Source organism: Pistacia vera, unplaced genomic scaffold (genome assembly GCF_008641045.1).
Source record: "Pistacia vera cultivar Batoury unplaced genomic scaffold, PisVer_v2 Contig738, whole genome shotgun sequence".
Classification (NCBI taxonomy): domain Eukaryota; kingdom Viridiplantae; phylum Streptophyta; class Magnoliopsida; order Sapindales; family Anacardiaceae; genus Pistacia; species Pistacia vera.
The window spans coordinates 421,758-493,846 of record NW_022196599.1 but is presented as its reverse complement, the minus strand read 5'-3'; the positions used below and the strand labels follow the sequence as shown (position 1 = coordinate 493,846).

At 34.7% G+C, this 72,089-nt stretch overlaps 3 pseudogenes; 1 reads left to right on the top strand and 2 right to left on the bottom strand.

Moving 5' to 3' along the window:
* Positions 1 to 27,670: 27,670 nt before the first annotated feature.
* Positions 27,671 to 32,563, top strand: LOC116115390 (annotated as a pseudogene).
* Positions 32,564 to 35,347: 2,784 nt separating this feature from the next.
* LOC116115397 lies at positions 35,348 to 40,009 on the bottom strand (annotated as a pseudogene).
* Positions 40,010 to 43,885: 3,876 nt separating this feature from the next.
* On the bottom strand, positions 43,886 to 51,143 carry LOC116115388 (annotated as a pseudogene).
* Between the last annotated feature and the right edge of the window lie 20,946 nt (positions 51,144 to 72,089).

The window sequence follows — 72,089 nt, the reverse complement described above, 5'->3', positions numbered from 1 at the left end:
AATTTTTCTTTTATTAAACATATACATTCTTTGTACAAAACTCATATCATATACAAAACTATGAACAATAAGGTGGACAGTGTAGACATTTCCCCTCGCTTGCCGACATCTATCCGACCGTGTCCTCACCTAGATCCTACAAAAACGTAGGAAACAACGGGGTGAGCACAAAACAATGCTCAGTAAGTCAATCCTCTACTCATTTATCCCTGTAACTCTTTCTCCTCAATTCTTTCTTTACGATTCTCGTTTACCCTCTCTGCTTTCTCTATCTCTATTTCTCTTTCTTAAAACTCTTTCTACAAACTCCCTTTAGGAAGTCACGGCCCCATCTTACCGGAGGCACGGTTGGGACTCGCTCCCACTCTCCGTGACTTTTACTCATTCTAGCCGATCGGACTCGGTTATGCATGGATTCGAAACCCTTGGCCAAGTGAGTACATAATCTCTCTCTTGGGTAAACTCGGGTATAGCCCTCATCCGCATGCACTCTTACGGGCTACACCACTTCTTTCTCATACTCATGCCACTCTCTCAATGCGGCGTACATGCGGGAATACTCTACCCATTACTCACGGGTTCCCCATCGCACAACCTACTCTATTCTCTTGTCTAGCACTACTTTCTCTTTGATTTCTAGTGCTCATTCTCTCATTTTCTCTACTCTTTCTCTACTATCTTCTCTCTTCTCTAGTGCATAATTAATGCATAATTAATGCATATAGATGACTCATGCTCATTAGTGCACTTATGAGATGCAATTATGCCATGTAGCAAAATTAAGGCTTTCTAGTCTTACTCATGCTTCTCTTGAGCATTTCATCATACAATTCATGTGCATATAAAGCTCTAATTTAACTATAACTTTTCTCTTTTCTTTAATCATCCAAAATGGGAAAGAGGCTCCCTTATACTCTCTAATTTCCCTGTCAAAGGAAAACACTTCTATAAGTTTGCTCAAAACTTCATTCCACTTCAATCAAACTCAACCCAACATCAAGCAATCTCAACACTTCTCATAATTAAGTATATGCAACAACAACATCAATAGCATCCACCTCATCTCAATTGATATAATGAATACACATTCATACATAAATCTCCACTTAAAGGAGTTCTTAAATCTCGGGTTGGATTTACTTACTTTGTGAGGAAAATGGCTTCTTTAGCACTTTTCCTTCCCTTTTGAATCTTGTCTCCTCTCTACAACTTTAAACAACACAACAACATAAGACTCTAGCCAAAACATAAGAAAATTCTAATCTAAAGCAAGAATCCTTACCTTAGGATGCTTTAGATTAAACTTCTACAAAAAAAAAAAACTACTCAAAAAGTCCTTAGAAATCCTTGGAAGATTGAAGGAAATTTGAGAGGAAAATAAAGAATGGAAGAGGCGGTGGAAATGGATGAAATGAAGGGTTCTCTATACTTAACCCTTTTTAGCTCAACTTATACACAAACATCCCCATTTTGCCCTTGCTATTTCTTGGAAATTCCATCCATATCCTTTGATTCCTTACAATCACACCCCTATACTAACATATTCTCCATAAAATTTCCTTACATTTTACTCCCCACTTTTCCTGCTAATTAGGGATAGAATGGTCAAATTGCCCTTAAGGAAAAAAATATCTAAAACTTAAGAAAACTTTTTAGCCAACCCGTTGCCGCGGCGAAGACAAATCCATCGCCGCGGCGAAACACTTCAGCAGCTACTCCATGGGCTGCAGCACCTCTTCGCCGCAGCGAAGCTTATTCTTTGCCCCGGCGAAGCCTGTAACCCCAAAATTTCGCCAAGTCTTCATAATTTTCAGGGCAACCACTCAACCAAACCAATGCATCCATTCAACCAAGGACCAACCAAACAAAAATAACCACATATAAACTTACTTGAAGCTGAACCAATACACGTTTAAGCAATACAGTGAATCTTAACTACGTACCTCAAGTGGGGCGTTACAAAAAAGCCTTATGACCATCAAAACCCTGGTGCCTATACAAAGAAATTTTCAAAAGATAAAGAAAAGAAAAAAGGTATCAAGTGTTTTGAATGCAAGGATTTCAGGCACATACAATCTGAGTGTGCTAACACCCTGAAAAAGAAGAAATATAAAGTCGTGGCTGCCACTTTGAGTGAGAGTGAGCATGATGAGAGTGATGATGATGATTTGGGTGATGATGAGAATGTTTTAGCCTTCACTGTGAATCAAGAAGATGGTAAGAGTGAAGTTTCAGATGACATTGGAGATATCTATGCTGAGCAACAAGAAGCATATGATAAGATGTATGACCAATAGCTAAAGGCTGTGAAAAAGTTGCAATCTCTTGGTATTGAGAATGCTTCCTTGTTGTAACAAAAGAAAACCTTGTCAGAAAAAATTGTTGTCTTCACTACTGAACTAACTAAGGCTAAAGCCATCATTGATAAGTTGAATGTAGGTTCTCTTAAGCTTGATGAAGTGCTTGGTCAAGGAAAATCCTTTAGAGATCAATGTCGTTTGGGCTTCAGTCATGGTGCTAGCACATCAAAGCTGGTGCTAACATGTTTGTGAAAGCCACCAAAACTCCTGCTGAAAGAACTATTGTGAGATAGGTTACAAAGGTATCAAAATTCATTCATATTTGTCATTTTTGTAAAAGGAAAGGTCACATCAGACCCAAATGCTTTAGATTCATTGCTTATTTGAAGAAAGTTTTTAAAAACCATAGTTTTATTGCTAATGTAAATCATAATACTGACAATGGTTTTTCTTCCAAGAGAGTTTGGAAACCTAAGGTTGATGTGAACTGTTTTGTGTCTCATACTTCTTTGCTTGCATTTAAAAATGATCATTGGTATCTAGACATTGGTTGTTCAAGGCATATGACAGATAATAAATCTCTCTTGACTGAACTTGAATTGGTTGATAATGGACATGTCAGTTATGGAGATGGGAAGAAAGGTTCTTGGCAAAGGATCAATTGTGCTTCCTGATTTTCCAATTTTGAAAGATGTCTTACTTGTTAATGGTTTGAAAACTAATTTGATAAGTATTAGTCAAATTTGTGTCAAAGATTTTGTGGTTTAATTCTCAAAGAACAAGTGCCAAATCTTGAATGGTAACGGTGTTTCTTTACTTGAGAGAAAAAGGTCAAATGACAATTGTTACTTGCTTTCTAATCGTGTGTCATGTTTTAGTTCAAAAACATATTCCACTAACTTGTGGCATGAGAAGCTTGGTCACATGAACTTCAAGGACTAGGTAAGACTCTCAAGGAAGGAAATAGTTAAAGGACTACCAAAGGACTACCAAAACTTGAACTTCCAAAAGGTAATGTATGTGGTCCATGTCAACATGGTAAGCAAACCAGGATATCCCATAAAACTTTGTCTAATCTCAATACCTTATGCATTTTGGAATTGCTCTGTATAGATCTAATGGGTCCTATGCAAACCGAGAGTTTGGGAGGTAAGAGGTAAGTGTTTGCTTGTCTTGATGATTTTTCAAGGTATGCTTTGTAATAACCACATTCAGAAATATGGTAGGGATTATTATATAGTCATAGTGAATATATTTAACTAGTTTTAAAGTGGAATTCCATAAAAGTATCGATAGGGGCAAAATGGTCATTTCACATAGAATCACGTGCTCAAGTGGAAAGTGAGTATGATAAGTATAATGTATTAAGTGTGCTAGCCATGAGAATAGAGTGGTAGAAAGATTATAGAAAATACGCGTGGTGGGATGCCGAGATAAATATGTGTTTGTAAAATAATAGGAAGAAACTAAAGAATAAGGGTAAAATGGTCTTTTCACTCATAATTAGAGTTTATGATAGGAAGTGAAAATGACCAAGAACATGTGTTAAATCCATTGAAAGTGAGGGTACATCGGTAAATGCATGTATGACATAATTGGAATTATTATAAAAGTACAAGAGTAAAATGGGTTAGCATATATATATATATATATATATATTATTAATATATATCTCTGTGTGTGTGTGTGCGCGTGTGTGTGTGTGTATTTAGTTATAAGGTTTCAATAAACTAAACCCTAGCCCATTCCCACCCCTGGTGCACGCCACCCCTCATCCAAGTTCTCTCAAATTTCTTCACCAAATGTCAAAGAGAATTCATAGGATTTGACTTAAATGTTTGTAGATTTTCAATCCTAAAGCATCCAAAGGTCCAAGAGGAAGAGAATCTTAGCAAAAGGAGGTTATATTATTAGTGTTGGACAAATTCAAGGTAAGTAAATCCAATTTTAGTTTTGATTTGAGCAATAATTGTGTAGATAAATTCTTGTATGTTTGTATGTGATTGTATGGTGAAAATTATAGGCTGTTTTGATGTTGAATGATGTGTAAAATTCCAGCCATGAGGAGTAGTTCATGTGTATGTGGTGATTTGGTGGAATTATAGAGAAAATATGGAAGAATTGTTGATGAAATTTTGAAGTGTTGAATCCAGCCATATTAAAAAGTTAAATTTAGTGAGTTTTTGTTCAAATTTCGGTTGATTTGGAGTGATGTAGAAGTGTGACCAACTAAATATTTGCATGTGCATGTGAATTGTTTGATGAAAATTCAAAGAGAAATGCATGCATGAGTTTGTTAAATCTTATTGAAGAAAAAGTTAGAGAAAGGAAAGAATTGGAGTTGAAAAGTTATGTTAGGCTTAACCAAGCGTAGATTTTAGTATTCAAGAGTGCATTTTGTTATGCCAAAATTTAGAATATCACTTGGTCATGTTAGTTCAATGAGATAAATGACTTTTAGTGCATGGTTCAAGTTACTTGAACCCTTAGTATTTCTTTAATAGCACATTTTATTTAGTTATTGAATTAGAAATTGTGAAACTTATGACTTTGGGAAAGTGTTAAAAGGGATTTACGTGTTAAATTGTTATTTTGACATGGCATTGTTGATAGTAAGAATGGTAGATTATATCATGACATATCAATATGCCATAATAAATTCTCAAGTTTGGGTGCTTGAATTTAGAAAGATCATCCAAATAATGATTTGGCCAAATGAGTAGAATGTTGTTTCTTGTTATGAGATTAATTACAAACAATATGTAATAAGTGATTTTATTGTATAAAGAATAGAAAAACATTCCCAAGTATAAATATCAAAGAAACATCAAAGAAATAGAAGTTTAGTTTATGTATTAAATACATGACCATTTTAGAAATTGATTGGTATGAGTATAGTTTTCATGCCTTATTATATATTACAAGCTATATATTTGTGCTAGAAGATCTTGAGAATATGTTGTATTGCTCCAAAAGTTTAGTTGAGAGTGTTAGAAAGAAATTAAAATTTAGCCAAAGTACGTATTTTGTGCCATATGTTAGATTGAATTTACAATGATTAATATGGCAATACAGATTAATGTATAGATTGTAGCCAAAAGAAAAGAAGAAAGAAGGGCATGTATAACAATGTTGATGGTCATGTTAAGAGAATGAAAATTTATTGCATTAGGATTTGTATTTAGAAAGTTGTACAAGGCATGCTTGTTATATTAGAAAATGTTAGAGAGTAGAATTTGTAAGAGCTAATGTAATTGTGTAAGTGTACATTTTACATAGCATGATAGAATTGAAGAATTACATGATTAAGTAGAAATTATAGAATCGTGTACGTGCACACAATGCATGGAATTCAGAAATGAAAAATAAAATAGAAAATGTTTAATTTAAGCATGTTAAGAATAGAACTTTGGGCTTTCCAGAAAAGTAAAGAAATAAAAGCCTTAGAATTAATAGAATACATGCCAGAGTCAGATACATAGTTTGGAATTATGCATAGACAGCATATAAATGCATGACATAGAATAGCATATGTTTCAGAAATTTTAAAATTATGGGAAAATGTCTAGCTAGTTATTTTGCAAATTTACAGAGCACGTTTTTCATAGGGTTGTAGCGATGGGGAACCTGTGAGCATTAGTTGCATTAGCTAGCGCCAACAGAGATGTAGAAATTTCCCACATGCACGCCGCCATCAGCTGTGAGCAGCCTCAGAATAGAAAATAGAATTGTATAGTCTACTAGAAGTGCATGTGGATGAAAACTATACCCAGAAAGAATTTAAGAATATGCTTACATGGCCAGGGTTCCAAATCCATGCCTCAGCCTGGTCTGATCGGCAAATCAGAACACAATACATAAAGAATTTGAGAAAAAGAAAGAAAATAGAATAATAAATAGAAAACAAAAAGAATTTTAGAAAGAAAGGAAAAGAATGTCAGAAATGTTAGAGTAGGTGCCCTAGAGCCAATCAATTATTGTAGAATTGACTCTTTGTAATAATGTTCATTGATCAATAAAAAGGCATTTTATTCTATATCGCATAAATCATCATTGTATGTATTGATATATGCTCTTAGAATGGTAGAACCGTGACAAAGGTATCAGGTGCTTCAAATCTTGATAGTGAGAACCCTATGAGCACATATGATGGCCATTCTAGAAATGTCCGTAGCCCCAGTATTGTTCTGAAGTAAAGGCACAGACAATACGGTAAGGCTATCATAGTGTTGAACGACCCTGTCGAAAGGTAGTGACTGATCTCACTTGTCAAAGTTGTTTGGTGACAACTTGGTGCAACACATGGGTGCTTGTTGTAGGCAAGTTCACTGGATTGACCTACCAGAGGATTCCATATGGATGGTAACCTCAGTGTCTATGGATCAAATCCTCTAACGAATGGTGGTGCATGTGATCCTTAGACTTGAGATCATCGGAGCGCCTTGTGCACCGATTGGTGTAGTTTGACACTAGCCCAACACAGTTCTATTCAGAGCTGTCAATACAGTAATGATTGGCTGCATCAAGGAGTGTATCAAGACTATGGTGGATCAACAGAGGATTCATCACTCCCGGGTATGGGGGAAGTTATCTCACAGTGCAATTCAGTAAATGGCAATGACACTAAAACTGTTGCCATAGTGGGATTGAGTTGTTGCTCTATCCAGTCTATAATTCTGGTCATTGGTCCAGTAACTAAATACACACATATCGAGAGTAACTGAGGTTGACACTATTTCTATGCCTCGATCTCGTTGAGATAACGGATGATGAAAGGATTGGATTATACGGTAACCATATCGTTGACAGGTAGCTGTTTCGCTGAATCCGAATCTATCGGGTGGCCATGATGCCTTGCTAGGGGCTAATCTTGGTATGTGTGTAGTGAGATGATTAATTGGTGTTAATCACGATACTACACACGATCGGTATGATAAGGAGTCTACGGGTCACACACATAGAAGATAATTTAAGAACTAGTTTATAAGAAGGGCGTTTTCGTCTTTTTAGGCAAAAGGGTATTTTGGTAATCTCACAGAGCGATTAAATTTGCTGAGGTTGTAGCCTTTATTTAACTTCGATATTTAAATTAAATAAGTGAGATTACGTTTAAAATGTGTTCGCATATATTAAATAAATTATCATTATTATTAAATGTCAATATTATATAATATATATATATTAATATAGATATATAATATATATATATATATAGTTAAAAATAAAATTATCATTATTATTAAATGTCAATATTTTATATATATATATTTAACTTGATATATATTAATTGAATTTAATTGAGATAATGATAATTAAAATTAAAATATCTAAATAGGGGCTGTTTGGATACAAGGGGTGTTTAGGTTGGAGCCCAAGCCTATTCCATCATGGAATAGGGCAAAGTGTGCACTATATAAGTGCAACACTTTGTGAAATTAAAAAATTAATTTCATTTCGTTCAATTGAAAAATTCTAGCCCCTTTATCTCTCTTCCCACGCCAGTTTGCTCTTGGTTGAATCAAACATTTCATTTAATTTTTGTTCTTGGTTCTTAAGGCTAAAGAGGATCTAGCAAATCCCTCTTTAGTTCATTGGGATTATCTTCATGTGGACTACATTGGTTGGATCCTACTCTTGAGTCAGTAGTAAAATCCATTTAGAGACAAATTGGAGGAGCCTCCAAACTTGCGTATGATTTCTTAAACTCTAAACTGATTTTTCTGCAGATTCTAATATTATGTATAAACTGTAAATTTGTGCCCTGATCTTGGTTCTAAGGAACGATCTGTGATGTAAATAATTTTGTTTTTCCGCTGCCATGTATGATCGTTTCCTAACGAGAAAGAATTAGAAAAGAATTTTCAAAAAGAATACAAACATGATCATTTGCATATGCATCAGACATTTTATATGCATTGCATCTCATGCATTTATGCATAGATTAAACAGTTTGTTTTATTATTATTGCGTGTCTAACTAGCCAAGAAAAGAAAATAGAAGCCCATGAAAATAGAGAAGAAAAGAAAATAGAAGTCTACGAGAATAGAGAAGAAATTAGAGATATGCAAGAAAAGAACAGAAATTAGATACATGCTAGAAAGGAACATAAATTAGAAATTAGAAATGTGACAAACAGCAAGGAAACTTAGCTATTTGTTGAGTAGAGAAAGAAACAAAAAGCTATAATCTAGTAGAAATAAAATGATAAAGAATAGCATAGCACTAGAAGGATTTAAAAAGATCTGAAAAAAAAAAAATAGAAGATTGCTAAGTAGCACGCCTGAGAATAAAGAGAGAAAGCAAGTAGAAATTAGAAATTTAGAAGCAGTACAGTGAAAACGAGGACAGTAGAGTAAGAACATAGTTAGATTTGGTTTACTTACTAGGCATTTATAGCTCACCCCGTTGCTTTTCTTATTTTTGTAGGTATTAGATTATAGTGGTCGGGAGACGTCCAGCTGGCGAGAGGATTGCACACACTGTCTCAGTGAAGAATTTTAATGTGGATTGTTATATGTGAGAAATAGTCATTGTATAATAGTATTTTATAACTGGATTAAGGATAAAAATTTTAGACGAACACCCTTTTTAAGTTAGCAATTCTCTAGATTCTCTCTATAAGATATTCAGTGAATACTTGCCTAGTGAGATATTACATTTTTGGTATCAGAGCAAGATTTTGGAGACCTTAAGATGTTTTTTGAAAGAAATTTAGATCAGAAGCTGGTTAAGAAAAGTGACAGTGTGCCTTTCAAGCCACGATTATGTGCTCTGTAAGCTGACCGCTGTAAGTAATTTTCTTTTTACTTGTGTGGGTTGATTGTTATTGATGATTAATAGTAGTTGTGTTATGTGATCTAATAGTAAGAATCAGTAGAGAATGTGGGTGAGATACCTAATCCCGCCAGGTTTGTACATAGGGGTTTAGACAAAGCAGAGTTGCAGTCTCATATATTTAGTAGCGGGAGAGTAAGCCTCTAAGTTAGCAAGATCAGATTTGAATCCTATGACTGCAAACCCATTGGGAAGTTAACCTTAGAAAGAAAAACTTGAAGGTAAGTGGGTGCAAGGCCTGCACAGTGGTTCAAAGAGAATGGTAGCCTACTAGAGATGTGGTACAGTAAGAGAATCACACTTGAGAATGGTACCGTGCTAGCCACAAATATTAGTTACAAATCCATGGGGTTCTAGAGAGCCATGGTTAGTTAACAGATCCACATAGAGTTGTTAAAACGGGGAGAGGTAAGTATGAATCTAATTATATTAAGTATCCCAGTTAAGAGGATTATTTTGGATATAAATTTCCTAGGGAGGCATAAAGTAGAGAATGAGTATTGTTAGAGATGAGTGAGGTTCAATTTAGATGACTGTGATAAGTTCAGTTTTAGAAAGGGCTATCAGTTAGTCTGATGATCAGTAATATAAGGGCCAGGAAACAATTGAGAAAAAGATGTATGGAGTATTTTTGCCTAGATGGTGCATAGTGAGGTGGTTCCCAATCTAGAGATCAAAGATGTGTTAATAGTCCGGGAATTTTCAGACATGTTCCCGGATAAGTTATCGAGTTTGATTCCAGAGAGAGAGATGGAGTTTAGCAATAAATTGGCACCTGGGATAACATTAATTCCCAAGGCTTCGTACTGAGTGGCCCCAGTAGAACTCTAGAAATTAAAGGAGTATTTCTAATAATCTTCTAAGCAAGGGTTTCTCTAACCCAACCAATCTCCCTAAGGTGCACCAATCTTATTTAGTGGAAATTAATAAACAATAATGCATCACTCCAAATGTGTGTAGACCCCTCCGAAAGCAGAATAAGATGACGAGATAAGAATCAAATTTCCATGGCTTCATAAGGATAAATAAAAGTGATTCCAAGAATTTAGAAGAATAATTAGTTGACAAGTGATGACACAGTATAATAAGTTGGCAAGTGCAGAAGAGATATATTACTCTATGAGTGACCATAGTAGGAGATAAGAATGGTTAGCCGAATATATGCCAGAAGGATAGTCAGGATATCCGATATACCCAAAGAAATAGTACGTTGAGCCCCAAAAATATAGAAGAGTTATGCAAACTTAAAAGAAGAAATGTGGAATTCCAAGTGGGTAACGAAGCTTTTGTTAAGAATTGCCCCCATAAATATGCCTTAAGCCTAAGTGAGATATCGCAAAGAATGGACAAGGGAACCTTTAGATTTATTGGATCATTAACTACAGATATGATACTTGATCTATCCCATGTCATGTAGCTTGGTAAGTTAGTGAGTGATCATTCGTATGTATCAAGGACAATGAAGTGGAAATTAGAAGAGAATCTAGTGTGCACAAAACAACCAGTTCAGATACCGAACAGAAAGATAATAAAAGTATGAGATCAGAATATTCCACTAATGAGAGTCCTCTGAAAGAATCACAAAGTAGAGAAGACTATGCTAGGGGTAAAGCAAGAGATGAAAGAATATGTTCCCAAGATAAGGGGTAGGAATTTCTCGGGGGGGGGGGGGGGGGGGGGGGGGGGAAGGTGGAATGTAATACCCACATTCAAAAATATGGTAGGGATTATTCTATAGTCATAGTGAATATATTTAACTAGTTTTATAGTGGAATTCCATAAAAGTTTTGATAGGGGCAAAATAGTAAATTCACATAGAATCACGTGTTCAAGTGAAAAGTGAGTATGATAAATATAATGTATTAAGTGCGCTAGCCATGAGATTAGAGTGGTAGAAAGATTATAGAAAATACACATGGTGTGAGGCCGAGATAAATACGTGTTTGTAAAATAATAGGAAGAAATTAAAGAATAAGGGTAAAATGGTCTTTTCACTCATAATTAGAGTTTATGATGGGACGTGAAAATGACCAAGAACATGTGTTAAATCCATTGAAAGTGAGGGTATATTGCTAAATGCACGTATGACATAATTGGAATTATTATAAAAGTAGAAGGGCAAAATGAATGTATGTATATATATATAGTTATAAGGTTTCAATAAACTAAACCCTAGCCCATTCCCACCCCTGGTGCATGCCACCCTTCATCCAAGTTCTCTCAAATTTCTTTACCAAATTTCAAAGAGAATTCATAGGATTTGACTTAAATGTTTGTAGATTTTCAATCCTAAAGCATCCAAAGGTCCAAGAGGAAGAGAATTTTAGCAAAGGGAGGTTATATTATTAGTGTTGCACAAATTCAAGGTAAGTAAATCCAATTTTAGTTTTGATTTGAGCAATAATTGTGTAGATAAACAGTAGTTCATGTGTATGTGGTGATTTGGTGGAATTATAGAGAAAATATGGAAGAATTGTTGATGAAATTTTGAAGTGTTGAATCCGGCCAGATTTGAAGTTAAATTTAGTGAGTTTTTGCTCAAATTTTGGTGGATTTGGAGAGATGTGGAAGTGTGGCCAACTAAGTATTTGCATGTGCATGTGAATTGTTTGATGAAAATTCAAAGAGAAATGCATGCATGAGTTTCTTAAATCTTATTGAAGAAAGTGTTAGAGAAAGGAAAGAATTGGAGTTGAAAGGTTATGTTAGGCTTAACCAAGTGTAGATTATTTTATTCAAGAGTGCATTTTGTTATGCCCAAATTTAGAATATCACTTGGTCAAGTTAGTTCAATGAGATAAATGACTTTTAGTGCATGGTTCAAGTTACATGAACCCTTAGTATTTCTTCAATAGCACATTTTATTTAGTTATTGAATTAGAAATTGTGAAACTCATGACTTTGGGAAAGTGTTAGAAGGGATTTACAAGTTAAATTGTTATTTTGATATGGCATTGTTGATAGTAAAGAATGGTAGATTATATCATGACATATCAATATGAATAAATTCTCAAGTTTGGGTACTTGAATTTAGAAAGATCATCCAAATAATGGTTTGGCCAAATGAGTAGAATGTTGTTTCTTGTTATGAGATTAATTACAAACAATATGTAATAAGTGATTTTATTGTATAAACAATAGAAAAACTTTCCCAAGTATAAATATCAAAGAAACATCAAAGAAATAGAAGTTTAGTTTGTGTATTAAATACATGACCATTTTAGAAATTGATTGGTATGAGTATAGTTTTCATGCCTTATTATATATTACAAGCTATAGACTTGTGCTAGAAGATCTTGAGAATATGTTGTATTGGCCAAACGTTTAGTTGAGAATGTTAGAAAGAAATTAGAATTTAGCCAAAGTACATATTTTGTGCTACATGTTAGATTGAATTTACAATGATTAATATGGCAATACAGATTAATGTATAGAATGTAGCCAAAAGAAAAGAGGAAAGAAGGGCATGTATAACAATGTTGATGGTCATGTTAAGAGAATGAAAATTTATTGTATTAGGATTTGTACTTAGAAAAAGTTGTACAAGGCATGTTTGTTATATTAGAAAATTTTAGAGAGTAGAATTTGTAAGAGATAATGCAATTGTGCATGTGTATATTTTACATAGCATAATAGAATTGAAGAATTACATAATTATGTAGAAATTATAGAATCGCGTACGTACACACAATGCATGGAATTCAAAAATAAAGAATAAAATAGAAAATGTTTAATTTAAGCATGTTACTAGAATAGAACTTTGGGCTTTCTAGGAAAGTATAGAAATAAAAGCCTTAGAATTAATAGAATACATGTCAGAGTCAGACACGTAGTTTGGAATCATGCATAGACAGCATATAAATGCATGACATAGCATAGCATATATTTCAGAAATTTTCAAATTATGGGAAAATGTCTAGCTAGTTATTTCGCAAATTTACAGAGCACGTTTTTCAGAGGGCTGTTGCGGTGGGGAACCTGTGAGCATTCGCTGCATTAGTTAGCGCCAACAGAGATGCAAAAATTTCCCACATGCACGCCACCATCAGTGAGCAGCCTCAGAATAGAAAACCGAATTGTACAGTCTGCTAGAAGTGCATGTGGGTGAGGACTGTATCCAGAAAAAATTTTAGAATATGCTCACACAACCAGGGTTCCAAATCCATGCCTCAGTCTAGTCCGATCGAAAAATTAGAACACAATACAGAAAGAATTCAAGAAAAAGAAAGAAAAATAGAATAATAAATAGAAAACAAAAAGAATTTCAGAAAGAAAGGAATAGAATTTCAGAAAGAATTAGAAAAGAATTTTCAGAAAGAATACAAACATGATCATTTGCGTATGCATCAGACATTTTATGTGCATTGCATCTCATGCATTTATGCATATATTAAACAATTTCTCTTATTATTATTGTGCATCTAACTAGCTAAGAAAAGAAAATAGAAGCCCATGTGAATATAGAAGAAAAGAAAATAGAAGTCTACGAGAATAGAAAAGAAATTAGAGATATACAAGAAAAGAACATAAATTAGATACATGCTAGAAACGAACAGAAATTAGAAATTAGAAATGTGACAAATAGCAAGGAAACTTAACGATTTGTTGAGTAGAGAAAGAAACAGAAAGTTAAAATGATAAAGAATAGCGCAACACTAGAAGGATTTAGAAAGATTTGGAAAAAAAAAAAAAGATTGCTAAGTAGCACGCCTGAGAATAAAGAGAGAAAACAAGTAGAAATTTAGAAGCAGTACAGCGAAAACAAGGACAATAGAGTAAGAGCATAGTTAGATTTAGTTTACTTACTGAGCATTTATAGCTCACCCTGTTGCTTTTCTTATTTTTGCAGGTATTAGATTATAGTGGTTAGGAGATGTCAAGCTGGCGAGAGGATTGCACACACTGTCTCAGTGAAGAATTTTAATGTGGATTGTTATATGTGAGAAGTAGTCATTGTGTAATAGTATGTTATAATTGGATTAAGGATAAAAATTTTAGACAAACACCCTTTTTAAGCTAGCAATTCTCTAGATTCTCTCTATAGGATATTCAGTGAATACTTGCCTAGTGAGATATTACATGCTTGGGGTGATTTTTTGCATGAGAAGTCTGATTCTTTTAATGCTTTTTAGAAATTAGCTGAAAGATTGCTTGTTGAGAAAGGTTCTAAAGCTACAAAGATAGTGGGAATTTAGGAGTGACCAGGGAAAGGAATTTGAGAATGCTGATTTTGCTAATTTTTGTGAAGTGTGGGGCATATTTCATGAATTTTCAACACCAAAAACATCTCAACAAAATGGTGTTGTGCAAAGGAAAAACTGAGTGCTTCAAGAGATGGCTAGGGTAATGCTTAATGCCAGAAAGCTTCCTAGAAGACTTTGGGCAGAAGCCATTAACACGGCATGTCATATTTCCAACAGAGTTTACCTTAGAAAAGGTACTGTTTATACTCCCTATGAGCTGTGGAAAGGTAAGAAACCTGATCTCTCATATTTTCATGTGTTTGGATGCAAATGTTACATTTTGAATGATAGAGAGAATCTCGGTAAGTTTGATTTTAGGAGTGATGAAGGAATTTTTATTGGATATTCTTCCAATAGTCGTGTATTTAGGATCTATAACATGCGTTCTGAAAAAGTCTTAGAATCCATTAATGTTGTGTTTAGTGATGTAGAAGATTTTTTAGAATATTCTTAAGAATGTGAAATTCAAAGCATATGTGTTCCTCGTGTGCCCACACAAGATGGTGTGAACACTGCTAAATCTCCTGAACCTAAATCTTTGGCAAATGTGTTGTCACCTACTACTAGTGCTATAGCAACGGGATATGCTCTATGCAAAGAATCATCTACTGATTCATCATTGCAAAATGAGGGGATGAGCTGGTTGTTGATCTTTCTGATGAAAACCTTCAAAGGAGAAATCAATGAAGAAAAGATCCACCAACATGGGTTCAAAAAGCTCATCCACCTTCAACCATGATTGGAGATCTAAATGAGGTAATGGTTACAAGAAGGAGAAGACAGAATGAAATTAACCATCTTTGTTATGTGTCAGAATGAAATTAACCATCTTTGTTATGTGTCTCTTGCAGAACCTAAGAATGACAAATAGGCTTTGGAAGATGAAAAGTGGATTGAAGCAATGCAAGAATAACTAAACAATTTGAAAGGAATGATGTGTGGACGCTTGTACCAAGACCATAGAGAATTAACATAGTAGGTACCAAATGGGTTTTCAAAAATAAAACTAATGAGTTTGGTAATGTTGTCAGGAACAAAGCAAGGTTTGTAGCTCAAGGATATGCACAAGTTAAAGGAATCGACTTTGATGAAACATTTGCCCTTGTTGCTCGACTTGAATCAATCCAGTTATTGCTGTCTGTTGTCTGCTGCCTCAAGATCAAATGATACCAAATGGATGTCAAAAGCACCTTCTTGAATGGAATGCTCACTGAAGAAGTATATGTTGAACAACTGATTCGCTTTGAAGATTCCCACAAACCTAATCATGTATTTAGACTGAAGAAAGCTCTCTATGGTTTGAAACAAATCCCATGGGCATGGTATGAAAGGTTGACAACTTTCCTTCTTGAGCATAACTATGAACCAGGTAATGTGGACAAAACCCTTTTCATTAAGCGTGTAAACAACGAATTCATGTGTGTATAGATTTACGTTGACAATATTGTGTTTGGTTCTACATCTCCTTCACATGTTCTTGAATTCATTAGTCTGATGAAAAATGAGTTTGAGATGAGTATGGTAGGGTAATTGAATATGTTTCTTGGTCTTCAAATTAAACAAATGGACAATGGCATGTTTGTTTCCCAATCAAAGTATGCTAGAAACATGTTGAAAAGATTTTGTCTTGAGAATGTAAAGCATGCTAGACCCCTATGAGTGCTACCCTTAAGTTGTGCAAAGATGAACATGGTAAAAAGGTAGACAATAAGATGTACTGAAGCATGATTGGAAGCCTTCTTTACTTAACTACAAGCTGGCTTAATAATTGTTTTAGTATTGGTATTTGTGCTAGATTTCAAAGTAATCCATCTAAGTTGCACTTGAATGCAGTGAAAAGAATCATGAAATATGTTTCAGGTATGTGTGACTTTGGCCTTTGGTACTCATTTGATTCTAACAGTTGTTTGGTTGGATATAGTGATACAGACTGGGCAGGAAGTTTGGATGATAGGAAGAGTACTTCGAGTGGATGTTTCTATCTTGGAAACAATCTTGTGACATGGTACAACAAGAAGCAAAATGCAATCTCTCTATCCACTGCTGAGGCTGAGTACATTGCCGCAGGAAGTTGTTGCACCCAATTTTATGGTTAAAGCAAACGTTGAATGATTATGGTGTTGATCAAGATTGTGTGACTATTTTTTGCGATAACACAAGTGCCATTATCATCTCTAAGAATCCAATCCAGCACTCTAGGACTAAGCACATTGATAAGACATCATTTAATTGGAGAGTTAGTTGAGGAGAACATCATTGCACTTGCTTATGTGAACACCAAATCCCAATTGACTGATTTATTTACAAAAGCACTTGACTATGATACTTTTGTTTTCTTGAGGAAGTCCATTGGACTACTTCAACTTGAATAGTTTTTTTCATTTTAGTTGATGAATAAAGCATGAACATGCTACTTTTATTTTTGTTTGTCAAGACTCCTTGATCTGTGCTAACACTCTAATTGTCATTTATTTTCTCTTATCTGTGTGCTAACTTTGGTATGTTGTGTCCACTAAGACTCACTGTAACATGATCTTATTGCATCATGAGTTGATTATCCATTCTTGTCACAATTACGAAAGAGATACCTTGCATGAAGTGTGAAAGTTGTTTTGAGTAATTTTCTAATTTGTAGAGACCCCAATATTTTAAAAAATTTACCATTAAGAGGACTACCTTCGTGCAAGTGTGAAAGCTACATTTTGGTTAAGTTTATGAGAGTTATTTGCCCCTTAATCAAAATGAAAAGAAAAATCTTTATTTACCATGCTAATAAAGAAAAATGAAAAATATAGTTGGGCATGAGGCAAGGTGGAACTTCTCTTACAAAAAATTTAAAATTGACCAATGTGTCATTTTTCCCCGTTGAGGACACTATCACACACTATGACAAGCTCTCGGAAATATATCTCACTTATGTGTTATTTTGACTGCATAATATTGACAACTTCCTTATGAGTATTTTTTTTATTTTTGGGTGCCTTTTTAAGATTGAAACCTTCAAAAATTCATCTAAAGCATTTCATAATTTTAATTTTATGTTCTTTAAATTTTGCTCAACCTTTTGAAAATTTCTGATGTTCTTTTGGAATGCTATGTGCTTACACGATTGCATATGTACACTCATTTAGGGTAGAGTTCATTTTTTGGTAAAACTCCTTTTCAACATCTCAGAATCGCCACCTGCCTTAAATGTGTTTCCCTTTTTATTTTTGCATCATTCTTCATTTTCTACAACCATAATAGTGTCGACTGTTTCCTCTGTTCTTCACGATTTTTTCTCTCAAAAAAATTTCACTAATTTTTTCCTTGTTCTCCAATGGAATCAAGAAAGAAAGCATTGGAGGATCCGATAAGAAAAGACGAATCTTTGGGAAAAGGATTCTTGTCAATGAAGAAAGTCAAATTGTGAAGTCAAATGCCACCGAAAAACCATTCTCCTCCAGGAAATGATTCGGATTCTGAAGAGGGAAGTTAAGAGAATGAATCAAATCACTCAACCTCCCTTGGTTCATCCCTTGTTTCCAGTGACCACCAAACCTCAAAACGCTCACACAGTCAGTCTGCCCCTGTTTCAACACAAAGAAGGTACATCAAAGGGCACACCTTCAAAGTCTATGACTCCAGCAGGATTGGCAAAAAAGAAAGGAAACGTCATCATGAAAGAGCCTTCATCTTGTAAAATCTCTCCTTTTGTTTTACCTGCTACTGAGAATAGATTTAAGAGTCACATTGTCAAGAAGACAATTGTGAGCGAAACGAATGTTAGACTAGAAGACTTTGATGAATTCCATGCCTTGATGAAAGAAAGAAATTGGTTAGGAATTGTCACTGGGTTGACTGGCCCTGTACAAACTCTTGTACAAGAATTTTATGCCAATTTTGGCTTTGACAATGGTGACTCAAAATCGAACAAACATAATGATAGAGTTTGTGTTAGAGGACATTGGGTCTTGTTTATGAAAAATGTTGTAAGGGATGCTCTTGGTTTGAAGAAGAGCAAAAAGAATTTTGATTTGAAGAGTTTAGACTTCGATAAAATTGTCAAAGTCATCACTGGTGGTTCAATTGTTGTTTGGCTGAGAACTGGTGTTCTTCAGCCTGGTATGCTCACACCATTTTATAGATTGTTGTTTAAAATCTCACTAACAAATTGGTCCCCTTCAATGCATAATTTGACTATTAGACCTGAATGAGCAAAATCCTTTATGGAATTGCTCAAAGGAAAAATATTGACTTGGCTGAGTTGACTTTCACCGATATTAGAGTTGTAGTGCAATCAACTCACTCTCTATAGATTTTGTGCTTTCCTTCTTTACTTTACAAAATCATTTCCACTTACAAGTCTAAATCCTATGGAGTGGAACCTATTTTGAAGATAAAGACTGTCACCAAGAAGTCTTTTAGACAGCCTACAGGGAACTTGCCATCATCTTTTTCAACTGATCACAAGGACTAACACTTGGTAGTCCAAGCTTTTTGTTGCCATGCAGGACTTGGAGACTTCAATGGAGTTTGTCCTTCAATATGTGAAGGAAATTCACATATCTCTTTGCTAACAAATGGACAAAATGGAGGCTGATATGAAAAAGAAGAAGAAGAAGAAAGAAAAGACTGTTCTGACCAGTAGCGAATCTAGAAATTTCTGTTAGGGTGGACCAAAATAAAGACTAAGTGCACATTAATATTTTTGTTAGGGTGGGCCAAAATCCAGAAATTATATATATTAGTATTTAAAAAAAATTGAGGGTGGGCCATGACCCATCTAAAACTAGGCTGGATCCACCCCTGGTTCTGACTAAACTTGTTGTTCAGAACGTGGTACCTCCTACTCCTCCAGTTGATCCTGTTGACGATGCCGATGCTGCTTCTGAGACTTGATGCATGCCAAGCGCAGCCAAAAATTAAATTACTCTACTCACAACTTGTAATCACAACAAGTACAGGTCAATCCACAAAGACTAGCTAATCAGATTACCCAACTTAATATCACAATGGATTAATGAAATAAAAAAGCATGGAAATTTTACTTCGTAAATTAATTGACATAAGAGTAATTACTACTAACAGGAATTAAGTAAAAAGAATTTAATAAAAAAATGATTTCGACCAAGGAAATTACCCACGAATGCAAACTGATCACTGACTTCTAATATATATTATTCTTTAATTAAATATTTAACCAAAGATTATTAAGAAGCCAGTCAATCTTTATCTTCCCTAAGTTCATTAATCTGAGCCTAGCACACAAATTAATTCTTATCAATAAACCACTTGGTATTACGCAATCCTTATGAATTTACTAATAGCATTACGAATTAGGAAGTAGTTGAAGATGAATAACAATCGAATAAGCGTTAGATTATTTAATTCATTCCGTGTTTCTTTTAAACAATCAACAAAAGCTTGGATCACAATTGTTTTGCTTAACTACTACTCTAACTGAATATTATAACGATTACGGATTACAAATCAGTTTAGCAATCAATCAATTAACAGGCCTCTTTAATCAATTAAACCATGCATCCATAATAAATAAAACAAAGAAACACATATATATGAATAGAAGGATAACTAAGATTAAGAACAAAGTCTCACAATTATGCTAACCGGATTGATGTTTCTTTGAATCGAACTAAAGAATTTAGCCCAACATGATGAGATGAAAGGCACAAAGAAAAGAAAAAATAAAAATGCGTCATATCTCCAACCTCTCAAACCCTAGCAACCTAAAAGTTCTATTTTATATCCCAAAGAAACATATAAAAACTTCCCTTTAAAAGCCAACTCCTAAAATTAAGGCAAATAACCAAACCCTTTTAGGAAAACACTTATTTCTCTCCCTTCAAACCTGCCCTTAATTTGTGTAATGAAATTCCAGCTCATACAAATGAATTTCTAGCCCTCCAAACTTGTATTGAACCCCCTCTTGAAGTTGGACCAAGTCTTTATATGAGACATACAAAAATAATCCAAATCGGCTAAGGATTAAGCTTCTTGGCTAAAGCTGTAATTTCCAGGCCAGTTTTAGACAGGACAACGAGCTTTCTGGACTTCGGCCCCCTCATAAGAATTGTAGTTCATGATGTTTAATTCAATTTTGGCTTTTGAATCATCTCAGTTGAGTTCCGTAAACTTCAGTTATGCCCTTTTAAAGCTCTAGTGGTTGGACAAAAATCCTACTCCAATCAGGATTTGATTTCAGTTTTCAGCTATGACTTTACACCAACAATTGGAGGCCCAAATGAAGTCGTCTCTAAATGTGCCACCCCAACTTGGAAAGCTTAAGATGTCTACTTTATTCCAAAAACCAAACTATAACTCTAAGTCCATCAAAAATCTGCAAACAGCCCAAAACATCCAAAAGTAAAAATGCTAGAAACTTTTGATTTTAAGTATATTTTACTAATTCTTAACCACAAATGCCTTATACATAAAAATCATCACAAATAGGCACCACAAGATATTAAACATGCCAAATAAACTAAATGGAAAGATAATAAAAATCTAAAATTATAAGTCTATCAAGACTCAAGTTGAAGAAGAACAAGCTATTGATAAGGAAGAAGGACAGGTTGGTGATGAGGAAAAAGAAAAAGCTGCTAATGACGATGAACAAGAACCTCCTGAATGTGCAGCTACTCAAACAGATTCTCCTGTGCGCACTAAACTTGCTGCAGTGCTAGAATTTCAAATGGAGGACTCACATGTTACCATCACTACCCCTCCACAACGCAGAACCAAAGGGAAGGCTGGTTGCTCTTCTCTACCCTCTCGAAAGTCATCAAGACTTATGAACAAAGAGGGGGAGTAAGAATCATGGGGGAGTTTATAGTTTATTTATGTTTTTGGATAAACTTAGAATCTTTTGTTATCTCTCCTTGGGCTAGTTTGTTACTTTGTTTGCTACTTTTTTTTTAACTCCTTAGTTATCTTGCTTTGATGTTTTTATTTGTTTTATTTACTAACCATGTGTTTACATTTGTGTTGTTTTGATTATTTTGTTTTCATGTTTGTGTGTGCAAATCTGCAGGTCTTAAATGGTTGATTTAAACAGGTTTGCACTTGATCTCTTTCATTATGTTCTTTGTTCATAAGTTTGACAATGGGGGAGAATGTGGAATATTCATTTTTTTCAAACTTATGAGTTGTGTGTGCATAATAGTTATGAGTACACACTGGCTGCCAATCCTTTTATTTGGCTTGTTTCATCTATTGTGTGTGCACATCAGTTCTTAGTGCACATTGCTTGCTAGACTTGTGTCTTGGCTTGTTTCATTTCGAATGTGTGTGGACAACGGTCTGTGCTTACACTCTTGCTTCAAATATTTTGCAACCCAACACAAGTTGTGACACTACCCGTCTCGACCCTCCCTATCCCATAGGCTCCGAGTGCACCCATGAGACTCAGGTGACCGAGACGTGCCATGTGGGAAAACTATGAAAACCTATTTATGAATTAAAACATCATAAAACTCTTCTGGCTAAAACATTTATAAACATTCTTTTTTGTTTACGACAAAAAAATATAACATCATTTGCAAATAAACAAAATACAACTGAATTTTCCTTTACAAAATGAACATATGGTATCAGATTTTTCCATATCTTTTACAGTCCAAAACATGAAATAAATACATGATGAAGAACATAAACTTTGCAGCGGAAAATGAAACATGGTTATGAAACATATGATGAAATAAAGTCGTGCGGCCTAACTTGAGTGGGATTCATTCCTTTGCACGATCTCCTTCTTGACCTGGTGGGGGAAAGAAAAACATTTGAAAACCGAGGGGTGAGCTAGAAATGCTCAGTGAGTGGGGAATGGGTTAGTAGGTAATAGAACATTTCAATATTTAATAAAAATATTCATGCTTATAAAATTTCATTTTCATAAGGACATTTTATAATATAAGTCATCTTTCATAACAAATGCTGAAGTCTCTCATTGCAAAACTTCTTTCTGAAAACTATTATGGTAAACAAATCAATATTCATGTTTCTCTAAACATATCATTTCTAAAAACATTTCATAGACAAATAACATTTTCATTTAAAAATTTCCATTTTAAATAAATGATATACATTTATATATCCAAACCATTTCTCAATCACATGTGAAAATTCTCACTCAACTAGTACCTAGGGGTAAATCCATCCAACCGGGAAAGATCTAACATCGCGCGGGTTGAACCACTTAATCCATCCTGCTGGCGGAATCGGTCACAGCTCAAGCCTTTGACTTAGTGAGACCAAGCATCACTCGGGCTGGCACAATCATATCCTATGTAGTGATATCTGCCTCGCTCGGGCCTTTGACCCACTTGGGCCTGCAAAATAATCAATGTAGCGATATCTGCCTCGCTCAGGCCTTTGACCCACTTGGGCCAAAAAAATCAATCCAATGTAGCGATATACGCCTCGCTCCATGCACATGCGTAGGATCCAATCAATATCATGAGGGGGATAGGTACTATATATGGTGGTTTGAAACTACCATTATCAATATACATGTTATCAAATTACCACTTTCCATAGATCTCATGTTTTCATTCAAAAGGAAACATATAACATAATATTAATTCACCATATACAATAGGAGGCTAAAAATACGAGTCTTAATAACAATTTTAGCCAAATCTTTGTATTATCAACAATTCTTGCCCAAGAGATTTCGAAATCCAATCATTCTCATATCAATACTCAAATCTAAAGGATAATCATGTATTAAACACATTTTCCATAATAAAAATCAAAGGATTTAAGCAATTAAAACATTAATAATACTAGAGTAAACCATTTATATAATATTTTGCTGGGTTTTGGATTTTCCACTCACATACGTGAAGCTTGTCCTAATTAACAAGAGCCCTCAAAAAACTTCGTTCTCCTCCTCCTATTTGAACCAATTCTTTGAAGAAATTAGCTTAAACTATAAACTTAGGGAAAATGAGGGAAAAATGATAAAATTTTACCCAAATAACAGCTTACCCACAGATCAAGCACACCCAAAAATCGATTTCCTAATGAAAATGTGGTCAAAACCACCCTCCTTCCCCTTTTCTTCTTTTTCCTTTCTCCTTTTCCTTTCTCTCTGTCTATTTTCTTCTCTTCTTCTTCCTTCTAGTGGACTGAACTGGATTTAAGTTGGGTGAGTGACAAGTATCAATTTGCCCTCTAAATTTTCATGCTATTTTCAAAAAGCCCCCGACACAACAGTATTTTTATCACAAAAGGACCCCCACATTATCGCTACATTCATGAGGTCCCAAGAGATTGGATATTTTCACTTACACCCCTAAGATAACAAAGAAACTTTCAAAACTCACAATTTAGTCCAAATTCCAGAATGTATGTTGCCCCGGTGAAAAATTTCCTATGTTGTGGTACCAAAATCTGCAAAATTTTATTATAGTCCCAATGTATAATATTTTCACTTGTACCCAAAAAAGTTCTAAGAACTTGCAGTTCACCCCCTTTTTCACCATTCCCAGCAACATTTCAACTCAACTCAAATTACCAACATGAAAAAGTCGTCCCTTTCCAAACCAACCACCAATTATCACTTGACAAACCAAACATTAATTTTATAACTCAAGTGATTGAATTTTTTCTACACTTTCACAATTGCAAAACAAGTCAAGAGTAAACATTCTACACAAACCATTTCACACTTCGACTTAACCAAAAAACTTCCATTTATCAATCAGTCAAACCAGTCCCACCAAATTGACTGAATTTCTCTTTTTCAACTCAAATCAGAAATTCACAACCAACGAACAAAATCCTTTTCATTTGTGTTTCGGAGCTAAGGCACGACTATCATCATAGAGTGGTCAAAACTTGGCTCTGTGGTGACGGACGGCAGCTAAATAGAGAGTTGGCAGGGAAGTTGTGTGTACTGAATAAGAGTGTGTTATTCAATCAAAAGGCTAAATTGTGGATTGAATGAATTTTCAAGAGGACAAACCTCTGCTTTTATAGGAAGCCTTGGAGGTCCATGTCCTTGTAGATTTCAGAGTTCTAATGCTTGTAAAGCTAGGAGTACTAGTTCCTGCAAATTTAGGAGTACTTGAAATAGGAAGTATTTGTGTAGACTTGGAACCCAAGGATATTCAAATCCATATAGGACTTGGGTTCCGTGAGGTGTTAGATTATGTATGGGTGTGGGAATTCACTAAGTGTAGGAATTCACATAAGACTAGGAGTCTTTGTGCGTTAAACTCTCGCAAGAATAGGAATCTATGGAGAGCTAGTATTCGCATGGAACTCAAAGTACTTGGGGATGTTAGAATCCTTATGGAACTCGGAGTTTGATGAGTGCAAAATCTTTGAGATGTTCGACTCATAATTAGGCCCAATCCATAGAGAGATTCGACTAGTAATGCGACCCAAATCGCAAAATGGCTTGGCTCATAGAGTAGCCTGGCTCAAGGAGTAGGATGGCTTATAGATTGGACCAAATCGTAAAGTGAACCTTCTACGAGATGGACTTTGAAGTAAGGAAACCAGAGTTGGGTCATTGCACTTGGCTGTGACTATAACATGGGACCAACCGGAGTTGGGCCGAGGCACAGGGTCGTTGTTGATGTCCTCCAAAGCGAAGATAAGCATTGTTGGGTTTTCAGAAGTCCAACACAAATTTTCACCCATACAATTTGTCTCTCACTCTCTAAGTTAAAGTGCTTTTAGCTTAGAGAGTAGCTCAAGAGTACGAACTGAATGAATCAGTGCTAGCAGATCGGTCAAATAGACCATTTGAAATGTTGTTTCACCGCTGTGCACGGTTATTTGATCTATCGGTCTATGCTTCCCATTCGATCTATCGGTGTTCCACTTGTGGAACTATCTAAGAGTAAAGGGGATGAGGAGAGCAAGGAAAGCTTGTCCTCGACATCTACTAGTTATGCTAAGCAATGTTCTAATAATTGCCTTGGGCAAGGTATTGGTAACCCTCCTATGCAAGGCTCTTTTACTCAGGTGGAGTTGATTCGTATTAAGGAGCAATACATGATCTCCATTTCTCTCGACAAAATGGAGAATTATCTTGCTTGGTACCCTCCACCTGGACATGCTGTGATCTCAAAGTTGATACAGAAATATGGAGTGTCCATTCCACTTCACCAGTTCATATGTAAGGTGCTTGATTACTTTGGGATAGCTCTGTTCTAGCTAAGCCCAAACTCGTACCATCAAGCCATTGGAATGTACATCACGTTCCAAAAGAACGAACTAGGTGATCTCTCAATTCCTAAGCTCGCCTATGTATGATCCCTGAAGCAAGGTAGGAATAAATTCACGTACTATCTCTCCAAACTCACACCAAAGAGTTCCAGAGGGATAGTTGGCACCCTGAGCAATGTTAGGGACTAGGAGTCTAAGTACTTTTTTAGAACCTAGAGTTTGCTCGTTTAAGGATGCGAGTAGGTGTCTTTAATCTAATAACTAGAATTAATAATAAAGAATTTAGGAAATTCACTTGAAGAGAAACAACTGATTTGTTAGGGATTGGTTAAACCACTTTGGTTTTGGATTACCCATTTTAAAGTGCAGCCGAAAATTACAAAGTTGATTAAGAGATGCATAAAGTAAAGAACACAGCCATATACATGATTTGGCTAAATCAACTTTTAGCCTACATCCATGGGACCTTGTCTAGATCAAAGCAATCCACTAAGTTAAAAACACATTACAAGATATAGTTCAAAGCTGATCTAAGTTACAGTAAAAAAACTCTCTATTCAACTTTACACTTAGCACCACACTTTGAATCCTTAATGTGTCGCAACTCCTTGGAGCTTCTTCTCGTCGGGAACACACCCAAGAACAGTTCGTAAACCACAAGCTTTGAGCACTAGTGCCACACACCAGCATCAGCAAAGGAACAACATGCCAAGAGTCATCAAGTCTATGTTTGATATGGTGAGGTTTTGGCACAAAATGGAAAATAAACCTTGAACCTTAAGAGAAAGAATACTCTAAGAAATTCAGAGTAAGAATGAAATAAAAGATCAAAATGTTCGATTTATTTATGCAAGAAAGAGTATTATATAATGAATGATTTCTTGTTCAACAATATAGTGTCACATTAGCCAACAAGGGGCTAACCAATGTTTGTCCAAATAAGGAAAGTATTGCTTCTTTTTGGTTTGGACCACAAAACAAATCGAGAAAGATAACTTTTTTCCTTAAGACCATTTAAGGATATTATGACGCATGTAAAAGGTCCTATATGTCAAGAGACAAATATAAACAATATCTTTTTCACTTTATTAGACATGCAACTCTTGTTGGGTTACAAAATATCTGAAGCAAGAGTATAAGCATAGACTGTTGTACACACACACTCGAAAAGAAACAAGCCAAGACACAAGTCTGGCAAACAATGTGCACTAAGAACTAATGTACACACACACAATAGATGAAATAAGCCAAATAAAAGGATTGGCAGCCAATGTGCATATACACAACTCATAAGTTTTACAAAAATGAATATTCTACACAAACTACTTCCAGCAAGAGAGAAGAATAGAAATTAAATAAATGCGCCGTGTTACACATGGTCCCTTAACTTATACTAGCTACTGGACTTGTTACATGCACAGCTTTTCTTTAGGATACGGGTTGACTTCTGCTCTTCTCTAATCTCGGATGCTTCTTGGCTATATTTCAAGTGTCCAGATTTATGGAAAGATCATGAATTAGCTTTACTATTTAATTAATTAATTAAGCATACAATTAAAGCATACGACATGTAGTAAATTACAATTCATTTTTATTGTATATACACGCCAATGGCATCATGGCATCGGCGTATTGCAACTGCAACCTCAAGTACCCGCATCAGGTTTGGCATAGGTGCATATAGGCCAAATTTTTATGTAGTATTGACATAGGCAAATTTTCCTATAGTAGTGTAAGAATCGTGTGTCTACATATATATAGAGTAATTCTCTAGTCATGAAGTCCTAAGTCCATACTGAAACATCATTGAATTCATCAGTAACGAGCTGAATTGATCCAATAGTATCTAAGTACGGTCATGATAAAACTAATGTTAGGATGTCCTGACTTGTTGCATTTCATGGTATTCGGATCGTCTTCAGGCAATTCTTCTAGGCTAAATTCATGTTAACTGTTAATTAAAAAATAAATAAATAAATAAATTATTGAACCTTTTAATAGAGTGCAAATTCATGTTGTAATTCATCTTCTCGAGAGTAATACTGCCAATAAACACAAATTTACAAGCGCTGATGACTACTGCACGATCATGACAATAATAAGTTCTAAATGATGTTGGTTACCCAAAAAAAATTTCTAAATGATGTTACCATTGCAAGAAAACTAGACGTAAAATCTTTGTTGTCTACTGCATATTCAACAAACACGATTCGCCTTGTAGCTAAATTGCGGTTGTGCAGTTGAACCAAATACCTTTAATACCATGCAAGATTTAATAGAAACCATTAAGCAGACGTACAAATCCCGGTGACCTGATTCTGAAATGCTCGAATTTCAAGTCTTCTTCAACGATCAATGCTACAAAGATTTCAACACTCTCTTTGCGTCTCTCCCCCAAGAAACACGATACTTTGTAGCTGGAGTTCCAGGCTCTTTCCACAAACGGTTGTTTACAGAATCTTTTCTCCGTGTAGTGCACGTCTCTCATGCGCTCCATTGGCTGTCGCCTGTCAAAGGCGCCAGAAGAGTTGCTAGACAGGAGTTCTGGTGCGTAGAACAAAGGCAAGATTCACTATGCCTTTGCTCCGAAAGAAGTTTTGAATGCGTATGCAAATCAATTTGCTAGAGATTTGGAGAGCTTTTTAAATGCTAGGGCTAAAGAAATTGTGCCTGGAGGCATCATAGTTATCAGCAATCCAAGTATCCCAGATGAAATGCCTTTCTTTAATATCGCAAAATGGTTTGATGTATGATTGTATGGGTTCCATATTCAAGGATATGGTAAAAGAGGTAAGTTCAATTTTAATGGATTCACTTGTTTTTCTTTCTAAATACTTGACGAGATTGTTAGAAATTTTCTTGATTGTGGGTTAACATTAATTATAATTTTGTTTTAATCAAAACTAGTAAATATATAATCCAAATGAGATATCTTGATGGATTTTTTGTGATCGTTTCAAGATTGTCTAACACACTTTATTATAATTATCTGAGTAAACAGTTAGTGTATGCTTGAGCATTTAATGGGAGGACCCAATAAACAAATATTAAATTGGTTAGGTCTCATTTCCAAGTGCTAATTCAATTACTAAACCTCATTCAATAGTTGTTATTTGGTGCGTACGTTATTGGAAAGTAAGACCTACGCTTTTCATCGCTTCTAGAAAAATCGTCGCTTCTAGAAAAATCGTCGCTTCTAGAAAAACCGCCGCTTCTTCTATAAGGGAATGCAAGAATAAAAAATTATGGCACAAAGAAGTTTGTTTATAACCTTTAATTATTGATTTTGCATACTATAATCTATGTGTTGATCTTTTGACATATTGTTGATTATGACTGGATTCTATTCTTATTGATTAAATGTTGATAGAATTCGTGTTTAATTTTCTTACAGAGATAGCTAGAACTTAAAAGACTCAACAATCTCTCCTTAAATGAGATCTAACACAAATCAAAAAGCTTAACCTAAGTAGGGGTGAGCATGGATAGCGGGTAGAATTGGAATCGGTAGGTAGAACCGTAATCTACCCGAAACCGACATTGCCCGGTTAGAACCGAAACCGGCGAGTAAAACAAGAATTTATCCAGAATTGACATTATACGAGTAGGTTCCGATTCTAATTTTTTGGAACCGTTACTATGTGGGTCCGGTTCTGGTTCCTATATGTGTAGGAATCGGAACTAGAACCTGTGATGAGAACCTAAAACGGGTACCCTAGTGGGTAACCGCCCGGGTACCCTGAAGGGAATTTGTCTTGGAATCGAGTTTGGGTACCCGAGTAGGAACCTGTATTGGAACCTGGATTTAAATGAAATATCAGTAAAGAATTGGGGATCTTTGTAATTTTACATATAAAAAATTTAAAATGGCCAAATGGGATTAAATGTTATATAAAAAATTATAGTGTAACAATAACAATAACCTAATCAAATATATATGCAATTAATTATACGTATATACTTCACCATATAAAAAAGTTTAATATTTTATAATAACCTAATCAAATTAATATATTAAAATTTTTACAATAAATTTTTTTAATATATTATAATATTAAAGTTTTGATTAATTAAGTGTATAAACTATAATTGGAATTAGGATCCAATTACGAGTGTTTTAATGTTATTGAAAGGATTATTTTTTATTAAAATAATATATTTGATTGAATAATATTTAGTTATTTACTTCAATTATCAAGTTTTAAGTATATCTATAGTAAATTAGTAATTAATTAATTATATATAATAAATTGATAAACATTAGTACATTACTAGTTAAATAATTACCTAATTATTAATTAATTATAACATTACATTATAAATTTATAGTATGATTACTTAATTAATTATATCATCATATTATAAATATTAGTAAATTACTATATTATTACATTACTTAATTAAATTATTAGTATAGCATAGTATGACAACTCATCCCTCATGAGTCACGTTATGTTAAGAAATCATTAAACAAACTGAAAATTAGAGCCATACTAATTATATAATTAAAGATTCATAAACCATATTAATATTAATATTTAATTTTATTCTTTTTCCACAAATTTACAATTAATGTTAATTTGACTTTATTTTCACTCTAGTAATTATAATATTATATAATATTTGTATTTTTGGATAATAAAGTTTACTAAAATTTAATTCGCAAAATTAATTCCATAACTATACTTTGTAAAATATATATATTTATAATTTTAAGGTTTTCTTAATTTTTCAGGGGTGTATTTGTAAAATTTTAAGGTGTGTTTGTCATTTTTTAAACTAATAAGGGGTAACTGATTTTTTATAGGGTACTCGAGTAAGGAGCCGAAACCTGCATTTTAGGTTCTGGTTCCAATTCCTTTTCCTAGGGACTTACAAGTTCTGGTTGCAGTTGCTTTTCCTAGGAACTTATAGGTTCAGGTTCCGATTCCAATTCCAATTCCCCTTAAAAATGCAGGATACCCGAAATTGCTCATCCTTAAACCTAAATCTTAAACCCAAATAGAAATTATGCATATTGTATGCCGTGCTACGATGTAAATAATTTAATCTTTCAAGCTTTTGCAAAGAGAAGAAGATTAAGTGTGTGATCGATGTATTCGTGTATTTACTTGATGATCTGTGTACTTTGTAAAGTTTAACTAATTGGAAAAAATAAAAAAAGATGAGACTGAGAAGTTCTCTTGCTTATTTCAGAATTTGCTTACAATAAATTTAATTAAATATATAAATTGGATGGTGTAGATGCAAAAAATCTACCGTCATGAAAATAGGGTATGATCCCTTGAGGTTGAGGCCACTGACAATCCGCTAGACTTGCACACATGAAAGAGCAAGCATGAAGCTTTCGGAAAACATCGGGGTGGTGTTTGCCGTAAGCACTCTGATGCTCAGGCCAGCAAGCCTGAAATAGATTATTTGATAAGAATTAAGGAGATGAAGAAATACCAGGAGTCTTGTTGGAAGCTAGAACTACGGCGGAGGCATCGGGTTCTTGGGAGCAAGAACTTTAGGAGCAAATAGATGGTTTTGAATAGTGTAGATTGACTACGGGAGATTGCATCCTAATGAGAGGGCAAGCCTCTGTTTTTATAGTGAACCCAAGGGGTTGAAATCCCAGTAGGACATTGAGTCCTCTTTTTTGGGAGATAATCCCTATCATGAAAGAGATATGATTTCTTAACCTTATTAGATCAAGTTTGATAGTTTGAGTAAGATTTGGAATCTTAGTAGAAGAGGAAATAGAATGGGATTCTGATTTCCTATTTATAGACTGTTGCAGGCTAATGGGCTGAAACCCAGTTTAGCTTAACTTATAGGATAGCCCAACTCATAGAGTGGGTAGTTCACAAGGTGATTTTAAGCGTAGGCCTAATCGGGATTGGGTTGAGGCCTTGGGCCATGACATGTTTATTTCGTTATTGGGCCTTATCAAGCCCAAGACGATTTTTAGCCCTAACAGTTAGCCCCCCACTCTCTAAGTTAAAGAATATTTAGCTTAAAGAGTAGATTTAATTGAATGAGTGCAGACTGAGCAGATTAGTGATAGCAGATCGTTAGGTCGGATAGATCGTTGTGTGGATTGGGTCGATGACTTGTCGATTTGAGGTGCAAGTCCTTCAATCGGTCTGGGCCAATTGAATGTGTAAATCTATAAATCGGTATGGGCCGACTGAATGTGTATGCTTGTGAATCGGTCTAGACCGATCGAAGGTGTTAACTTGTGAATCGGTCTGGGCCGATAGAAGGTGTTAACTCATGAATCGGTCTGAGCCGATCGAAGGTGTAAACTCGTGAATCGGACATGGCCGATTCGAAGGTGTAGATCCGTGAATCGGGCAAGGCTGATTCGAAGGTGTAAACTCGTGAATCGGGCTGGACTGATCGAAGGTGTATGCCGAGTGGAGCTTGTATAGAGCTTGTAGTCGAGTCGGTGTGACCGACTCGTAGTTGAAACCTTTGAGGGCTATGTGGCCCAATTGGTGTGACCGACTTTGTAGTTGAAAACATTTGATTGAAACTGGAGTAGTGACATGCATGGCATGCATGTTTTAAGCAAAGAGCCAAATGGAGAGTCAATATGCATGATGTGCATGTGTTATGGACTGAATAAAGTGTGAGCTAAATGGAAAAATGGGATGCATGTATTTAAGTAATGGGCCAAATAGAGAAAGATTTAACCAAATAGAGTGGTAGTTAAAAGAAGATAATGACACATACCTTTGCCCTTCAAGTGCTACCACCCATGCTTGCTGGACCGAGTGGAGAGATGGGTGTTACTTTCTATGTCAGAGCTGAACCAGTTGATGTTGAGTAGGCACGTGATTCATTTTTGGGTTGAACCGAATGGGCACGTTGATATTGTATGTGCAAACCCAAATATCATTGAGTGGACTACTCATGTTGTTTAGTGGTGCTGAATTGCAGTGGGGAGTGGAAAGTTTGCAAACAGCAGGAAGCGTGAGGGCTTTTGTGACAAGTGTGTTGGAGATTGTGATGTGAAGGTGGTTTGAGCTGATATGTATTAGTTGGGAAGGGGCGATGGTTTGAGTTTGGAGTTTTGGGGTAAGGAGATTAGGCGAGAGTGGGGTGGCGTCACTTAAATAGGTTTTGTTTGGGGGTTTCTCTTCGTGTTTAGTAGATGACTTTGGGTGTTTTAAAAGGATTACTGCTGTGTTTTTAGGATTTAACTGTGTAATTGGAGAAGCTGTTAAGGCGATTTTAGGAGAATAGGTGGACGGGTTTTGGGTTTCAAAATAGTGGCAAATCTCCGTGAAGTTGAATTGGGATTGGATCAAGGTTGGTCGAGTTTGAGTTACCTTCTAATGGAGCGGAGGTCGTGGAGATGCTGGCATATTGTGGCATCTTCTTGAATGAACAAATTGACTAGTTTTATGGCGGGTAATGCATTGCAAAGCTTTGATGACGGTGGCAGACCACCTAGTGGTTTGATGATTGAAGTGAAAAAGCGTGTGTAGAGAGGTTAGAGACAGAAGCTATTGCCTTATTGAAACAGAGGATTAGAGAAGAGAGGTTGTTGAAGCAAAGTCAATGAATCAAGTGGTTTAGGAACGCCACTTTAAACTCTGACACATTATTATTCTATTATTAATTTAGAACAATAATATGAGCTTCAAGGTCTTACACTACCCGCTGAATGGATATAATATAAAATAAATTACGATATGCCGAATAGATATAATATGGCATGTGAATAGATAAAACAAACGAAAAAAAAAAAATAAAGAAAACAAAAATTCTTATCGTGATGGGATTTTCTGATTAACATTGTCAGTCAAAAAGAGTTCTGTGTCACCTTCCATGTTGTAAGTCGTCGTTCGCAGATGATTGTTAGGGCCCCACGGTGAGCGCCAAACTGTAGATGCAAAAAATATACCGCCATGAAAATAGGGCCTGATCCCGTGAGGTTGAGGCCATTGACAATCCGCTAGACCTGCACACATGAAAGGGCAAGCGTGAAGCTTCCGAAAAACATCGAGGTGGTGTTTGCCGTAGGCATTCCGACGCTCAAGTCAGCAAGCCTGAAAGAGATTATTTGATAAGAATTAAGGAGATGAAGAATTACCAGGAGTCTTGTCAGAAACTAGGACTACGGCAGAGGCGTCAGGTTCTTGGGAGCAAGAACTTTAGGAGCAAATATATGGTTTTGAGTAGTGTAGATTGACTATGGGAGATTGCATCCTAATGAGAGGGCAAGCCTTTGTTTTTATAGTGAACCCAAGGGGTTGTAATCCTAGTAGGACATTAAGTCCTCTTTTTTTGGAGATAATCCCTATCATGAAAGAAATATGATTTCTTAACTTTATCAGATTAAGTTTAATAGTTTAAATAAGATTTAGAATCTTAATAGGACTCTAAGTCCTATTTTGGAAGATAATCCCTAGCATAAAAGAGATATGATTTGTTGACCTTATCAGATTAAGTTTAATAGTTTAAATAAGATTTGGAAACTTAGTAGAACACTAAGTCCTATTTTGGGAGATAATCCTTACCATGAAAGAGATATGATTTCTTAACCTTATCAGATCAAGTTTGATAGTTTGAGTAAGATTTGGAATCTTAGTAGAAGAGGAAATAGAATGGGATTCTGATTTCCTATTTGTAGACTGTTGCAGACTAATGGGCTGAAACCCAGTTTAGCTTAACTTATGGGATAGCCCAACTCATAGAGTGGGTAGTTCACAAGGTAATTTTAAGAGTAGGCCCAATCGGGATTGGGTTGAGACCTTGGGCCATGACATGTTTATTTCATTATTGGGCCTCGTCAAACCCAAGACGATTTTTGGCCCTAACAGATGGTAAAACTATGATTTGTTTCTTAAGATTTTCCTTGTAAATTGACTGAAAAGTGACACGGAAGGATGTTCAAGGTGTTGGACAACTGCATCTATTTGGGCAGGGATGGGATTAGTATTTTCCGATCCCAACCTGCTGTTCTCATTATAAAATTTATTTATTTATAATATATATTATTATATGTAATAATATAAAACTAACTAAGTTAAAATAAAAATAATTATAAATAGTATTAATATTGAGTAACACTACACTCACTAACACTTCTCACTAACTTTCTCTCACTAACACCACATGTTAGTTCACAATTCGTCAATTCTCATGGGTTCCGCCTGTCCAATAATGGATCCCGCCTAATCAAACCAATCACAAACACCCACATGAGGTTAGTAAGAGGGATTAGTGAGAGAGATTAGTGAGGTTAGTATTATTGATTAATATTTATTGAATAAAAATGACTAAAATATTATATCATTTTATTAGAAATAAAAAACTTCTAAATAAAAATTAATATAACCACATCCTATTAATATAACCACATAAATGTTGATTTTGTTTGTAGTGAAAACCCATTAATGAATTGCTTTTATTGAGCTTGTAATTTGTAAAAGAGGAACATTTATCCTGGGAAACTGTTTTTTTAGTCCCCATTAAAGTTTTAATAGCCTCTATTGTTAAATACACTTTTACTATATTTAAAAAAAAAAAAAAAAAAAAAAAGTATCTTTAAATCTTATTTAATACCGAATATATCCCTACTTAACTAGGGTTATTATTTACGCCCATTTTCCTCAATTTCAATGTAATTAGAGTATTTGTTGCACTACTTCTCCCCAATTTCAAACTCAATTAGGGTTTTTGTTTATATCACTTTTCACTAATTTCTTAATCAGTTGTTCTGATTATAACTCTTTTTTTTCTTAATTTCAAACTCGAAATTTACTTTTTCTTCTTCTGTTGACTACACACCTGACTATTGTCCTGAAACTACGAAATGTGACTTGACCAATTTCTAGAATCCACTTGCCTTTTTTTCTTGATAGTATAATTTAGTCTCAACAAACACAAAACAATCCATCAGAGAACAAGCCGACGCTTTTGCATACACATCATCTTCAAAATCAGACCCACTTCCCTTCTCATTGAACCAGGCTCTAGCTTCTTTCCTCAAGGCCCTTACTGCCATACCAATTGCTTCTGCATCTCTTCTCTTTGTGAAAGATTTGGACATTTTCAGGATACCACCGAGTATTTAGGCTTCAGTTCTGTGCCATGGTAATCCATCAAATTCCCTAGTTTGTAGTCATAATTGCTTTTGTAATAGAAAGCATCTTCAATGTGATCCTCAAATCCATCAACTTCCATGTTATGGTCATAAGACCTTCTCGCTACTTCCTCAGTGAAAGACTTAATAGGGCTTGTATCTGGTGCTATGTCCCTCACCTCTCGGAAAAGCTTTCCTATCACATTGCGTGACTCGTAGGTGGGTTTCTCTAGTTTTTCCATGAAATCAGGATATTCTTTGACATGTAAATGAGGTGGTATTTCCGCAGGAATACCAGTTTTTGGAAAGTCAACCGCAATAGAGAATTTTTTTCGCTAGTTCTATGCATGGGTTGCTCGTTGCTTTGCCAGGCTCCTTATCTGCAAAAGCAGTGTGAGCATTCGCAATAATTCCCAAACTGTCATTCACTATGTAGTTGGTGAAATACTCCTGAACTTCCTGCACGGCAGAAATTAAAACCCTTATATGCAAATCACTGAATAAAATCATTGTGTGCAGTTGTGTACTTGTGTGGCAGGAGAAAGAAGAGTAAGGGAAAAAATTAGAGGCATGTATAAATGCATCTCAGTCATCATTTGAGCAGTATGCTGCACATAGCATGAGGCAATGAAAGCTAGAAGAACCATGACTTTGGTCATATGCAAATTGGATAAAAGAAAATAAATTTTTTTTGAATACTTCAGGGTCTAAAAGAATAATACCTCGATTGTAACGTCATGATCTAACTGAATACTTGGTTCTGGGGTATAATCCATCGGTGAGATTTGCTGTGGCGGAATCAATTCAGGATCCCAACAGACAAAGTAGATATCTCCATCCAAATCACTTCCCGAACATTTATTTGTGTGAGGTCTAGGAATATAAATCAGTTTTGAATATCGGTCAAATGCAAAATTTCTGACCAGTTCATTAATTTGTCTCGTTAACCTATTATTAATAAACAGCAAAAACGTTAACCTATAATTTTTCTTGCATTAAATTAGGTGGACTCAGTGTCACATATTCATAACCCAGGAAAGCAAAAACATAAAAGAGCAGAAATAAAGTACAAAAATTGATTCAAGTGTGTGTCTAATTCCACATGGCATAGCTTGTAAGACTTGACAGAGTGATACAATCAGAAGGGATGCCAGCAGTTTCAAAGTTTAATCTATTATAAATTCCAGTACACACCGCAACACTCTAAACCATGAAGTTGAAAGTTATACCTCATTCCTTTCTGTGGGAATACAACACAATCCACCATATGATACAAAGCTGGCACATTCATCGCCCTTAAAACACGAACATCGCCTGGGTGCAAGCAAGGGTTTTTTGCAACAACGACCTCCCCCTCAATAAAATAACGCTGCTGAGAAGCAGCTTTAGAGAATGCACAAACACCTGCCCATAATCTAAGTTTCTGGTTTCGTCCAGACATCCCATCATAGATCTTCCATTTTGAACAAATATCCCATAATCTCTTTGTTTCTTCTCAAAAACTTTATCATGAACACCAAGGGTAGAGAAAAGAGTAATCAGCTGACGTCTCAGAAAACAAGGCTGATATTTGCTCCATGCCAAAACATCCAGTTTCATGATGTCTGAATGATACTTGCACATACTTCTCCTCAATGATAATTTTTTTCGTTGAATTTGGGTCAACGGCCACCACACCTTTGTATCCGCCAAATCGAATCTGAAAGGCAGATGGAGGACGATCTTTAATACCACATTTTTGGGCCATTCTCCTTGCAAACTCAACAGAAATTTTCCCAATACCATCGGAAAATACATATTTAGTTCCACCTGTTATAACCTCTACATCAAGAATGACCTCCATTTCATCCTCACGAACACTAAGAGTTTCAGTTGATGAACCAAAGGATTGACCAAGTCTGGCAGCATACTGCGCCACATTCCTTATTTGACGAAAATTTCCCATCCACTCCCTTATATGTGCAGCAGTGACCCCATCTGTAGAAGCAAACATCCAAGCAGAGTTTTCTAGCAATTGATTAGATGAAAAAGCAAGAAATTCAAATTTCTTATCACCAATAACTACACCATTTTCTAGGGTTGAAAGGATCCTTGTGTAAATTCCAGTTGTCCTATGCTAATTTGCAGAAGATGAACGTGGAGCTACAGCTATTGAATGGATTTTATCTAAATCCTCATCAATGAAAGAAATACGAAGAAAATTGTCAATATAATCTCTGTAGTGACGAAGTACACGATTCGAGACATTAACCTCTGGACCACAAAAATAAACTTTACAAGGTGTTACTTGGATTCTGTGTACATATACCAAACTGCCATCCAAAGTTATAGCAGGTGATCTTGGCCTATTCCTGGTTGTGAGGTATTTTTGGTACTGTTCAGTGAACCACTTTGAAGGTTCATAGCAACATTCTTTTATTTGATAAAGTTTGTCAAGAGCATATTCTATACAGGCCTTGTTGATTCTACTTGGCTCAACCAACCGATAAAAATCAGAATCCAGTGCTAGCCCGGCAAGACACCCATTTTGAACAAACAAATTGATCTTAAACAAGATCTCATATGGCAAAGTAAATTCCAAAGGGAGGACCAACAATTGGAACCAAACTCCGATTGCAAGAATACGCAGAACCTATTTCCAAATCAAACCTGCCATCACTTTCTTTACAGTAACCAAAGTTTTCCTTAAAGTTTGGAAGTTCAAGGCAATAAGGAAGCTCTAAACATAATCCAGTAGACTGCCCAATACAGCTTGAGGGGGTGAAATCAGTTGCCCTGACCCATTTATCATCAGGGTCATCCTTAAAGAAGTTAAATAAAGGGTCTTCAAATTCATCATAAGAAAAGCGTGTTTCTTTCCCAAAAATCCGGGGAGCACCAAGTAGCTTAAAATCAAAAGAAACCCAAAAAATAATCCTTTACAGTCAGCAAATTAACATTTAACCCAAGAAAGAAGAATAGTAAACATGATCTGAAAGATCCAACTCTCAAGCATATAGATAACTGAATTCCACCATCCATCTAATTCCATGAATTTCCAATTGCAATATGTATTAAAAAAATCTAGTCCATTCTTTCCCATTCAGAATGCCAAATAAAAAACCTTCAACAAAAGACTCTGAATTCCCTCCCCCCTCCCCCCCTTCTTTTTGTTAAAAGGAAATTTTTTTTACATGGAAAACTGGTAAGAATTTTTTTTTAAAAGTGCAGTACCATAGCCAGAAGTATTGAAATACAAATGTCAAAAAAGCATTGAGACAGTCCATATAAAAGAACTTCTTTTCAATAAGAAAAAGAAGATGCAGGTGACTATCATCAATTGCTTGCAAATTAGAAAATAGAAATCAACAGAATGTCTACATTCATATAAAAGAACTTTCATTCTTTTTCCATTCATGCAATACAAGCAATGAAGCTGCATTTTGTTGCGTGAAAAATAAAAGAAAATAAAATAGCAATGAATTATCGTCAATGATCAAAATTAGAAAAGCAACCTGAATCAGAAGATACTTTGCTCTTTGATCGCATGGACGATGGAGTTCTATCTGCCAAATATTTTCGTAAGCGAGCTCAAGCCTGTATTCTACTCGTTGATAAGACAGATAAAAATTTAATTTTCGCATTCCGATACCAAAATTCACAGAAACATCCACCCCTCTCCAGAGAACAGCAAATGCTTCATTTGAGATCTGACAACCAAAATGCAGCATTATTTTTTCCATGCTATGCATAAAGGTTCTCGGTTTCGGCACAATATCATGCTCCATTGGCCGAGCATTGAGATATGAACTCCCATACCATAGGCGTTGTCTAGCCAAAGAGATGATAGATTCAGCACTTCTATTGGTTGTGAATTGGACAATAGCATACGCTCTCGGACCACCACTTTTTGCTTTCCTAACTTTAATAGCATAAACAGCTCCTTCACCTGTAAGTGACTCCAGATATGTCTTGACTGCTTCTGCAGTAACACTACATGGGAATCCATATACCTGAATTGTTTTACCCATAAATGAAGTATGCTGCACTTTTATCATGTCCAAAAAAAAGAAAGTCAACCATTGCAAATACATGGATCCATATTTGTACACATAATACAAAGCACCAAAACTCAGGAAAAATAACAAACCGAAAAAAAAAAAAAATGAAAGAAAGAAAAGATTGTTGAATTTATCTTTCTCATAGTCACTGCGGCTTAGGCATACCGTGTGTAGGAATTCTGAAACAAACCAAATTTATATATAAGTTTTGCATCCAAAACCCCAATTTCCCAAATTAATATCGGTAAACACTATTTCTGAGTAAAGAAGGATTCTTGCAGGGGTACAGGAGCAACCCCTGCAATGTGTATTTGCAACATGTTAACACTTCCCACTATCCCCAATCAAGTCCTCTCAATGTAAGTATTCAAAAACAACAAAGAAAATTGTTGCGAAACATAGCAATATCAGCAAAACGAAATACTGTTGTACTGTTGACCTTAACATTCTCGAGGAGGTAATAAAATCCATAGGTCAAATTTTCAGTTACTTATTTGTGGAAGCACCAATTAAAAATAAGATCTAAAATCTAGCCATACTTTAACTTCAATCATTCCACAGAAAAAGAAACTTATGAAAAATCACAGAAGGTTGTCTTGTGTGTGGGTGTGTGTGTATATAAACATGAACAGCAATCTTATATGAATTCATGTTCTACTCAGAAGGAAAATCAAATTGATGCTGATGTGCCTGCATTTCTCATCAGTAGTGATTTTGAAAAGATAAGCTTGCGATTAAATCAAAACAAGAAATTTACTATAAAAGTGGGCACAGATAAAATTATATACCATAAAATTAAAACATCTACATTCTTCACTAGTCCAAGCAAAAATGTTACATCCATCATGGGTTCAATAAATGTGGAAATTTTATGTAACAAAACAAACACTCCTGAAACAAATAAAAGAAAAGAACAGAAACTAGAAAAAAAATAAAATAGTAACATTAAACATCAAATTAACAACAAAATATTAATTCTAAAATATGGCATTCTGTTAATATACAATACATAACTTGTAATTATTATCATTTTTCTTTTATAGATAGTCGAGTAACATCATCGAGCCAGTCTAGAATAACACTCCCTCTCATTCATGAATCATGCATACAGCAAAAGAATTTTTCTGTGTTGCCATCCCGGTAACATTATCGAGACTTGTACCATTAAACCAAGATGCTAATATAATACCAGAGGTTACGTTACCCAGTAACATAACAAAAACTTCACTAATCCTTTATTACAGAAGCCTATGGCTCTGTTTGGTTCACAATTTTGTGTTCTTGGGAAAAGTTTTTTAAAAAAAGTTAAAAAAAAAGTTGAATTGGGCGGGTATTACGATGTAGGATTTACAAATTTAAAATACCCCCTATGTTTGTTTTTTTACAAAACACCCCTTATAATAAAACATTAAAAGTTAACAAAAACACCCCTAATCCACCCCCAAATACGGACAACCGGCCACCACCGCCGGAGGGTGACTGGAGTCGCCGTAACAAAAACATTAAAAATATTTAGGGGTATTTAATTGAATTAACAAATTTAGGGGGTTTAAAAAATGTTGAATAAAGTTGAATAATATTGTGAGTTTTTGGGTATTTTACTGTTTAACTTTTTTGGGAATACTAAAAGTAGTATTCCCAAAATCCAACCAAACGAAGCCTATCTTTTCCTTTCTTCTTTTTTTTTTTTTTTTTTTTGATAGTCCGAAAATCTCTCTACATAAGACTTCTAATAGTAAAAGGAACGATCATATAACTTTCATTTTACAAGTTTGCCACTAAATTTCATTCCTTTTTTCTTTTTCTTTTTCTTTTTAGATTTACATAGTCTCTACTGTAAGTATGGGGTTCATGTCATAAACTGCAAGTAAACAAAGCCAACTTGTTTCTTTAAATAACAAAAAGAAATGAACTTTGAGTGAAAACAAAAACAAGAAGAAGACTCGCCAGAGAAAAGAACCCAGAAGCCAAGAAAGCTGAAGAGTGCTGTAAGTAAAGAATGAACAGTAAGTTGATCGTCTTCGTCAATGGCAGGTCAATGTTCTTTTATGTGAATATTGCCGCTACTGTGCAGTACTGTATGTCTCTTTCTCTTTAATTCCACAAAGATTCTCTGCTTCGCGGGGCCATCCATTACAATATTCCTACTGCTGATGTGTGTTTGCCAACGTTGATATTACGTCCTGTTGTTTACTAGAAGATTTTTTGTATTGTTTAAATGCAATTTTAGATATAAAATCCTTCTTGATTTTATTCAAAAAAATAAAAAATAAATACTATTTTCATATTATATTTTATAAGTTTTTTCTTAAATTATAAAGCCTTTTTTATATTATTTAACTAAATTAATCAAAAGTTGATTAGGTGGAGAAAAATGATTGGGTAGGTTGAAGTGAAGAGTATGGTCGGGTTAACAGAGAAGTAAAACTCTTGCTTGAGAAAAGAGTAAAAGGAAAGCATAAATGTGCTGTTGAGTAATGAGTATATGGTGAAGTAACTACGTGATATAACCCGAAATGGGAGGGTGGTTTTGGAATATGGAACCTCTCTTTAATAATAATAATATTATTATACTTATAATCCCTTTTCACAAATTTTTTCTCATAATTTTAATAGTTCATTATTAGTCAACCGTAATTTATTAAGTGAAATCCTTTACGAATTGACCAATTGTAAGCTGTTACATCGAGGTTGTGACAGAAAATTTCTGAAAAAATATTATAAACGTAATATTTTCTAATTAAAAATTGTATTATTTGTGAGCTACATCGAGATGCTTTGTCTTTTTTGTAGTGAGTATTCATCCATTTTGAAAATATGATTTTATCCTAATTTTTTACGGACCTTAAGTTAATATGTATAAATTTGTGAGAAAACAACGTTTTTACTAATTCATTTAAATTCAATCTAATATCTAAAAGCTGTCTGACAATATTACTGGATAATATTTTTTTGGAGGCTAAACATATGGGGATTAATGTTTTACTATTTACTACAATATGGCTACACACGTTTTGAATCATCAATATTTGAAAAGGGCAAAAGAAAAAGAAATAAATAAACAATAAATTTATGAACCAATCTTTATTTTATAACCTCAATCATAGTGATAAAATCCACATATAAAAATAAATGAATAATTAAAATAAAAAGGTGAAAATGTTGTCCGTACATAATAAGACAATGAAGGGTGGGGTCTTTTGCTCCCCATTTTGGAGTATTTTCCCCTTCTTCCTTAACTCTTAAGTTAAGTTGCTTGTAGGATTAGGACCCCACAATCATATTTTATTTTGACCTTATCTTTCTTCTTATTTTTCTATTAATTTAATTTAAATTTTTTAATTAATTTGACATTGTTAAGGAAAATAACATTGCAAATATTAAGTATGTTTAAAAATATTTGTAGTAATAAATAATATCTTTAGAAGAGTTATCAATTTATTTATGGATTCTATTATTTTAACCCACATTAAGAAAACTCTTTAAAATATTTATTGCTAAATGCATATTGAATATAATGTTTCTTCTATAATTATGTATTTTTGTTGTTCTAATTATTGGAAGATATTTTTAAAATATGTGACAAAACTCTTTCTTGAAATAGTTTTTCAAAAATAATTTTCCAAAAATGTTTAATGAATAATATTATCCATTAGAAATAAAGCAATTTTCGCTACTTAAAAGTTGATATTTGCTAATAAAAGTTCAAATACAAGCACACTCATGTGCAAAAATTGAGGCAGGCCAGAATGTTACATACATACATACATACATTTGCAGATCATACAAACACACTTTTGTGTACCCGTTGCACAGACAAGAAGTCAATAAAAGTAGCGCAAATAGCATACACGTGATTCACAATTGGGTGGTAAAAAGTGCAACGGATTCTCCAAAATGTTCTTCTTTGAAGAAGGCCATTTATTTAAATTTGCAGCAAAATTTTAAGGCAAGCCAGCAAACCACAGATTTATTGAATAACAAATAGTAAGATACAAGTAGTTTTGAGACACTTACAATATTAACAAACAACAATCAATACAATATAAAGTTGACACTCAAACTGAATAATTGTACAAATAAACATATATATTCACATAATGAAGTACTCTTGTCAAGGCATCTCTCTTCAAATGATATCAAGCGACAAACAAGAACTTCATATGAAGAACTAGGCTTGTAATGAAGAATGGTGCAGATTCTCTACCTGTCTCTCTTGATCTCAAGAAGTTTATCATGAACACACCATGGAAAACTAAGGAAATGCTCGCGATTTAGTCCTTCATTGTACCGACCCCAAAAATTTGGATGATATTTAACGTAATACCAAGTTGATACTTTGATGAATACTTTCTCAGGACCATCATATTCATTTTCCTTCTTGTTGAACCATTCCCTGGCTTCCTTTATCAATGACTTCACAACCAATTTGATTCCTTCCAAATCCCTTTTCTTACTAAAAGATTTTGCCATTTTCATTATTTGACCACTGAGTATTTCACCCTCGGTTGATATCCCGAAATAGTCCATCATATTTCCCAATCTATAATCATACTCACGTTTGTAATAAAAAGCATCATCAATGTAGTCCTTGAAGCCCTTCACTTCCATGTCAAGGTCATAAAACTACCTCGCCTCATCCGAGGTGAAGGATTTGATAGTACCCATCTTTGGCACAAGATCTTTTACCTCACGATAAAGTTTCCCAATCACACTTCGTGATTCATAGGATTCTCATTCGTGCTTTTTCATGTAATCCGAAAAATTTCTAACTTGTAAATGTTGAGGGATTTTAGCAGGTACTCCGGTTTTTGAGAAGTCAACAGAAATGGAGGCTAGCTTTGCAAGAAGAATACATTGCCAACACATTGCCTTGTAAGGACTAATATCTGCAAATGCAACATGGGCATTACAGATTATTCCCAAGTTTTCATTGACCATGTAATCTACAAAATACTCCTCCACATTCTGTACCACAATAGTGTCTATGTTAAGGCATAGAAAAAAAAATGCACTCATTAGAATTCAAAGAAAATGAACTAATGCAATAAGCCATAATTCATGTATGTGTTTGAACAATTCTTGGCAGGCTAGATTGAGTAATACCTCAATTGTAACTTCATTATCAAGAATCTTAGGTGGTGGTGAAGCATAATCCATAGGTGGGTACTAGCGAGGAGGAATGAGATCACGATCCCAACAAACAAAGTGGATATCTCCATCCTAATCACTCCCCTAACATTCATCGGGATGAGGTCAAGTTAACAATGTAAATAATGTCATTGTAAATATGCTTTATAGAGAAATTATGCTTAAGAAAACAAAATATCATTGCACAAGAAGAATGTAATGTGATCTTTAAGGGGGTGGTGACCAATTTAGAAATTTTTTGAGTTCGATATTAAAATTGCATGCAAGCAAGAAATATATAATATGTAATAGACAAACTATGTTTTGTGCATGTGTAAGTATGCTATGTGGTGTATATGACAAGCTTACCACTTTCCTTTAGCTAGAAATACTATGTAATCCACCATGTGGTGCAAGGTCAGAACATCGATAGCCTTTAGAACACGAACATCCCCAAGATGTAGACATGGATTTTTCACAACAGTTACCATTCCCCTTACAATGCTACTTTGGTTTGATACTCTGCCACTAAACAAAGCTAAGGAATTGGTCGATAACTCAATCTGACAACTTGAACATTGCACAAACACCTAACCATATTCTAAGATTCCTGTCTCATCTAGACACCCCATCATTGCTCGTCCCCTTGGGATAAAGATTCCTTTTTTTTCTTTCAAGTCTTTCAATATTGACGAGTGAAATATTTGTAACATCATTGAAAGAAATGGTTCTTCATGTGGCTTAGAATAATGGTATCTTTCAGTACATATGTGATCGCTCTTAAAGACATCAAGTCAAGTGCTTCTTGTGCCTTTAATGGATCTATTAAAATTGTATCAAGTTGAGAAATCACATATTTCTGCTTCTTCTCAAACGCATAATCGCTGACACTGAGAGTCAACAAAAGTATCACTAATTGGCGATTAAGATAACACGGCTGATACTTGCTCCATTCCAAAATATTAAGTGACACGACCTGCCTCGACCCTCCCTACCCCATAAGCTCCGGGCGCACCTATGAGACTCGGGCGGCCGACACGTGACGTGTGGGAATCTAAAAACCGGTACTCTAAATAAGTTTTTCATAAAAACATTTGCTTGGACTCGTTTTGAAAGCATAAACACATAAGATTTTGAAAATCTGAAAGCTAACTTGTACGTTCATAAAATCCAAAAACGGATGGTATCAGATATTCATATCTTTTATAATCAACACAGGAGATAATCATAAGGATAAAACATAATTCGGTAGCGGTAACAAGCATGACATTTTTACACACATGATGAGTTGATGACGTAAGGGCCCAACCTCGAGAGGAATCACTCCTCAGCACGACTCTTCCTGTGAACCTGGGAAAAAGGGTCTAAAAAGGGGTGAGCTGAAATACTCAGTGAGTGGGGGATTGGGGTGAGTTTGCAAAACATTCTTCAACAATAGTCATGGCATGCAATAGTTCTTATGAAATCCTGAAAACAACATGATTCTATGAACATGATATGGTGGTAGCTAATCATCCTGTATGCATGTAAAACTCGTTTTCTAAAGTTGTTCTAAGTATTATAATATGATCAATTAAACTGACAACAATTTCTGAATCCTAGCTCATCACCAATATTGAAAACTCTTTTATGAGAACTTAAAGAATAGCTGTAAATGCTCATGCTTCTAAAGACAATGTTTTCTATGAATCATGCTACAAACATCAACTGTTTCATATAGCTAATGCAAACTATCCATCATATACTGAAAACTGAACTATTAACTGATACTGAAAACTGTAGGCTGGTATCTGAAAACTTTAAACCGATATCCTGTTTGGAACAGTAAACTGATACTAAAGGTTCTCATGCATGTGATTCGAAATAACAACTCTACTAGTCATGCTGTAAACATCCAAACCATCATTCAATGAACACTCATGATTCACAGACAAAATCTGGTAACTAAATTTATAACTATTGTGATGATATAAAATTGATAACTGATTTTTTTCTGAAACTATGCACTGATACTGATTTTGGAATACTGTAAACTTTGTGCTGATGACTGAACTTTAAATTGGATACTGTAGCTTTTACTGTTACTGAAAACCATAAGCTAATATCTTATTTCGAACCGGGGCTAATACTGAAGGCTCTCTTAATATTTTGAAAACTCATATTGAGACTATCGCTCATAACTCTCAGAACTGAATGTGATCTTGAACATTCTAAACTGATTATGATATTAATAACAGAAAACCCTCACCGCAACTAGTACCCTGGGGGAAAAATCTCGATACCTGGTGGGCTCCCACACACAGGCAGAGCTGGGAAAAACATCTCAATACCCGCAAGATCTATCATCGCGCGGGCAGAGCCTGAAGAAAACCATCTCAATACCTGGCGGACAAGCTCAACGCCCAGGCAGAGCACTAAATATCTCAATACGCATGCGCAGAGCCTGAAGACCAAATATCTCAATACCCAGCGGAATCCTGCATCGCGTGGCAGAGCCTGAAAACTGGGGGATGGGTACTTCGTAGGGTGGTTTTAGCACCATAACAATCTCATGCATATCTCAACTAACATGTAAGTCAAGAACATACCACATATGTGCTTATAAATCATGCATATATGACATAATATTCAAAAATCACATCCGGGGTGAAACTGAAAATTTCCAACATGTTTTAAAACTGACAGTTTAACCCAGATTAAAAATTACTTTCAATATCACATTTCCATAGCATATGTCCATCACTATCATAAGATATATACCACATTTCTATAAAAGTAAATCATGCCAAATCGTATGAATTCCATGCAAAATGGGGGTAGAATGCAAGTTTTAAAACATACCTTCAAAACTGACAGTGCCACCCCTCTCTTTTTCTTTTACCAAGAAACCATCTACCAACATCACATCCTCAACCCTATACAATTCAACCAATTTCTTACTCTCAACAGCAACATTTATTCATAAGCATGAATACATATAAATTCTATATACCAAACTTCATCAAAACATTTAATAAAATCACAAGTTAACATGCAAGCATGGATTTAAGGATTTGGAAGAAGATTTGGTTTAATCCCCTCACCAATCAAGCTATATTTCATGGGGCATTCAAGACAAATATATGTTGATCCAGTAAATTTTCAAGTCATTTCAGAATCAATAACTATTTAAAACACAATTTTCTTTCAACTCATTTACATTTTTCCTTCAATACCATTTCAACAGCCAACAACTGTCACCACCCATGAAATCAACATTTCCAAATTTTAATATATTTTCCAAAATTGAGGAAAATCCACCAATGGCACATCGAAATCAACTGATGGAGAAGCGATTTAATTAATAAACTAAGGAAAAATCACATGTAATTTTATGAGTGAATTACCAAAATTAATCAAATGGCAACATCAAACTTACATTTTGACTATTCTGAACAGGTCTAACACTTCCTTCAACCACTCTTCAAGCAATAATATTAACTCATCTCTCCAGTAACCCACCTTTATGGTTTATACATATTTTAAATAGCATGCACATAAAACTCAACCCTTGGAACGAGGTCTAATGCATTTTCACCCAAAAATTAGCTCAGCCGAAACATGCAAAGCAAGATTCACCAAATAATCACACTTAACACAAAATTACTTCAATCATTGAAATAGCATTATAAAATTTAACTTGCAAAGGCTTTCATTTAAGTTTGAAAAGAATACAGGTTGAATCCCACTCACCATTTTTTTTAGCTCAACCGAAACTTTGAAAGGAAACCTCAAGCACTCTCTTCCTCCACACCTGAAATAAAAATGGTGGGATCTGCGTCAATATCTCATAATTCTCATCCTCCATCTTTGCTTCACCTTCCTCTCTCACTCTATCTCTAGACCGAAACACCTCTTTCTTCTGTTCTCTCTTCTTCTCTCCGCTCTCCTTCCTTCTTTTCTCTCTCCTTCTCTCTCCTGTCTGGGTCTTCTTCTGTCTCGTCTTCTTCTTCTCCTTCTTCATTTTTTTTTATATTTTTAATCTTTCTAAATTTATGCTTCTGCCCCTAGATTACAGGTAATCCCGCTAAACCCCTACCACATCAGCTTTTTCTTTCAAATAAACCTCCAGATTTTGCCCCTTGTTACATGCAAACCCAGCAGCTTCCTTTTCTTGCAATTTCATCACCAATAAAACTTTTAAAAACTAACAAAAATCCCCTTCCATAAAAATAAAATCACACAGAATACGCAATATGTATTAGGATTAAAAACGGGGTTTCACATTAAGACTAACATTATCTTATTTGTATTTGGACATACTTGGTCTCATTGATAACTTTATTTATGAAGTTGGATCAATTGCACTTGGTCTCATTGATAACTTTATTGATGAAGTTGGATCAACTGTTATGACACCTTCATACCCGCCATATCAAATCTAAAAGATAGATGGAACAATTCTGAAGCCACACTTTCCAGCCACCATATGAGCCAATGTAGCTAATAATTTTCCCAATGCCATCAAAGAAAACATATTTGACTCCCCCCCTTTCAACTTCTATATCAGGAATTTCTTCAATTTCATTCTTATCAACATTCACAACTTCCCTGCAGGAGCTAAATGATTGACCAAGTCTAGTAGAATATTTTGCCATATTCCTTATCAAGCTAAAATCACCTAACCTCTCTATGATTTCACTTGCAGTTAGCCTTGGTCCAGATGCAAACATCCACATAGAATTATCTTTCAGTTGACTATTAGAAAAGGCCAGAAATTCAAACTTTTTATCTCCAATAACAATGCCATTTCTCAAAGTTGACAATATCCTTTGATAAACTCTAGTATGCCTTTCAATATTCACCAAAGATGCTCGAGGAGATAAATCTGTTGGATGTATTTTTTTAAGATCCTCATTAACAAAAGAAACACAAATAAAGTTCTCACCATCATCAGAATATGTGCGTAACACATTACTGGATAGAACAATCTCTAGACCAAAGAAATATACTTTAGATGGGGTGACTAGAACCCTACACATATATACAAATACGTGACTTAAACTGATGGCAGGCAACATAAGAGGTCTTGCAGCCATGCTGTAGTTTTGGTATTGTTCTCTAAGCCACTGTCAAGGTTCAAAGCAACATCGTTTTGAATAAAACAGTGTCTCAAGAGCATGTTCTACAAATGCTACATTTCTTCTATGCGGTTCAACCATCCAAGAAAAATTTATCATCTACTGCTGGCCTAGGAATACAACCATGTTGAACCAAGGTATTAATCTTAAACAGGATACAAAATGGCAACTTAAATCCTTCAGGTGGACTTACAATTGGGACATGATCAGAGTAGCAAGAGGAAGTTGAACCTGTTTCCCCGACAAGTTTCCCTGTAGTTTCTTTGTAGTAAGCAAAATCTTTTTGAAAATCCAAAAGATAACCACTGGTTAGGAGTTCCAAACATAAAGCAGTAGATTGGCCAATGCATGAGGATGGAGTAAAATCAACTTCATGAATCCACTGAACATTAGTGTCATTTCTAAAAAAGGTTTGATTAGGCACATCTTTGGAATATATCTGAGGAACACAGAAAAACTAACAATAGCAACACACAAAGATGAAAACGAAGCACATGTTAAGAATTGTCCTTAGTTGTCATATAGATTAAAATGTATTATTGCTAGCAATTTTAAGAATGAGAATAAGTTTTAACTATAGCCTTAAGTACCAAATCATACACTAGCAATCGAAATAAAATCTTAAATAATGCAAACTATATAGTAGCAGAGTATAATAAGAAGCAATTCTATATTGCAGAAAAAAAAAAAATACTATACAAATTAGTTTAAACAACACATCTGAATGATGATAGACCTCTTGTCTTGTAGACGACGCAACTTAACTAGCCTATCGTACGGGAGCTGAACTTATATTCCACAGAATTATGAGATAGAAAAAAGATAAATTTTCTTAGTCCCAATCCAAACTTGACAGAAACATTTTCCTAAGTCCACAGTGATGAAAACTTTTGTTCTGACAATTGAAAACCAAAGTGCAACTTTACATCCTTAATCATATGCTGAAGGTGACTTGGTTTTGGTCCCTCGCCCATATTTTGATCTTTTAAGTAAGAATTCCCATACCAAAGGCATTCGTCAGCTAAAGACTTAATTGTATCTGCAACTTCAATTGTTGTGAAGTGTACAATTGCATAGCCCCTTAAACCATCCTGTTGCTGAACTCCCACATCAGTGACAGTCCCTTCACCCAAAATTTGTTCCAGAAATTGTTTTATGGCTTCTGGTTGCTCAACCGCAACAAATCCATACAATATGATTGACTTACCCATTCAGTCTAAACAATTTCGACTGTTGTTTCCTAATAGACACCAAATTAGTAACACTTAACAAAATCTCATTTGATGCATAGAAAGTAAAGAAATTTGAAACACATCAATGCTCAATTAATGAACTTGAACAAATATCTCTTAAATTATAAGCATCACATATTGAACAATTAGACCTCAAAAATGCCTACCCATTTCAGTTTTAATGGAAGTTGGTTGATCCATAGACTCAATAATCTGAATGAATATATATAACAAACCATAGTACCATACGATACGATACGTTGCTGAAAAGAATCTTTCTTTTCATGATTATAAGAATATATATAATCAAGGGGAAATAAGCTTGGCTGATAAAATCTCCAAATCACATAAAAGAAATTTTTCATTAATTGCCCTAGTATCACAATGTCATAAATCTTCCCTAGGATACAAGCCAATTTGTCTAAAGCTCTATACAGATGAACAAAATTTTTGACACTCAAAGAAATGATAAACAATATCAACACCTGGCCAGTCTAAACATGGAAAAATGATGAAAATTTAGAATATGTAAAGTTTAGTGTAAGGAGAAAATCAAAATCAATGAGCAAACAAAAGAGCACACAGTTGAAAATCTTCCATAAAATTCAACACTAAAATGCATGCAATCTTAAGCAAGAGACTGCAACAAAGGAAATAAGTGAATGGTTGTAATTAAATAAATAAATAAGAGAAAGAAACTCACAAAGTGTACAGAGTGATAATTGCAGAGATATGAATAAGCAGATGGAAGTAAGTACGTAAGAAGAAATAAGCAAAACGCAGAAGAAGAAATGAAGGATTTGATTATATTTATAGAGAAGAAGAAAAAGAAAGACTATTGGTAGTCAATTTCTATACTTGCAAACCAGGTCTTTTCATGGCGCCTACAAGTTCCATTCCAGGATTCTATACTTTCCATGCAAATAATTTCTCTACTACTGTACGTAGAATCTCAAGCATAAGCATTACTTAATTATAGTACTAAGTACTTATAATTCTGATAATTAACATCACATTTGCTGCTGTTAAAAGTATTTATAATTATCAAAAATTAACGTCATTTTTTCCTATATAAGTCTTAATATAAACTAAATCTAGACTCCATTTTTAACGACATTGTTGAGATTGTGGAGCCAAATTCAATCCAAATTAGAGTTGGATTAGGACATGGGTTTTCCTAATTTGTGTTTAAGTATAATTGGTTTTTTTTTTTTTTTAAGAATACAATTGGAAATAGGATTATAATTATATTAGGAATATAATTCCTATTAGGATATGGGATTTGAGTCCTATTAGGAATTGTGTCCCATGTATTACCTATAAAAAGGGGTTAAATCCCTAGAGTTAGACAACACAAATTGAATAGAAGGCAAAGCCACAATCAGAGTGAGAGCCACCAAATAGGGTTTAGTGAATGAGCTAATTTGTGAGGTTTGAGAGACTCTTGTAATTTTTCTTCTTCTTCACAGTGAAATTCCGCAGCGGCAAAGTAGACGTAGCTCCCATTTTGAGAATGAACCACTATAAATTTATGTTTGTGTGTGTGGTTATTGTGTATCCTTTGTTCGCATTATTTTTTGCTTTCAGGGAGTTAGGATTTACTAGTACTTAATTAAATCCCCCCAATAACTAGTATCAGAGCAGGGTTTAGGGAGAAAGTGATGGTTGGAGAAGAAGGAGGATATGTACCTAGGATCAACAAGTTTGATGGAACAGATTGCGCATACTGGTAGATGCAAATTGAAGATCATCTGTATGGCAAAAAAATTACCGAAAAGATGTCAGATGAAGATTGAGCACTCCTCGACAAACAAGTATTAGGAGTCATTTGATTGATATTGACCACGAACGTGGCAAGTAACGTGGCAAAGGAGATAACCACAATAGGTTTGATGAAGATCTTGTCCGATATGAATGAGAACCCTTCTAGAAATAACACGGTACATCTTATGAAAAAATTATTTAATCTTAAGATGACAGAAGGTGCTCTCGTGACAGAGCATATGAATGATTTTAATATAATTATTAATCAATTGTCATCTGTAAAAATTGATTTTGATAAAGAAGTTCATGCCCTAATTCTTATGGCTTCCCTACCAAATAGTTGGGAGCCTATGAAAGCAGCAATTAGTAATTCAACAGGTAGTGCGAAATTAAAACTCATTGATGTCAAGGATAAAATTCTTGCTGAGAAGGTTCACAAGAAAGATTTGGGTGAGATAACATTGAACGCTTTGAATGTTGAAACAAAAGGTAGGGGCTACAATAGAAATTCAAATCAAGGCAGAGGAAGATCAAAATCAAGGAACAAAAGAAGCAAGTTCAGGTTTCGAAAAAAAAGTTGAGTGTTGGAATTGTGGCAACAAAGACTACATACAGAGGAATTGCAAAGCACCAAAGAAAGAGGAGAATAGCGATAATGACACCACCATTGTCGTAACTGAGGAGGTACAAGATGTTTTACTTTTATTTGTTAATAGTTTTATTGATTCTTGTGTTTTAGATTCAGGAGCTTCATTCCATACCACTACACACTATGAAATTCTAGAAAATTATGTGGTTGGAAATCATGGAAAGGTATACCCAGCAGATGGAGAATCTTTGGATATTGTAGGTATGGGTGATGTTAGATTGAAGATAGCAAACAGACCTCTGTGGAAAATCCATAATATAAGGCACGTGCCAAAATTGATGCGCAGTCTAATATCAGTTGGGCAACTTGATGATGAAGGGCATAGTGTGTCTTTTTTGGGTGGTTCATGGAAAGTTACTAAAAGAGCCATGGTGGTTGCTCGTGGAAATAAAACTGGAACTCTTTACATGACTTCTAGTTGCAAAGATTCAGTTGTAGTCACAGATGCTGGTGTTATCTCGAGTTTGTGGCATTGTAAACTTGGGCATATGAGAGTGAAAGGAATAAAGGAGCCTTAATCAAACGAAAAACTACCAGAGTTGAAGTCAATTGATCACAGTTTGTGTGAAGGTTGCATCTTTGGCAAACAAAGAAGAGTAAGTTTTTCCAAAGTAGCAAGGGAACCAAAGGCAAAGAAGTTGGAGTTGGTTCATACAAACGTGTGGGGACCCGCTCCTATGTCATCCCTTGGAGACTCAAAGTATTATGTAATGTTCATTGATGATGCGAGCAGAAAGTTATGCATTTATTTTTTGAAAAATAAATCTGATGTTTGTGATACTTTTAAAAAGTGGAGAGAATGAGACAAACCTAAGGGTGAAGTGCTTGTGATCCGATAATGGAGGAGAGTACATTGATCGGGGGTTTAGAGAATATTGTGCCAATAATGGGATCAAGATGGAGAAGACCATTCCTGTAACTCCTCAATAGAATGGTGTCGCCGAAAGGATAAACAGAACCCTAAATGAGCATGCAAGAAGCATGAGATTGCATGCTGGACTACCACAGACATTTTGGGCTAACGCAATTAATACTGTAGCCTACTTTCTCAATAGAGGACCCTCTGTACCACTAAATTGCAAGATCCCAGAATAAGTTTGGAGCGGCAAAGAGGTAAATTATTCTTTCTTAAGAGTGTTTGGTTGTTTAGCATATGTTCATATTGACTCTACTCTTAGAAGTAAGCTTGATACTAAATCTAACAAATGTTTTTTCATTGGTTATGGTGATGCTGAGTTTGGTTATCATTTCTGGGATGACCAAAACCGTAAGATTATAAGGAGCAGAGACGTCATATTCAATGAAGAAGTGATGTACAAGGATAGGCTCAACATGAAGTTAGAAAATCCAAGCACTGAAGTGAAGAAGCAAGAGGTAGTCCCTTTGGAAGACTTCTTAATGAATGGCATGCAAGACAATGACCAAGAATATCAAGATAATATAACTCAAGAAGTCCAACCACAAACGCCTGTGTTCGAACCTAGAAGATCTTCCAGGACTATAAGACCACCATAGAGGTACTCCTCTTCTTTACACTATATTTTACTAACTAATGGTGGTGAACCAGAGTGTTACAAGGAAGCAATGCAAGTTGATGACTCAATCAATTAGGATTTAGCTATGAGGATGAGATGGACTCATTATTAACAAATCAAACCTGGTAGCTGATAGAGCTACCACAAGGGAAGAAGGCATTGCAAAACAAATGGGTTTATCGGGTGAAAGATGAACATGATGGCAGCAAACAATATAAAGCAAGACTGGTCGTGAAAGGATTTTAGCAAAAAAAAAGACATTAACTACACTGAAATTTTCTCTCCAATTATCAAGTTGACTACAATAAGAACAGTACTTAGGTTAGTGGCAAAAGAAGACCTTTATCTTGACCAGTTAGATGTAAAGATGGCATTTCTTCGTGGAGAATTGGATGAAGAAATTTATATGCAGCAGCCATAGGGTTTTAAAGTAAAAGGAAATGAGAGATTGGTGTGCAAACTTCAAAAGAGGCTATATGGGCTAAAACAAGCGCCTAGACAGTTGTACAAGAAGTTTGATGGGTTTATGTGTAGTAACGGTTTCTTTAGATGCCAAGCAGACCATTGCTATTATTTTAAGAAACTTGGTAATTCCTATGTCATCCTATTATTATATGTAGATGACATGTTAATTGCAAGGGCTTGTAAACAAGAAATAGATAAACTAAAAAGGCAATTGTCAAAGGAGTTTGCTATGAAGGATTTGGGAGTTACAAAACAAATCCTTGGTATGAGGATTACCAGGGACAGAGCCAAATGTTTCTTGAAGCTGTCACAAGAGAGTATGTGAAGAAAGTGCTCAATAGGTTCAACATGGGTGGAGCAAAGCCAATAAGTACCCCTTTGGCTAGTCATTTTAAACTATCCAAAGATCAGTCACCTACAACAGAACATGAGAGAGACTACATGGCCAAGGTACCCTATGCATCAGCGATTGGCAGTCTTATGTATGCCATGGTGTGTACAAGGCTAGACATAGCAAATGCAATGAAAGTTGTGAGTAAGTACATGGCAATCCAGGAAAGCAACATTGGGAAGCAGTGAAGTGGATTCTCAGATATTTGAAAGGTACTACAGATTCAACATTATGCTTTATGAAGTCAGACTTAGAGCTACAAGGCTATGTGGATGTTGCTGTGGCTAGTAACATTGATAACTGTAAGAGCACCACAGGTTATATCTTTACAATAGGTGGTACATCGGTCAGTTAGGTTTCAAAGTTACAGAAGATTGTTACTCTTTCTACTACAAAGGCAAAGTATGTTGCTATGGCATAAGCTAGTAAGGAGCTAATATGGTTACAACGATTCCTAGAAGAATTGGGTCAGAATTATGAGAAGAGCGCTTTGTATTGTGATAGTCAAAGTGCAATTCACCTGGCAAAGAACCCAATCTACCATGCTAGGGAAAAACACATAGAAGTTCGTTACTATTTCATACACTCAGTTTTGGAAGAAGGAATTATAGCTCACGAGAAGATTCAAGGGAGTAAAAATCTAGCTGATATGTTTACGAAGGTGGTTACACTTGAGAAACTGAAGTTATGTACAACTTCAATTGGACTTCTCGCTTGAAGAAAGAGAAGTTGATGTCGTTGCTGATGGAAGTAAAGAATTGAAGACATATTGAATTAGTCTCCAAGTGGGAGATTGTTGAGATTGTGGAGCCAAATTCAACCCAAATTAGAGTTGGATTAGGACATGGGTTTTCCTAATTTGTGTTTAAGTATAATTATTATTATTATTTTTTTTTAAAGAATACAATTGGAAATATGATTATAATTGTATTAGGAATTAAAATATAATTCCTATTAGGATATGAGATTTGAGTCCTATTAGGAATTGTGTCCCATGCATTACTTATAAAAGGGGGTTAAATCCTAGAGTTAGACAACACAAATTGAATAGAAGGCAAAGCCACAATCAGAATGAGAGCCACCAAATAGGGTTTAGCGAGTGAGCCAATTTGTGAGGCTTGAGAGATTCTTGTAATTTTTCTTCTTCTTCATAGTGAAATTCTACAGCAGCAAAGTGGACATAGCTCTCATACGGAGAGTGAACTACCATGAATCTTGTGTTTGTGTGTGCAGTTATTTTGTGTCCTTTGTTCGCACTATTTTTCGCTTTTAGGGGTTTAGGATTTACTAGTATTCAATTAAATCCCCCAAACAGACATGGTATCAGGGGCAGAGCTAGGGATGCCTCCCTTGGGCTCCAGTCTTATAAAAGAAACTTTAAGTTTTTAAAATTATGTGCATATAATTTGTTGAATATTATTATTTTAATTGCATATAAAAAAAATTACTCATAATAAATAACTATTATTCTTTAATTCTCCCAATCTATTTTTATAAAATTCATCATATAACTCAATTTTCTCATATTTCTAGATCACTCTTCCTCTATATTTCAATATATTTTATTTATTTTCTTTACTTATTAATGCTATCTCAATTAACATTATTCAGACAGAGGTTTTAGTCGTTAATCAGTTGATATTATTAGACAGTTTTATTAAAAGTTTCAAAATCTTATAAACTCAAAGATTTCATTAATTACATACTACATAGTGATGCTCTATATTAAAATATGTAAATAAATCTCTTGTGTGAAATCTAAAATGATAGTTTCTCAAAAATTAAGATATTTATTAAAAGGAGTTAGGGTTATTAACAGTGAGAGGATATATTTATTAGAAACTTACAGTAATATATCACTTTTTATTATAAAAGACAATGAGAGGACACTTAACGGTTTAAAACAGTTAATTTCAATAGAAATTTTTTGAATGACTAAAATATCCATGTGTAAGTGATTTTATTGTTTAAAAAAAAATAGAAATAAAACAATATACACGTCACTAAAATATTTGATATCCATGCATATATTGTTTTATTTCTATTATTCTTTCCAAACAACAAAATCATTAACAGATAGAAAATTTAGTCATTTAAGTAATTTCAGTTAAAGCTTCAAACGGTTAAGTATCCGTTTACCGGTGGGAATTTGGACTGGGTCCAAAAACCCAGTCTTAGGACCAGTCCTTTCAAGGACCGGTCCTAAGAGGTCTGGCCTAAGAAGGAGGGCATGGTCCCTCCACTGGGCCCTCCTCCAAGGTCCCAACCCCAGGCCCAAATTTTTTTAAACATTTTTGTTTTAGTCCCTTGTACAATTACGTAAATTATAGGGGTTAAAAAGAAATTTTACAAAATTTATTTTAAAAAAAAAAATTAGATTTTCATATTAATAAATTTATTGGTAGTTTAAATTTAGTACTTAAAACTAATAATAAGTTTATATTCATTTTAATGGTAAAAACCAATGAAATAGAAGAATTTTTTTTTTTAAATTTCACTTATTACACTTACTAATGAAATAAAATCATATTTATTTATCTATTATTCGTTATTGTTATTATCTATTATAACTAGTTTATAATCATTGAATTGAAATGATATTTAAAGATGGGTTCAGTGGTATTTAAACATGGTCATGACAAAATTAAGGCACTTATGTTAAAAATTAAAGTTTTAAGATATTTAAAAATTTTGTCTTCTAAAAAAGATGTCTATGACTTGTAAAAGCAAGCTTGATAATGCTTATAATACAACGTTTATAAGAAATCGAAAACCATCAATTAATCACAAACGTTTCGACAAATCTAGTTATCAATCACATTAATTGTTAGATATATAATAAATGCCTCTTTAATCTCCAATTTTTTTTACGCTATAATCTCATAAAACTTTTGCTTAATATGGATATAATAACATTTTAAGGGAAATTGTTTTAAAAATGAAAGAAAAATATGAGAAATATTGGTTAGATATTCCATTCTCATATGGATTAGGCTTTGTTGTAGATCCTAGGTTTAAATTACACGTAGTTAACTATATAATAACTGAGTTAGGCCAACATTTAGGACATGATTATATGTCTTATTTGACTGACTTTAAATAAAAATTGGATAGCCTTTTTTCTTTATATGAGAACAGGTACAATGGAAGTGGAAGTGGAACATTCAGGAGAGACGATCAGGACCCTGATGCAGACCTCCGTCAAGGATCGAGCAAGTGGACGTATATGGAACATGGCGGAAGTAGCAGCTCTAGCTCGTACATACATGGACCAAATGAGCTGAATCGCTACCTACAAGTGGATCTGTCCTTTATGACGATGAAGGAGAAACGTGACATGGATATTCTTCAATGGTGGAACCAACATGAAAGTCGATTCTCCATTGTAGCCCAAATGGCATGTGACATTTTATCTGTGCCAGTTTATACAATTGCATCCAAGTCAACATTTTCAACGAGTGGTTGGATTGTTGAAGACAGAAGATGTTCTTTAACCGATGAGATGATTGAAGTGATAACGTGTTTACAAGATTGGACTCATGCAGAAAGAAGACTGCAACAGCACCCTGAAGATCCCAAACTACTCGAACTCTTTAGGAATACAAATTTAAATTATGTAAATATTGTTGACGATGAAGATGAATAATTTAATAAAAAAATTATTTAATTGTTTATTTGTGAAGCGTGAATGTGTGAAATGTGAATATTACATTTATGTTAAAATTAACTATTAATTTATTTATTATTTTTTAGAAATTAATTAAATTTTTAGAAACTTACTAATCTACCCTTGAAAAATAGTAAAAACCCCCTACAAATTTTGTTTCGCCCCTAAAATATAAAAAAAGATCGGGGGAAAAATAAATTTTTCAGGCCCATAGGACCAGTCCCAGGCCCGGGCCAGCTTGGGACTGGTCCTTGACCAGCTCTATATTCGTTCATTATCTTCTCTAATAGAAATGTCATATAAGTCTATCAAAAATGCTATATCCACCGAAAGATTGGTATCGAACAGTTGCACCGAACTATGTGGATGTCGCCACGTTGGACAATAGAACACTGACATAAATGGACAGTTGTCCAACGGTTTTGAACGGCTATCCATACTTCTTGGACGGCCGTCCATACTTCTTGGACGACCATTCAAAGTGGAATGGACGAGGGTCCCCATTAATATGGACGACCATCCAAATTATATGGACGGCCGTCCAAAAAGTGCAGTAGATGGACACCAATCCATTTGTTGTGGACGGTCGTCCATCTTATAGGGACAGCCGTCCGCATGAGATGGATTGTTGTCCATCGTATTGTATCAACACGAAATACTGGATATCCTATTGTAAAGTCTTCTGGGAACATTCATGATACTAGTGTCTAGCCTTCTCATCCAACTGAGTTGATAGATTCTGGCATTGCAATTTAGAATGATAATAAGTTTCACCCTTTTGACTTGATGTGGTCGGAGCTCGAAGGAACTCACACAAGACCTACAAATGTGCCTTCTGGTGTGGGAAGGACTACTCCATATGGTGCGATGGCTGATCCAACTCTTGCTGTAGAGACACAGTCGGATATTTACAGAAAAAACATACTTGCTGGCCCCATTGTGTATCAAGATCCTATTGTTGCTCACCATATGCGACACATGGAACAGGAATCCAACCATTTTGATCTAGCAGAGCAGCTTTTGTCTAAACAATTGCAGTAACAGCAGCTCCAACAGTGAAATATGTTTCCTCATACACGCCTGAATGAATCAGTTTTAGAACAGTTGTCAAATCAAAATCTGATTCATCAACAACAGCTGGCAAACCATCTAGCTCTAGATATGGAACATCTCTTTACCCTTCATCTGCAACAACATCATCAACTTGAACTTCAACATCATCAATTGCAGCAATAGTAGCAATTTCATCAACAACAAAAGTTTTTGCAGGAGCAACAGCAATCACAAGCTCAACAAGTGCTTTTTGAGCGGGTGATGCATGGTCAAATGCTTGATCCTGCCCTTGGGCACTCACATTGACCCAATAAGAGCAAACAATGTTCTCGATCAGGCTTTATTGGAGCAACGCCTTTTACATGAGATGCAGCGGCGACAAATATGGTGTTTCTCTATTCGGCATTTGAAGAAGTTGAAATTTTAAAATTTTAACGTAATATGGACGCCAGTCCATCTAAGATGGACGGGCGTAAATCTAATTTTTTGTTTTCATTTTTTTTAAAAAAAAAAAAAAAAATTGTATTGCTTATGGACTTCAATCCATCTATTGTGGACGGCCGTCCCTATAAAAGAGAGGACAGTCCATCTATTGTGGACGGCCGTCCATATTAAAGGGATATCCGTACCTAGTATTTGGACGGTGGTCCATTGATTTTTAGTTTATTTTTAAATATTTGTTATGGACTGTCGTCCATTCCTGAATCAATGGCCGTCCACGAAGTATGGACGGCCGTCCGAAAATGTTGGACAGCCGTCCATTTACGAAATTCTTTTATCGTGTCCTATGTGGTGACGTCCGAGTTAGAGGCCACGTATTTCGGTTCAATTTTTTGGTACCCATTTCCGATGTCTGTAGCATCACTGATAAGTCTATAACTGTAAGTTTTCCTAATACCTCCAAACTAGAAATGGTACTTTTATTAGGATGTTTAATTAGCTCCCCTTCAGCAATTAAGTTAATTAAAATCATCACTAATTCATTATATTTTTAATTGTGGATTAAACTAATTTTTCATAAATAATATTTTATAAAATATAGGTCTTTCCGCAATTTATAATTAATATTCTTTTTTTTTTATTTTTAAAGTTTTTTACTGTAATAATAATAGCACGAGACTTGAACCATAAAATTGATGGGGAATTATAAGATGCTTTAATTTCTCTCTTTTGCCAAGCAATGAATATATAACCTATATTACTTTTATTTTGGGAAATTGAAATTCTCTACTTTTAAGGACAGATTGAATCTAATTCGTGGATGATTCTTTTACCCCATTTTATCCATCATTTTTATTTATTTTCTAATGATTTTAATGTGCACCTTTAAGGCATGAGACAATATATAACCTATACTACTTTTATTTTGTTTTAATTACATCATGTTTGTTCAAAAAGATTTTTTCTTAATGATTTTAACATGTAATATTTTTTTTTAATTTTTAATGATTTTAACGTGTACCTCTTGTAAGAACAAACTCAATGTTTATTTTTAAAGCTTAATTGGTTAAACTAAATTTAGTTAAATTCGTCATTTAAGGATATAAGTGTAATATTTAAAGATGTGAAAAGCTTATTTTATTAACATGTCGTATACAAATATCAAACATTATTTAATTATGAATATTTATTAAAAAATTTAAATAAGTAGAAGTAGGGAAAAGAATGTTTGCTTTATAGGCATAATATATTCTCCTTATGAAAAGAGGAAGGAATTCTTTATAAAGAAAAATTGTAAAGCCTTCCTTCTTTAGAATGCAACTTTGTAAAAGAATCTACGGCTTCGTTGGTACACTTTTTTCAATAGGATTTATAAAATCCTATTCTAAATACATTCTAGGATAGGATTCTGAGAATGTGTTTAGTACATTATTGGAAAACATTTTCTGAAAATATTTAGATTATTTTTTAACCCCTTATATTTGTTAATTTAGTTAAACACCCCCTACAATAAAAATTTATAAATTAAAAAAAACACCCCCATTCACCTAGTCGACTTCCGGTAGTCGGCCACCATCTTCAAGCAGTGGCCGTCAATCGCCGAAATGGCGCACAACCAGTTGGATATGGCCGGAAAAAGGCCAAATCTACGAACAAATTTCTGGTCATCGTCAACGTCCAGATAGATCTAGCTGTAGATCTGGCTGGAAAAGGCAAGATTAACGCGCAACCGGCCAGATCCAGCTAGTTGTGTGTCAATCCAATGCCAACGACCAATAATGGTATCAGCGATGACTAGCGGCAGAGGTGGCTGTTGGCAGATGATAGTGGCTTAGGTGGGTGGGTATGTTTTTGTTAATTTATAAACTTTTATTGTGAAAGGTAATTGTTAAATGTTTTGAGTTGAATAAAATAAAATTGGATTTTGAATTGAATAGTCAATGTTAAAACAAACACGTTTTTCACTGGATTGGATAAGATAGTAGAATAGAATAGAGTATGAGAAGAGTACCAAACACAACCTAATCTTTTGCTTATAATTAAAATTTAAAACATTATAAAATCAATTATTTTAACATTTGCCCCAATAGTTAAGGGTCCGTTTGATTAATTATTTTAACAGTTTTTATAAGTCTTTTGGAAAAAAGTTGAGTTAAATAGTATTCTGAGAAGTTTTTTGTACATTTTTTTAATAGCATTTTCTGAAAATATTTAAATTAATTTTAACCCCCTCGGTTTGTTAATTTAACTAAATACCCCCAATAATAAAAGTTTGTAAATTGACAAAAACACCCCCACCCACCCACATTTGCCAGATTTTGACCACCACCGCCAAAAGGTAGCCGAAATCTGCCGTAATGGCTCACTATCGATTGGATTTATCAGGTAGTACGCCGATCTGGTAGAAAAATGTTAGATCTGCGGCCACAGATCTAGCTGTCAACAATAACTAAGATATGATCGTCATCAATACCCAGATGTGGCCAAATCTTTGGCCATAGATCTGACCTTTTCCAAAGCTAGAAAAGGCCAAATCGACACACTTTCGGCCAGATCTAGCCTGTGGCAAGCCGTTACGGCAGATTCCAACCACCTTCCGACAGTGGTGATTGGAATCTAACAAATGTGGGTGGACGGGGGTGTTTTTTGTCAATTTATAAACTTTTATTATTGGGGGCATTTAGTTAAATTAACAAACTTAGAGGGATAAAAATTATCTAAATATTTTGAATTGAATAGAATATGATTAGATTTTGAGAATATTAAAACAACTACATTTTTTGGTTTTTAGGATAGAATAATGGAATAGGATAGTGGGAAAGAAGTGAAAAAAGGGAGCCTAAAACTTNGCGCTTGACGGGACATCGAAAGACGGATTGGGTCTGCTCTGATACCACTTGTCACGGGCTGGGAGTTTCACACCCAAAAGGCTAACCTATTAGGTGGAGGGACTCCCCCCATTTATAAGGCCAAGACCTCCCCAATACGCTTTCAATGTGGGATTTGTTACACTAGGCCTAGGCTTGCTTGGGACTGGTCTTTGACCAACTCTACATTTATCCTTATCAGCTGTTAAAATTACGGGAGTATATCCCAATACTGCACAACTTGCACTAGTGGACCTAAACCCCAGAGGGGGTAAATGCAATTAATTCCTAATAAGCAAGATGATGTCAGTTCTTGCATAACTGCTCATAGTCTTAACAGGAAGCCGTTGACACAAGCAATAATCATCACTTCGCCTCCAACTAGCTAGAGCTCTCGCAAGTTAACAAGATTATTTTAACAATGTTTCCACCAAATGGAAGCATTTAATACAGATAATAAGCACAATATTACGCAAAAAAATCGCGCGGCTTGCTAAGGCTTGTATGTTTATACTGCAAAACTGGTAAATTTTCTTACAATTTCACTGCATCAAAAACATCCGCATCTATCGACTAGATATAATAAATAGCTCATAATGATTTCATCTCACCATTCGAAGCAATCTACTAGATGAAACTTCAGAACTAGAAGGTTGACTATAGTAACAACTCGGCAATCTGAACAGCATTAAGTGCAGCTCCTTTGCGAATTTGATCACCGCAGACAAAGATATCCAACCTGTTTCAAATTTCTCCATCAGTATGATGGTTTGCTACTAAAAGTTGAATGTAACTTCGATAAAGAAAGATATGGCCCTAGACTATTACCCAATATTCCCATCTTGAGAAACATCACGACGAATCCTGCCAACTGCGACATCATATTTGTTTGATACCTCCAATGGCGTAGGAAAGTGATTGGATGCCCGTTCATCAATAACAAGTACTCCTGGTGCATTCTTTAGAATTTCCTTAGCCGTGTCCTGGAAATACAACTTAAATAAGTCAAGAATGTTTACTGGTTAAAATAGAAGATTAAGAATTTTATCTTTAATTTAAAAAGATTATCTATTTTTAATTGAGACACACATAATGAACCTAGTAAGGAACTGCTTGCAAATCATAATAGCCTGTTTTAGAGGGTTAATCTTGGATGATAAACAAAATTTATCACCCCAGAATCATGAGGTTCAGGTCACGTTTAATTGGGACTAACTTTGGGCATAAGTGGAGAAATAAAGACTTCTTTGCATGCAACAAATTGTTAATGTTTAGGTTTTACAAAAGGACAGAAGTTCATAATTTTATGCCATCAGAATATTTAGCAAAAGAAAACCAATAAGAGAAAAAATGAGCCATTACTAAAAAATCAAATATTGAATTCATGTTCTTCTCAAAAGGAAAACCAAATTGATGCTGATGTGTCTGCATTTCTCATCAGTAGTGATTTCGAAAAGATAAGCTTGCAATTAAATCAAAACAAGAAATTTACCATAAAAGTGGGCACAGATAAAATTATATACCATGAAATTAAAAATCTACATTCCTCACTAATCCAAGCAAAAATGTTACATCCATCGCGGGTTCAGTAAATTTGGTTATCTTATGTAACAAAACAAACACTCCTGAAACAAATAAAAGAAAAGAAAAGAACAGAATCTAGAAAAAAATAAAAGAGTAACATTGAACATCAAATTAACACCAAAATATTAAGTCTAAAATATGGCATTCTATTAATATACAATGCATAACTTGTAATTATTATCATTTTTCTTTTATAGATAGTCGAGTAACATCATTGATCCAGTCCATAATAAAACTCCCTATCATTCATGAATCATGCAGATAGCAAAATAATTGTTCTGCGTTACCATCCTAGTAACATTATCGAGGCTTGTACCATTAAACCAAGATGCTAATATAATGCTAGAGGCAACGTTACCCAGTAACATAACAAAAACATCACTAAACCTTTATTACATAAGCCTATTTTTTTAAGAAGTAGGTATTTTTTTTTTTTTTTTGGTGGATAATCCGACAATCCCTCTACATGAGACCTGTAATGCTAAAAGGAATGATCATATAACTTTCATGCTACAAGTTTGCCACTAAATTTCGTTCCTTTTTTTTTTTTATTTTTTTTCTTTTCAGATTTGCATGGGTCGGGTTTCTATCACTGATTGTAAGTATGGTGTTCATGTCAAAAATTGCAAGTAAACAAAGCCAACTTGTTTCTTTAAATAACAAAAAGAAATGAACGTTGAGTGAAAACAAAAACAAGAAAAGAAGAGTCACCAGAGAATAAACCCAGAAGCCAAGAAGATGAAGGGTGCTGTAAGTAAGGAGTGAAGAGTAAGTTTATCGTCTTCGTCTCAGCCAACTTGTTTCTTTATATAACAAAAAGAAATGAACTTTGAGTGAAAACCAAAACAAGANAGGCAATTTTTATGTCATTAGATTCAATTTTTTAAGCATGATTTACATTGGTAAAGTATGATATTTTGTTTAGGCCTCAGTTTTAATATAAGCATGTAATCTATAATTTTATGCAGTCGTACAACCTGCAAATTTCTCTGATATTCATTTTGATATCCCTGAACTTAAGGGAGATAACTATAAGGTCTGAAAGGAGAGAGTTTTTCTTAATTTAGGGTGGATGGACATAGACTATGCTATTAGGAAAGACAAACCACCAGCACTCACTGATACTAGTACTGCAGCGGACATCATGCTTTATGAATGATGGGAGCGATCTAATCGTCTCAGCATAATGTTCATTAAGACTAGAATCTCTGCTAGTATTCGTGGTTCTGTTGATCAGCGTGAAAAGGTCAAAGACTTGCTAAAAGCCATTGATGATCAATTTGTCATTTCAGACAAGGCACTAGCAAACACCCTGATCATGAAGCTCTCATCCCTAAGGCTCACTGGTGTGAGGGGTGTGCGCGAGCACATCATGCAAATGAGGAATATTGTGGCTCAATTGGAGAATCTTGAGGTTGAAATGTCGGATTCCTTCCTGGTGCACTATATCTTGAATACCCTTCCGCATCAATATGGACCCTTCAAAATCTCATACAACACACATAAGGATAAATGGTCAATTAATGAACTTATGACCATGTGTGTTCAAGAGGAAGGGAGACTGGTGATGGAACATGGAGAAAGTGCAATGCTCGCAACGCATGGAAAGGGAAAATATCAAGCAAATAAGAAAGGGAAAGGTAAAATGCCTCCCCAAAGTGGTATCAAGAAAGATTCCAAGTGTTTCTTCTGTAAAAAGAAGGGACACATGAAGAAGGAATGTGCCAAATTTCAGAAATGGCTTGCGGACAAAAGTAATCCAACCTCATTTGTCTGTTATGAATCCAATATGGTTAATGTCAATATTAACACATGGTGGATTGATTCTGGATCAACAATCCACATTTCAAATTCCTTGCAGGGTTTGCAAAACCTAAGGAAGCCAGTGGAAAGTGAGCGAAGCATCTTATCAGGAAACAAGATGGGCTCGCATGTGGAAACTGTAGGAACTTGCTATTTAATTTTAAGTAGTGGCTTTGTTTTAATGTTAGAAAAGACCTTTTATGTTCCAAGTTTTTCTAGAAACTTGATTTCAGTTTCAAGGCTTGTACCCTTTGGATATTCCTTTAATTTTTCAGATTCNCTTATGAGTATCAACCTGGATTTTAATTTTTAAATTATAAAACATCCTATGATCGATCTATTCATTTGTTGCATTTGTGTTAATTTAGGGAAATTATAACCTTATATTTATTTAAATAAAAATTCATATCAAAGGATAATAACCTTGATATATACGATATATCGATTTTATATAAAATTCGTTTAAATCCGTGACTACACATGAGTATGTACTGAACAGTGAATCCACATCAAAAGATATACAAAATCAAAAGAAAATCACTTTTATAAAAGAGACTTATATCTCATGATCACATATATAATACTTTGAAAAGGTTCTTAGTTTTCGTGTATAAAACTCTAGATTGAAATATATGCACCTAATTCCTATTACTCTTAATTAGTAGGACAACAAATGCTTAAAAGAATAAAATTTACCGCCAATCATCTCCTCTTCTCAAAGTACCATTACTTTATTAATAACAGTACAATATGTAAAGTACCAAGGAAATGTTTTACTGAAATTTCAAATTTCTGGACATGCATTTGTTAGCTTGTTGTATGTTTGTTCAATAGAAGACAAATTTTCATTTAAGTTTGAACTTAATAATATTGGACTTAAAGTACGAACCACTATATTAATTGTGCAGCCGTATCATATGTTTGATTTGACTCATGTGAAATCAGCTAACTAGTTGATCATCTGAATTATCGGATAGGTTTGTACCATTCTTATGTTGCGGGAATTCACACTAAAGATCACTTGAATATAGATTCATTATAGTGCAAATATTTATCGAAAAATAAATATTGAGATAAAGAAAAGGGTTATTGATTAACTATAAACGGATCTTTTATAGTTCAATATCATATATTAATTACTCTTGCACAAAGAATCTCCGTTAGGTTTATCAATTAATGACAAATTAACATTGTACAGAAGCTGTACTAACGTTTATCATAATTATTTAAGATCTCTTATGTAGTTAGAAACGTAGGTTTAGGATAATTTGAAATTATAAATAGCATGTTTTGATTTAAAATTGTAAAATATCTCAAAGAATACAATATATAATAGGAATAAAATGTATTATAGTAGAGACACAAATATATTCATTCATATTCCTTTCAATGAATTTGTATTGGAAGGTTCAACATTCCTACCGAAAGATTTTTCATAGAACTATAATATTTTACTGTAAAAAACGTTGATTAAAGCAAAGTCTTTGTAATTTATGGGAAATTGCAGAAAATGGTGGCAGTGTTCTCTGACTTTTCAAACAAAGAGAAACACAAAACAATGAAATGCTTCGTCCATCACATTCCGACAGTTATGCCTCTGCGTATTATAATTTATAACTACGTCATGCCATGCATTTCTAAGTTTCCTCTTTCTGTGTTTATTTTTATTTGTTGAATAATGTGCTTTCTTTCTTACGCGAGTGGCCCTGACAAAACTACACTCTCTTCAAAGCTATGGCTGCATTGAATCGCTCGTATCAGTTTCCCAACTTCAAGCCAAAATTTATTATTTTATTGGATATTTCTCCTTTTCTGCTCTACTGCAGACCTTGATTGGTCAGCCTAATCGACTATACATATATAATACTTTTGAAGATATCTTTTACCCAGAATCTTTCTTTCCTCCTGAAAAGAAAATTCAGTGACAGAAAATGTCAATAAAGTTCTACTTCTTTTACTTCATGCAAAGCTTTCAATAATGAAAACGTTTAGCCATGCATCGATGCACATATAGAAATCCAAGGAAAAAGAATTCCTCTCTGATAAGAAAAGAAAAAGATAAATAAAGATTTATAAAAGAAAAATATTATCCTTATAAAGATAATACAAAGAGAACTACAAAGTGACATCAGCAAGAAAGGAAAAAACAAAGAAAGAACGGAAAAAGAGAAAGAAAGAGAGAGAGAAATCATAAAGATTAAGGATAACAATTGTCTTTGTATACCCTCTTTGTATTTATCTTTGTAAGACTAGCACTGCTCTTTATAAAATTTCATTTTACCAAGGAAAAGAAACTAAATCACAAGTATAGGCAAACTAAGATAGTGAGATCAGATAGAGGTGGTGAGTATTATGGTAAATACATTGAGAGTGGACAAGTACCTAGTCCATTCGCTAAATTTCTTCAAGAACATGGGATAGTTGCCCAATATACCATGCCTGGTTCACCGAACCAAAATGGTGTGGCAGAAAGAAGAAACCGAACATTATTGGACATGGTGAGAAGTATGCTTAGCAGCTCCAATCTTCCTAAGTTCTTGTGGACTGAAGCACTTAAGACGGTTGTGTATATATTAAATCGAGTTCCAACCAAGGCTGTCCCAAAGACACCATTTGAATTATTGAAAGGTTGGAAACTGAGTTTGCGACATATACATGCTTGGGGATGCCCGTCTGAGGTGAGAATTTATAATCCACAAGAGAAGAAGTTAGACCCAAGGACCATTAGTGGGTATTTCGTTGGATATGCTGAAAGGTCTAAGGGGTACAAATTTTATTGTCCATCTCACAACACTAAGATTGTGGAATCAAGAAACGCCAAGTTTCTTGAGTATGACTTGATTAGTGGGAACGATCAAATCAGAAACAATGTTCCTGACCATGATCATTCAGATTCTCAACCTTCCACCTCAAGTGATAGATTGGTCATAGTTCATAACACCCCTCAAGTACAAACCGGTGTTGAACAACCAACCATTGAAGTTCCACAAGCTATTGACAATGTTCTAGTGGATCAAGTAGTTCAGGAATTACCAAAACCTTCTGAACATCTAGTTGAACCACAAGGTTCTCATGAAGATAATGTTACAATATTAAGGAGATCCACTAGAACTAAGAGGTTAGCCATTCCTAGTGATTATGTAGTGTACTTACAAGAATCTGACTATAATATTGGAGCCGAGAGTGATCCCGAGTCTTTTTCACAGGCCATGAGTTGCAAAGAGTCAGAATTCTGGTACAATGCCATAAAGGAAAAGATGAGTTCCATGAAGAGTAATGAAGTTTGGGATCTTGTTGAGTTGCCTGATGGTGTAAAAGCCATTGGATGTAAATGGGTCTTTAAGACAAAGAAAGACTTATTAGGCAACATAGATATATACAAGGCGAGACTTATTGCTAAGGGATCACTCAAAAGGAAGGAATCGACTATAGAGAGACTTTTAATCTTGTATCTAAGAAAGATTCCTTACGCATCATATTGGCATTAGTAGCCCATTTTGACCTTGAGTTGCAACAAATGGATATAAAAACAACATTTCTCAAAGGAGACCTAGAGGAGGAGGTTTATATGAAACAACCTAAAGGATTTTCCTCTAGTGATGGTGAGCACTTGGTTTGTAGCTCAAGAAATCTATATACGGTCTAAAACAAGCATCCCACCAATAGTATTTTAAATTCCATGGGGTAATTACTTCATTCGGTTTTGTTGGAAACCCCATGGATCAATGTATATACTAGAAGGTTAGTGGGAGTAAGATATGCTTTCTTATTTTATATGTAGATGATATTTTGGCTCACAACCAATGATAAGGGTTTGCTACTTGAGGTAAAACAATTCCTCTCTAAAAATTTTGATATGAAGGATATGAGTGAGGCAGCTTATGTCATTGGCATCAAGATCCATAGAGATAGACTACGAGGTATCTTGGGTCTGTCTCAAGAAACCTATATCAATAAGGTTTTAGAGAGATTTCAAATGAAAGATTGTTCACCAAGTGTGACTCCCGTTGTGAAGGGTGATAAGTTCAATTTGAACCAATGCCCAAAGAATGATTTTGAAAGGGAACAAATGAAGAACATTACATATACTTATGCTATCGGAAGCTTGATGTATGCTCAAGTCTGCACAAGGTCTGACATTGCATTTGTTGTTGGAATGTTGGGACGATATCAAAGTAATCCAAGTATAGACCACTGGAGAGCTGCAAAGAAAGTGATGAGGTATCTTCAAGGAACCAAAAACTACATGCTTATGTATAGACGGACGGATAGTCTGGAAGTGATCGGTTATTCAGATTCAGACTTTGCTAGTTGTGTTGATTCACGCAAATCAACATTATGATATGTTTTCATAATGGTTGGTGGAGCTGTATCTTGGAGAAGTGTCAAGCATTCCTTGACTACTACGTCCACTATGGAAGCTGAGTTCGTTTCTTGTTTTGAGGCTACTTCACATGGTGTATGGTTAAAGAGTTTCATATCTGGGCTTAAAATTATGGATTCTATTTCTAAACCATTGAGAATATACTCGATAATTCAGCTGCTATCTTTATGGCTAAAAACAACAAAAGTCGAAGTCGAAGTAAACACATTAACATTAAGTACTTAGCCATAAGAGAGCGTATTAAGGAAAAGAAAGTGGTCATTGAGCACATATGTACTGAATTGATGATCACTGATCCTTTGACCAAAGGCATGCCACCATT